General features: G+C 43.8%; 2 protein-coding genes across 2 annotated transcripts; both read right to left on the reverse strand.

Moving 5' to 3' along the window:
* Window positions 1–25272: 25272 nt before the first annotated feature.
* TIMM8A (translocase of inner mitochondrial membrane 8A) lies at window positions 25273–28023 on the reverse strand. Its single transcript, XM_008156552.3, has 2 exons — window positions 27749–28023; window positions 25273–26289 (listed from the first exon to the last, which is right to left on the reverse strand). Exons 1-2 carry the CDS (start codon window positions 27878–27880, stop codon window positions 26128–26130), a joined length of 294 nt encoding a protein of 97 aa, XP_008154774.1. The 5' UTR covers window positions 27881–28023; the 3' UTR covers window positions 25273–26127.
* A 989-nt stretch (window positions 28024–29012) lies between these two features.
* Window positions 29013–60119, reverse strand: BTK (Bruton tyrosine kinase). The gene is made up of 19 exons (XM_008156553.3): window positions 60025–60119; window positions 50823–50993; window positions 50104–50202; window positions 47881–47949; window positions 46249–46330; window positions 40219–40347; window positions 39841–39908; window positions 38710–38897; window positions 38208–38270; window positions 37569–37623; window positions 37205–37284; window positions 36896–37023; window positions 35946–36020; window positions 34980–35151; window positions 34249–34465; window positions 33179–33243; window positions 31910–32028; window positions 31253–31410; window positions 29013–29550 (listed from the first exon to the last, which is right to left on the reverse strand). Exons 2-19 carry the CDS (start codon window positions 50961–50963, stop codon window positions 29479–29481), a joined length of 1980 nt encoding a protein of 659 aa, XP_008154775.1. The 5' UTR covers window positions 50964–50993; window positions 60025–60119; the 3' UTR covers window positions 29013–29478.
* Window positions 60120–60948: the final 829 nt, after the last annotated feature.

Below are 60948 nucleotides of genomic sequence, written 5' to 3' on the forward strand. Positions count from 1 at the left end.
TTTACAGGGAACTCATACAACATAACAAAAGGAAGATAAGCAACCCAATCAAAAAATGGGCAACAGACTTAAATAGATATTTTTCGAAAAAGGACATAAGGAAGGCCAAGAGACATATGAAAACATGCTCAAAGTCACTAATCATCTGAGAGATGCAAATCAAAGTGACAATGAGGTACCATCTCACACCTGTCAGAATGTCTATCATCAACAAATCAACAAATAACAAGTGCAGGCGAGGATGCGGAGAAAAAGGAACCCTCATGCACTGCTGGTGGGAATGCAGACTGGTGCAACCATTGTGGAGAACAGTATGTAGTTTCCTCAAAAAACTAAAAATGGAACTCCCATTTGACCCAATGATTCCACTTCTAGGAATATATCCCAAGAAACTAGAGACACCAATCAGAAAGGATATATCCATCCCTATGTTCATAGCAGCACAATTTACAATAGCTAAGATTTGGAAACAGCTTAAGTGCCCATCAGCAGATGAGTGAATTAGAGAACTGTGGTACATCTACACAATGGAATACTATGCTGCTTTAAAAAAGAAGGAATTCTTACCATTTGCAGCAGCATGGATGGAACTGGAGAGCATCATACTAAGCGAAATAAGCCAGTCAGTGAAAGAGAAACACCACATGATCTCACTCATTTATGGAAAATAAAGAACATTGTAACCTGATGAACAAAAAGAAAGCTACAGAGGCAGAGAAGCATCGAACACACTGTCAAATTACAGCAGGAAGGCTATGGAGGGGGGAGGGAAGTAAGATATCAATCGAAGGACTTGTATGCATGCATATAAGCATAACCAATGGACGCAAGACACAGGAGGGTGAGGGCATGTATGGGAGTGGGGTGGGGGGGCAATGGGGAGATATGGACACATGTAATACCTTAACCAATAAAAAATTAAAAAAAAAACCTTGATCTCCTGGTTCATAGGTCGACGCTCAACCACTGAGCCATACCGGCCAGGCATCTCATTCTTATTTTAATTCTTATACTATTAGTTCTGATAGTATTTTACTTCTGCCAAGAATGATCTTTTATTTTCCTTATATCTTTCTTTACTTAGGAGAAAATTTAATTTTTAGAGTGTTCAAAGGATACTATATATTTCAGTGAATATTTGCCCATCTATAAAGCCCACCAACTATAACATTGCTTAAATTGTTGCTTCTGCAATAATTTTTCTTTAATTTAATTTGTCTGCTTTATATGCCCTTTGCTGCTTCTTTGTTCCTAGGAGCTTCTCATTGAATTAAATTAACAACCATTTCTTATTCTTATTGAAACACTAAAAAAAAAATCTATGTGGTGTAAGAAATTTGTAATGAACTGGTCATTTTTACGCCTTTTTCAAGAACTGTCTAGCTTAATTCTTGAGAAAGAATTCTAAGTTTATTTACCTTTTATCTGTTTTTCCATAATTCAGTGTTATGTTCTTACTATTTGAATGGGTAATTCAATATGAATGGGAACATGGACTTCATCCTAATTATTCAGGGCTCTGTAGTAATAGTGATTTATACTCAACAGGGGGAGCAGAGTTCTACCTTGCTACAGATGGCAGAGAAACAGAGATATCCAGGTACTGATTTAAAAACTAGAACATAATTTCTGGTTAAAAATTACTTTTTTATTTTTATTTTAAAATCACATAATAACAAGTTAGACTATGACCAAATATGGTTTATTCCAGGGATGAGGGTGATTAGATGTAAGAAAATTTATCATCATAATCTATTATATTACTAAATTAAAGGAGAAAGCCCTATGATCACATAGGTAAATAGTGAAAAGGAATTTGAAAAATAAGTTAGCAGGAATTCCTAATAAAAACTCTAAGTAAAATAAGAATAGAAAAAAAAACCTATATACAAAAATTAACTCAAAATGGATAAAAGACTGAAAGAATAAATTACATAGAAGAAAACAGATACTAAACTTATGGACCTTGTTGCTGCTACTGCTTAAAGACCTGGGAAAATGCTGTTGTGTGTTGCTTCTGCCAAGTCGTTTGACCGCTATCAACAGCTAGGAACCACTTTATGCTATTTTTTTTTTAACCTGGAGGATTCCTGGACTTTACAGGACATATACATTTTTAATCCCAAGCTCGTGTGAACACAGGCTTGAAGTTACAAATCCTCCCAGGGAAACCTTTTTTCTGCCTTCCCAGATCCCAGGTCATCTCCCTATGCTAGTGAATTTTTGTCCAGATTTTTGTTTATTTCATCCTTATCTATGGTGTAGTCCTTTGAAAGTCTCAACTTTCTATAGGTGTCTCAGTTCCAAAACCTCTGCCTTACTTAGTCACAAGGCTCTGTCTCCTGCCTCTACATGGAAATCAAACCTAAGCACCTGCCCTAGCCGGTTTGGCTCAGTGGATAGAGCATCGGCCTGCGGACTAAAGGGTCCCAGGTTTGATTTTGGTCAAGGGCACATGCCTGGGTTTCCGGCTCGATCCACCCCGCCCCCATAGGGGGCGTGCAGGAGGCAGCCAATCAATGATTCTCTCTCATCATTGATGTTTCTATCTCTCTATCTCCCTTCATCTTTGAAATCAATGAAAAAATATATATACTAAAAAAAAAACACAAAAAAACCTAAGCACCTTAGCCACCTGGACCCCACCATCAGAGCAGCTAAGACTTCTAACTCTGACTAAATTCTCTGGTTTCCTGCTTTTCATTTTGTGTTTGGACTCATTGTGATTTCCTTTACTTACCTGAAAACTCAGCTGTACATTTAAAAGGACATTATATTTTATTCCAAATTTCTAAGTGTCTTGTACTGTGGGAGGACTTTTAAGTTATTTTGGCCACTAAATTACTGGAAATAAACATAATATATTATTTTTAATGGAAAATAATCTTAGGATGGCAGGCAGCATTGGCTTAGACGTTAATTCTTTATTTAAAAAACCATCTCTCTTTCTTTCATAGAAGAATATAAATGGAATATAAATGGATTTTTTCTGCCCTATTTCATCATCTTTAACTATTTTTGCTTGTCTAAAAAAGGAAACAAATTGTCAACTTAACAGTTACCTGAGGTCTGCTGCCTCTTTTACTTTTTTTTTTAAATCCTAATCTTGGCACATTTGGCAGAATATTAGCTTTGGTGCCAGGTTTCTTTTTTTTAAATATATTTTATTGATTTTTTTACAGAGAGGAAGGGAGAGGGATAGAGAGCTAGAAATATCAATGAGAGAGAAACATCGACCAGATGCCTCCTGCACACCCCCTACCGGGGATGTGCCCGCAACCAATGTACATGCCCTTGACCGGAATCGAACCTGGGACCCTTGAGTCCGCAGGCCGACGCGCTATCCACTGAGCCAAAACGGTTTTGGCAGGTGCCAGGTTTCTTGAAAAGGACTTTTTTAAAAAAGGACTATGGTGAGTGTGAGAAGGATGCAACTTACATGTGGTCATAAAGATTATATATAGAGAGAGAAACCAAGATGGCGGCATAGGTTAAACACCTAACCTGCAGCCGGGCACAACAATTTCAAAAATACAACTAGAGGTCAGAACGGACATCGTCCAGAACCACAGGAGAGCTGGCGGACTGAAATGCCCACAGTGGGGGGAAGGAGAAGGCCACGGGGACAGTGGGGAAGCCGTAAAAGCCTGAGGTATGGAGAAACGGAGACACGAGCACACGCGCCTGCGGGGAGGATGGAACCGGAGAGGAGGGGGCGGCTGATGACCTGGCCGGAGTTCACTGGCAGGAAGGAGATAAAGGCTCCGGAGTGCGCTGAGCACCGGCTCCGATTGCACTGAACCCCATTCCGGGCGAAACCCTGGGAAACTCACTCACTTTCGCAACTCCGCCGCCCCCGCAGGCTGCCCGGCCCGGGACGCTGGGGACGCCGCCGCAGCGGCGGCGCCCGGAGCCCGGCGGCCTCCCAGCACCCGTCCCCGCCGCGCAGGGACGGAGGCCCGGGCGCCCTCTCCGTGCACCTCCCGGTGGCGCCAGACTTCAGTAGAGTTGACTGAATTCAAGGGATTAAGAAGTATAAATTGGGGGGACGCCGCGGCGGCGACGTCCGGAACACGGCGATGGCGGTGCCTGGAGCTCGGCGGCCGCCCAGCGCCCGTCCCAGCCGCGCGGCCCTCGCGTGCCTGGTTTCGCGGGACACGCGCACCGCGCACCAGACGGAGGCCCGGGCGCCCTTTCCGTGCACCTCCCGGCGGCGCTAGACTTCAGTAAAGTTGACTGAAATGAAGGGATTAGGAAGTACAAATTGAGAAGTTTGAAAAAGATGGCGGCGGAGGTTAAAGGCTGTTCTGTTGCCTCGCACCCAGCGAAATCGGAGGGGATTAGGTGTGGAGGTGCGTGGGTCTGGCTGGTGGCGGGGGAAAGGGGCTTTTGTTCCAAACCTAAGGGAGATTAGCTCTCCATCACCCTGAAACCCATCTTCTGGCGAACCCCGGGAGACCCAGATGCCTGCGGGGAGAGGCGGGACTCTTGCAGAGGTGCGCCCAGCAATCAGTGTTTGCTGCACTGGAGTGCGGAACGAGGGGACTTAGATACATGGAAGGCAGAAGGACCAGACTCACAGCCATCGAGGCTCGCCGCACCATGGCCTGTTGGCACCCTGAGACCCCGCCCCGCCCTGGGACCCGCCCCGCACGTCTTGAAGACCTGCCCCGCAAGTCTTGCAGGCACACCTGCGCCCCAAGCAACGGCTTATGCATGTGGGTGGCCTGCCCTCTGGCAGCGGACCAGATGATCTGCTGTTCTAGTCGGACTGCTCCAGGGCCACTCAGACAGGAGGAAGAAACTACAGTTTTTGCTGTAATCCTTGCTGAGTGCCTAAGGCAGTAGCTGATCTACACCCCATTGGAGACCCAGAAACGAGGGCATCTAGTGGTCTGTGGGAGATGACACCAGATTTCAACCACGTGCATAAGGGACACATTCAACGGGAATATTCAGTGAGCGCCAAAGCTTTGCTGCACCAAGACCCGGCCCATAAACGTATCTCCTGCACAGCAACTCTTCCTTTATAGACAAAGAGAGCCCCCCCAGTGACACCAACACCAATCAAGACTTAACTATACAAAGGAGGACCAAGATGGAGGCATAGGGCGGAAGCCTGATTGTTGCCTACCACAACAACTTTGAGACTACGACAAGAGAGCAGAGCAGACACCATCCAAGACCACCATAGGGCTGGCTGAGTAGATGCTCTACAACTAGAATAAAAGAGGGGGATGTGGGCTGATGCTGATGCCGGTGACCCAAAGACCACACTTTAAGAACTACAGCTCAGGCGACACAAAAGAACTATGGCTCAGGCGATACAACAGCGGCCTGGAACGTGCTCGGCGCAGTTCCCCCGGCGGTCTCCGGCTGAGGGGACGGCTCCACTGGCAGCCAAGCACGGACAGACGAGCCCCTATGAGACATGGGGTGGGAGACTCCGCGCTTGCTGACCTCTGAGTCCGTCAAGAATCTCAACGCCCCGGAAGCGGCCAGGTGCGCATGCTCGGCGACCGGCCACCGATGCAGACCCAAGGGCCGACACAGCGACGCCAGACTGGCCCACCGCCATGCACCGGGTGCACCGGAGCTTCGCCGAGCCGCCACCCGACGAGTTCTGCAGCAGCCATACTGGAGCTCCGGAAGGATGGCCAGGGGAATTGCTGAGGGGGGATTGACCGGCAGGAATTGGGATCGGGAAGACGGGGCCCCGCTGAGACCCGGGTGCGGGCGGGGTTGCGCGCCTCTGGGCTCGGGTGTGGTCACACGCCTCTGGGTATAAGTGAGGCCTCACGTCCCTGGGTCTAGGTGAGGCCACATGCCCCTGGGTCCAGGTGAGGCCGGACTCCGGGTCCGGGTGAGGCCAAGTGCCCCTGGACCCGGATGACGCTGGATCCCATGCCCGGGCGAGGCCAAGCGCCCCTGGGTCTGGGAGAGCCCACACACCCCTGGGTCCAGGCGAGACCATGTGTCCCTGGATCCGGGTGAGGCCGCGTGCACCTAGGCCCGGGTGAGCCCAAGTGGCCCTGGGTCTGGGAGAGGCCAAGCGTCCCTGGGTCCGGGTGAGACCATGTGTCCCTGGATCCGGGTGAGACCTCGGGCACCTAGGCCCGGGTGAGGCCACGTGCCCCTGGGTCTGGGAGAGGCCAAGCGTCCCTGGGTCCGGGCGAGACCATGCGTCCCTGGATCCGGATGAGGCCTCGTGCACCTAGGCCCGGGTGAGCCCAAGTGGCCCTGGGTCTGGGAGAGGCCAAGCGTCCCTGGGTCCGGGTGAGACCATGTGTCCCTGGATCCGGGTGAGGCCTCGTGCACCTAGGCCCGGGTGAGCCCAAGTGGCCCTGGGTCTGGGAGAGGCCAAGCGTCCCTGGGTCCGGGTGAGACCATGTGTCCCTGGATCAGGGTGAGGCCTCGTGCACCTAGGCCCGGGTGAGCCCAAGTGGCCCTGGGTCTGGGAGAGGCCAAGCATCCCTGGGTCCGGGTGAGACCATGTGTCCCTGGATCCGGGTGAGGCCTCGTGCACCTAGGCCCGGGTGAGCCCAAGTGGCCCTGGGTCTGGGAGAGGCCAAACGTCCCTGGGTCCGGGTGAGACCATGTGTCCCTGGATCCGGGTGAGGCCTCGTGCACCTAGGCCCGGGTGAGCCCAAGTGGCCCTGGGTCGGGGAGAGGCCAAGCGTCCCTGGGTCCGGGTGAGACCATGTGTCCCTGGATCCGGGTGAGGCCTCGTGCACCTAGGCCCGGGTGAGCCCAAGTGGCCCTGGGTCTGGGAGAGGCCAAGCGTCCCTGGGTCCGGGTGAGACCATGTGTCCCTGGATCCGGGTGAGGCCTCGTGCACCTAGGCCCGGGTGAGCCCAAGTGGCCCTGGGTCTGGGAGAGGCCAAGCATCCCTGGGTCCGGGTGAGACCATGTGTCCCAGGATCCGGGTGAGGCCTCGTGCACCTAGGCCCGGGTGAGCCCAAGTGGCCCTGGGTCTGGGAGAGGCCAAGCGTCCCTGGGTCCGGGTGAGACCATGCGTCCCTGGATCCGGATGAGGCCTCGTGCACCTAGGCCCGGGTGAGCCCAAGTGGCCCTGGGTCTGGGAGAGGCCAAGCGTCCCTGGGTCCGGGTGAGACCATGTGTCCCTGGATCCAGATGAGGCCTCGTGCACCTAGGCCCGGGTGAGCCCAAGTGGCCCTGGGTCTGGGAGAGGCCAAGCATCCCTGGGTCCGGGTGAGACCATGTGTCCCAGGATCTGGGTGAAGCCTCGTGCACCTAGGCCCGGGTGAGCCCAAGTGGCCCTGGGTCGGGGAGAGGCCAAGCGTCCCTGGGTCCGGGTGAGACCATGTGTCCCTGGATCCGGGTGAGGCCTCGTGCACCTAGGCCCGGGTGAGCCCAAGTGGCCCTGGGTCTGGGAGAGGCCAAGCATCCCTGGGTCCGGGTGAGACCATGTGTCCCAGGATCCGGGTGAGGCCTCATGCACCTAGGCCCGGGTGAGCCCAAGTGGCCCTGGGTCTGGGAGAGGCCAAGCGTCCCTGGGTCCGGGTGAGACCATGTGTCCCTGGATCCGGGTGAGGCCTCGTGCACCTAGGCCCGGGTGAGCCCAAGTGGCCCTGGGTCTGGGAGAGGCCAAGCGTCCCTGGGTCCGGGTGAGACCATGTGTCCCTGGATCCGGGTGAGGCCTCGTGCACCTAGGCCCGGGTGAGCCCAAGTGGCCCTGGGTCTGGGAGAGGCCAAGCATCCCTGGGTCCGGGTGAGACCATGCGTCCCTGGATCCGGGTGAGGCCTCGTGCACCTAGGCCCGGGTGAGCCCAAGTGGCCCTGGGTCTGGGAGAGGCCAAGCGTCCCTGGGTCCGGGTGAGACCATATGTCCCTGGATCCGGGTGAGGCCTCGTGCACCTAGGCCCGGGTGAGCCCAAGTGGCCCTGGGTCTGGGAGAGGCCAAGCGTCCCTGGGTCCGGGTGAGACCATGTGTCCCAGGATCCGGGTGATGCCTCGTGCACCTAGGCCCGGGTGAGCCCAAGTGGCCCTGGGTCTGGGAGAGGCCAAGCGTCCCTGGGTCCGGGTGAGACCATGCGTCCCTGGATCCGGTTGAGGCCTCGTGCACCTAGGCCCGGGTGAGCCCAAGTGGCCCTGGGTCTGGGAGTGGCCAAACGTTCCTGGGTCTGGGTGAGACCATGTGTCCCTGGATCCAGGTGAGGCCTTGTGCAACTAAGCCCGGGTGAGGCCACGTGCCCCTGGGTCTGGGAGAGGCCAAGCGTCCCTGGGTACGGGTGAAGCCAGATCCTGGGTCCGGGTGAGGCCGTGCGCCCCTGGATCCATCCGGGTGAGGCTGGGTCCCAGGCCCGGGTGAGACCACGCGCCCCTTGGGTATGGGTGAGGCCACGTGCCCCTTAGTCCAGGTGACGCCGTGCCCCTGGGTTCGGCCGAGACCAAACCAGAGCGAGTCGGACCTCCATTACCACCATTTGTCCACCATCCAGAGCTGAGGGGTCAGTGCTGACATGTACACATAAGGAACTACTGGACATCGAAATTGGGTCTCAAAAGAACTGTTGGTCCAGGGGGAAGCTCGCTACAGATTGATTCATTTGCCTGTCAGCATAAATATTATTGCTCGTCTCACATTCAGTTCTTATTAGTATATATCTAGTGACATTTGATCTCATTCATCTAGAGGAAATGATGAACAACATAGACTGAGGAACAAGAACAGAACCAGAATCAAGGAGGCATCGATCGGACTATCGGGCCTCAGAGGGAGGATAGGGGAGGGTAGGGGGAGGGTCGGGGGAGGGGGAGAGTTCAACCAAAGGACCTGTATGCATGCATATAAGCCTATCCAACGGTTAAGTTCAACAGGGGATTGGGGCATGCGTGGGGAGAGGGGTGGGATGGGAATGGGGGGATGAGGACAAATATGTGACACCTTAATCAATAAAGAAATTAAAAAAAAAAAAAAAAAAAAAAAGATTATATATATATATATATATATATATATATATATATATATATATATATATAATGGATGGGTCATTTTTAATATGAGAAAATTGATGAGATTAATGATTCTCAACTTTTTTGGTGAGCTTTTCTACAAAAATAAAAGATGCTTGGCATGCTTCTTGGAAAGAAGAGAGTAATTTACTTCCTTTCACACATTTCAGGAACAAATGTGTAATATAATTTGGATACAGAACAGGTTGTAAATGGGTGAATCTTCAATGGCTGGTCATTCTCATATTTTCCCTTTTACTCCTCTTATTTAGTCATCAAAACCTAGCCCTGACCGGTTTGGCTCAGTGAATAGAGTGTCGGCCTGCGGACTGAAGGGTCCCGGGTTCGATTCTCGTCAAGGGCATGTACCTTGATTCTTGGTTGCAGGCACATCCCCCATAGGGGGTGTGCAGGAGGCAGCTAATTGATGTTTCTCTCTCATTGATGTTTCTAACTCTCTATCCCTCTCCCTTCCTTTCTGTAAAAAATCAATATATTTTTTTAAAAACCTAGCCCATCAACCTTGGAATTACATTTCTACCTTAAAAGTCTATCAGGTCTTTACTTCCAGTCTTCTCCTTTTTCAGTCCTGGGCACTGATGTGATTGTAATCTTCCTAAAACACAGGCTTAAAATACTTTAGAAGTACCCCACCACCTTTAAAATAAAATCCAAAGTCCTTAGCATGGCATAACTAAAAAAACCCATGTCTATTTTGTGATTCTCATTTCCAGAGATTCTTCAGCATCTACTTGCATTTAAATTCCACCAGATTACTAGCACTTCCCCCAAATTATATTCTAATTTTGCATAGGAAAATAGTTAATGAAAATATTATTGATGAGTTTGCTTCCATTCAAGTCCAGGAAAGTAAAATTCAATAAATTCGGATTTTGATATAGATAAAATATTTATATTTAATGATGTGAGTTTTAATCTATTTTTCAATTTTTTTCAACTGCTTTAATGTTCTGGAAAAAAGTTAACTATTCAAGAACGCATTAAAACATATATATGGGGCCCACATTTTTCCTTTTGTCAAGGGCACATGCTCCAGTATGGCTTGGTGTGGCATTTACAATTTTGGTATTTTGTTCATCATGGACAAATTATGAATTAATTTTGAATTAATTTTTATTTTAAAATATTACATTAAAATTTTATATTTCTGAATTTTTTAGTTTTGGGTATATCCTTAAATTTTGCACACAAGGTGAGTGCCTTACTCAACCCACCCTATCCCAGCCCTGCTTGAGGTCCTTAGATATAAATAATCTATTTGATTCTGCAAGTATTATAGTTAAAATATGGGGCTTTTATTTCTGGAAGTGGTTTCCATCACACCTTTCTACTTTTAGTACAGAGTTTAGAGTTCTGACGTGGTGAGAATTTTCTTTTATTTTTAAAAGAATATTTAATTTTTGAATAGGTAATATATTCATGATTCAAAAATCAAAGGGCATAAAGAAAGATATGTAGTAAAAAAAAAATCTCCCTCCCTCCCCTTCCCCTGGATCATCCAGTTCCTCTCCCCAGAGGCAACTAATGCTAACAATATCCTTCAAGAAATAGAACTGCAAACACAGAACAGCTGCGAGCACCAGAACACCGGTCCCCTATCAGCGCAAACATTCGGATTCAAAGGAACTCTTCACTGCACCACGGAAAGTGCCTTGTCTGTTGTGCTTGGTTGTGTTGTATTTTGTACCTTTAAATCAACGCCGGAGAGAGAGATCTATATAACCAGACATCCGGAGAAGAGAGACCATGAGGAGACAAAGAAATAGCCCCCACAGAAAAGAAAAGCAGGCATCACCAGAAAAGGAAGTAAACGATTTAGAGGCAAACAACCTATCAGAGAAAGAATTCAGAGAAATGGTCATAAGGTGGCTGAAAAGGATGGAAGACAAATTCGACAATATGAGTAAGAACCAAGAGGAAAGAAATAATGTATGGCCCTAGCTGGTTTGGCTCCGTGGATAGAGTGTTGGCCTGCAGACTGAAAGGTCCTGGGTTCGATTCCGGTCAAGGGCACCTGCCGGGGTTGTGGGCTTGATCCAAAATAGGGGGCATGTAGGAGGCGGCCAATCAATGATTCTCTCTCATCTTTGATGTTTCTCTCTCCCTCTCCCTTCCTCTCTAAAATAAATAAAAATAAAGAGATAATATATGGTTATTTGAGCAAATGTGTACATGTATATTAATCCCCCCGTATATGTCTTGAATCTTGCTGTTTTATCTTACTAATTTGTATTGGAACTCATCCCATATCAGTATATAAAGAGGCTTCTCATTCTTTTCTGTTGTTTCTTGGTATCTCATTGTAGTAACATTATCTAACCAATATTTTATTGAGAAGCAGTTGTTTCCAGTTCCTTTCTACTACAAACAATGCTGCAGTGAATAACCTTGTTTATATGTCATTTTGTCCATGTGAGTATATCTGTAGGATGAATTCCTAGAAGTCAATTTCTGGAATAGAAGTTTTGTACATCTATATTTTGGTAGATATTGCTAAACTGCGTCTGTAATGGTGGTACCAATTTATACTCCCATCAGTAATGTAATAGTGTCACTTTCCTTACACCCACACACAACAGTATCATATTTTTGCTTTGTCAGTCTAATACATGAGATGATATCTCAGTGTAGGTTTCCTTTTTCTTTTTATTTATTGATTTGAGAGAGACAGAAACATTGACTTGTTGTTCCACTTATTTATGCATTCATTGGTTGATATCTGTGAATCAAACCCAAAACCTTGGTGTTCTTGATGTATCGGAACGAATCTCCAACCAACTGTCCTACTCAGCCAGGGCCGTTTTTTTCCTTTAATCCTCACTGAGGATATGTTGTTATTTGTTTCTTTTTAGAGAGAGAGAGGGAGGCATGGAGAAGAGAAAGCGAAAAAGAGAGAGATGAGAGAGACAGAGAAAGACAGAGATAACAGAGAAGCATTGAGCGTTGCCTCCAGTGAGTGCCCAACAAGGGATGAATGGAGATCAGATCTGCAACCCACTGGTGTTCAGGACTGTGCTCCAACCAACTGAGCCACAGGGCTGAGGCTCAGTGTAGGGTTTTTTCTTCTTCTGTTAAACATAAACATCTTTTCACATGTTCAAGATCCATTTGTATTTTCATTTCTTTGAACTGCCTTCTCTATCAGTTGCCTATTTTTCTATTGAATGATTGGTCTTTTATTGTTGATTTGTAGGGGCCCTTTATATAATGAGGAAATTAGTCGTTTATAGAAGTTTCAAATATGTGTTCCCATTTGTTGTTTTTCTTTTAACTTTGCTTATGGAAGTTTTTGCTGTTAGGATTTTTTATGTAGACAAAATTAAGAACCTGTTATTTTGTGGTTTCTGAGTTTTATGGGAAGTCGGAAGCATAATGAAAGCCCACTCTAGAATAAAGACCGGGGGATCTTGGTAATCACCATAGCAGGGAGAAAGGGAATGTGAATCAGAGTTGACTGTAGAATTTTGTAAAAGTGACTTTTGCAATTTCTTCATATTTACTGTGTTATCACATGTCTATTTTCACATAGTGATTCAAACCAAAACCCTAAACATCCTAAAGGCCTATGTGCTTGTCTCAAATAGGAAGAACGGGGTAAGGAATAATAGTTAATCTAATGGGAAGAACCCCACAGTGCTGGCAGTTTTAAGAAGAAAAGAAAGCATCCCCAGGACCTTCCTAAGGGAAAGAAAAAGAAGAAAGTGTTTGAAAAACAGGGATCAGCTCTTTGGGCCTGGTGGTATATCCAGCCACTCAATTATGAGGAAGGATGGTTGTTTAGAAAGAGAGTTAGGCAGTGTTGGTAGTTTCCTTTGTAGTGACAAGGTACATCTAGCAATATTGTAATGTTAAGACTTTTTAATTTGAACAACACTGGTTTAGTACAGTGTTCAGTCATGTTATGTAGAAAATGGTTTAAGCCTTAAGTTAAGTATAGGTCTGAAGTACAGTTTAACAAATACTGCTGAGTCCCTGGATTCCCCACTGTTTCCTTTGTTCCTTTCCACTCTTCTCCTTTCCTTAATAAAGTAGGGTGTTAAAATTCAAGTGACATTTTATCTTTTGTTTACCTCTTGGCTTGTTTCTAAAATTTCCCATTAAAACTTATAGAACATTGTATTTATGAGTAATCTTTTAAGTATTTCTGACTTAGGGGTATGCTTATGGTTCTTAAATTAGGCTACAACAAACAATTCCAGGGGTTACCTAGACACTGGAGCTATAGAACTGGGGAGAGCCATTTATGTCATTCCCTCTCTGCAGCCCATTCAACATGATTAGTTCTGATATATTCCTTACAGTCACCTTTGCTGCTCTTTGAATCCCACACTATCCTGTCATTGGCACATTTTTTTATACCCTACCTCCTTTCCTATCATGTTTTACTCCCTTTCCACTTTATTCCAGATTTCTCTCACAGCTCCCCCATATTCCTAATGTCTCCTCCTGTCCATCCCACTTCCACTATCTGAACTAAATCCTCCATACTCTCCTGCCTGAATTAGGAAAATATTCTTACTATTATTTCTCTGCTTTTATCCAGCTGCTAAAGTGATCTTTCTATGTAGTCCCATTTGTTTATTTTCTCTTTAGCTTCCATTGCCCTAGGGGCAGTATCGGTGAAGAAGTTCTTTTGGCATATGTCTGAGATTTTGCTGCCTGTGGATTCCTCTAGTATTTTTATGGTTTCCCGTCTTATGTTTAAGTCCTGTATCCATTTTGAATTTATTTTTGTGTATGGCGTAAGTTGGTGATCTACCTTCATTTTTTTGCATGTATCTGTCCAATTTTCCCAACACCATTTATTCAAGAGACTGTCATTATTCCATTGTATGTTCATGCCTCCTTTGTCAAATATTAATTGAGCATAGTGGTTTGGGTCAATATCTGGATTCTCTATTCTGTTCCATTGATCTATATGTCTGAAACTATCAACAAAACAACAAGAAAGCCCACTGTATGGGAGAACATATTTGCAAATGGTATCACTGATAAAGGTTTAATCTCCAACATCTACAGGCATATTATACAACTTAATAAAAGGAAGATAAATGATCCAATAAAAAAATGGGCAACGGACCTAAATAGAATCTTTTCAAAAGAAGACAGAAGGAAGGCCAAGAGACACATGAAAACATGCTCAACATCACTAATCATCCGAGAGATGCAAATCAAAACAACAATGCGGTACCATCGCACACCTGTCAGAATGGCTATCATCAACAAATCAACAAACGACAAGTGTTGGCGAGGATGCGGAGAAAAAGGAACTCTCGTGCACTGCTGGTGGGAATGCAGACGGGTGCAGCCACGGTGGAGAACAGTATGGAGTTTCCTCAAAAAACTGAAAATGGAACTCCCATTTGACCCAGTAATCCCACTCCTGGGAATATATCCGAAGAAACTAGAAACACCAATCAGAAAGGATATATGCACCCCTATGTTCATAGCAGCACAATTTACAATAGCTAAGATCTGGAAACAGCCTAGGTGCCCATCAGCAGATGACTGGATCAGAAAACTATGGTACATCTACACAATGGAATATTATGCTGCCATAAAAAAGAAGGAATTCTTACCATTTGCAGCAACCTGGATGGAATTGGAGAACATTATGCTAAGTGAAATAAGCCAGTCAATGAAAGAAAAATACCACATGATCTCACTCATTTATGGATAATAAAGAACATTATAAACTTGAACAAAAAGATAGATACAGAGGCAGTAAAGCATCAAACAGTCTGTCAAATTACAGCAGGAAGGTTAGGGAGAGGTGGGGAAGATAAGTGATCAACCAAAGGACTTGTATGCATGCATATAAACATAACCAATAGATGCAAAACTCTGGGGGGTGAGGGCATATATGGGAGTGGGGTGGGCGGGACAATGGTAAGATATGTACACATATAATAACTTAATAAAAAAATTGGAAAAATAACACAATAAATGTGCAAACAGAAAAAAAAAATAAAGTGATCTTTCTAGATGCATGTGTGAGGGCAAGGGGGATTTGCATTTAAGCAATTCTATATATTTTTTAATGAATATTTATTGTTCAGATTACAATTGTTTCTCCTTTTCCCCCCCATATCTCCCCACCACCCAGTTCCCACCCCCCCTCTGCCCTTACCTACCCCCCCGCTGTCCTTATCCATAGGTGTATGATTTTTGTCCAGTCTCTTCCCATACTCCCCACACAGATACCCCTTTCCCCCTGAGAATTATCAATCCACTCCCATTCTATGCCTCTGATTCTATTAAGTTCACCAGTTTATTCTGTTCCTCAGATTTTTAATTCACTTGACTTTTATATTCACTTGATAGATATGTATTTGTTGTTCATAATTTTTATCTTTTTTCTTCTTTTTCCTCTTTTTAAAGAATACCTTTCAGCATTTCATATAATACTGGTTTGGTGGTGATGAACTCCTTTAGCTTTTTCTTATCTGTGAAGCTCTTTATCTGCCCTTCAATTCTGAATGATAACTTTGCTGGGTAGAGTAGTCTTGGTTGTAGGTTCCTGCTATTCATCACATTGAATATTTCTTGCCACTCCCATCTGGCCTGCATGGTTTCTGTTGAGAAATTAGCTGATAATAGTATGGGAGCTCCCTTGTAGGTAACTAACTGTTTTTCTCTTGCTGCTTGTAAGATTCTCTCTTTGTCTTTTGCTCTTGGCATTTTAATTATGATGTGTCTTGGTGTGGTCCTCTTTGGATTCCTTTTGTTTGGGGTTCTGTGCGCTTCCTGGACTTGTAAGTCTATTTCTTTCATCAGGTGGGGGAAGTTTTCTGTCATTATTTCTTCAAATAGGTTTTCAGCATTTTGCTCTCTCTCTTCTTCTGGTACCCTCATAATTCTGATGTTGGTTCGCTTGAAGTTGTCCCAGAGGCTTCTTACACTATCTTCAACTTTCTGAATTCTCTTCTCTTCTTGCTTCTCTGGAGGAGTGTCCTTGGCCTCTTTGTATTCCAAATGTTTGACTTGATTCTTGTGATCCTCTAGTCTGGTGTTGGGACTCTGTATAATATTTTTTATCTCAGTCAGTGTATGTTTAATTTCTAGTTGGTCCTTTTTCATATCCTCGAGGGTCTCATTGAATTTATCGGCCTTTTCCATGAAATTCTTGAAAAACCTTATAACCGTGGTTTTGAACTCTATGTCCAGTCACTTGTTCTCCTCCATTTCTTTGGTTTGTGATCTGTTTCCTTGACTCCTCATTTTCTCTGCTTCCCTGAATTGGTAGGGTAGCTTTGTGTACTAGGTGTCCTATTGGTTCAATGGGTCAGCCTCCCAGTTACTTGAGGTGGACATTCTTGGTGTACCCTTGTGTACTGTGTGTCCCCCAGCAGGAGCTACAGCAAGAACTAGTTTTCTCCTCCTTTGCTTGGGTGGTTTTGGAGCAGTCTGACTAGAGCTGCAGTTAATTTGGTTGAGCTGCCACCGAACAGGCCATTTATATGCAAAAGCCGCTGTGTGGAGCCTGGGCGGGGTCTCTGGGCTGGGCGGGGTCTCAGGGCGTCACTAGGCTGGGGCGTGGCCAACGGTGATGGCTGGCGTCAGCCGTCTCTGCCTTTCCACGTTTCCAAGTCCCTGCACCCCGCGCTCCAGCGCAGTAAAACAATGATTGCTGGGCACACCTCTGCAAAAAAGTCACTCTCACTTTCAAACCAGATGGCCGAGAGTCCAGCTTCTCCCCATAGGCATCTGGGTCCCCCGCGTGTCCCCAGAAACTCGATTTCAGAGCGATCGGGAGCTTGTCTCCCTTTGGGTTGAAGAAAAGCCGCGCACCCAGTCGCCCGCCTAGAGCCCGATTCACAAGCCTCCCTACCTCAGCTTTTCAGCGTTTGTGCTCCTTTCTCTCCTTAGTTGTAAATCTACCACTCAGCCAGCTTTCCCGTGGTTCTGGGTGGTAGACATTTTGTCTTTTAGTTGTATTTTTGAAATTGTTGTGTGAGGCAGCAGATTAGTTGTTTAACTATGCCGCCATCTTGGTTCCTCCCCCTCAATTTCAGCAATTCTATATTGATTGAAAGTTTAAAACATGTGTAGTATTTTTTTCATTAAAAAAGGGCAAATATCATCGTCACTCAACTGTTTAAAATCCTCCTATAGCTTCCATTGATTTTCAAATAAAACTAAAAGTTATTTTTTTTAATGTTTTTATTGATTTTAAAGAAGAAGGGAGAGGGAGAGAGAGAAAAACACCGATTGCCTGCCACCTGCTGAGGTAACAGCCCACAACCTGGGCATGTACCCTGACCAAGAATCGAACCAGCGACCTCTCAGCCCATCCAACTGAGTCAGATTGCAAAACTCAAAATTCTTATTATTATACTAGTGGCCCGGTGCATGAAATTTGTGCACTTTAAAAGGGAATTAGGGGAGAAACCAAGATGGCGGCATAGGTAAACACCTAAACTGCAGCCTTGCACAACAATTTCAAAACTACAACTAAAAGACAAAACGGACATCATCCAGAACCACAGGAAAGCTGGCTGAGTGGAAATTCTACAACTAGAAGGAAAGAGAAAAGCACATTGAGACTCACAGGAGCTGCAGTAGGCAGAGGTACTGAGACGTGCGCGGACAGGACTGGCAACTGAGTGCGCGGCTGACTTTCTCAAGCAGGAGGGAGACAAAAGCTCCCAACTGCGCTAAACTCCAGTTCCGGGTGAGACTCTGGGGACCCAGACTCATACGGGGTGAAACTGGACTGTCAGGAAAGAGAAAAGCACACTGAGACTCAGAGGAACTGTGGAAGTCAGATGTACCGAGGCGTGCGTGCACAGAGAAGGCGGGAAACTAAGTATGTGGCTGGCTTTCTCAAGTGGGAGGGAGACAAAAGCTCCCGACTACACTGAACTCCAGTTCCAGACGAGACTCCGGAGACCCAGACTCATGCGGGGAGAAACTGGACTTTCTGGCAGTGGGCAGAACTCGAGGGTGGCTTTCTCTCAGAGGTGCTTGCATCGATTACCAAGGGACACTGAGACCCAGGGGCCTCTTAGGGCAGGGCTGATGGGAAGCCATTGCTGTCTGTTCCGCCCTGAGACTCCGCTCCATCCAAGCTGAGCACAGAGGCTTTTTCAAGTCTTGTCTCATAAGGGTGTCTCCAGCACAGATGTTCTCCCAGCGTAGACACAGCTGATCCTCACAGCCAATTGGCCTGGAGGTCAATTCCTCCCAGTGATACCAACAACAATCAAGGCTTAACTACAACGAGACTGTACACACAGCCCACAAAGGGGTGAACCAAGAGTGTCCACCTCAGGTAACTGGGGAGGCTGAGCCACTGGGCCCTATAGGACACCTAGCACACAAAGCCACTCTATCAACTCAGGGAAGCAGCCAAAATGTGGAGACAAAGAAACAGGTCACAAATGAAAGAAATGGAGGAAAGCAAACGACTGGATATAGAGTTCACAACCACAGTTATAAGGTTTTTCAAGAATTTTCTAGAAAAGGCCGATAAATTTAGCGACACCCTCAAGGATATGAAAAAGGACCAACTATAAATTAAGCATACACTGACTGAAATAAAAAATATTATACAGAGATCTAACAGCAGGCTAGAGGATTGCAAGAATCAAGTCAAAGATTTGAAATACAAAGAAGCATAAAACACTCAACCGGAAAAGCAAAAAGAAAAAAGAATCCAAAAATATGAAGATAAGGCCGCGCGCCCCCAGGTCCGGGTGTAGCTGGATCCCGGGTCCAGCTGAGGCCGTGCGCCCCTGGATCAGGGTGAGGCTGGGTCCTGGGTCTGGGTGAGGCCATATGCCCCCAGGTCTGGGCGAGGCCGTGCGCCCCTGGGTCCGGGTGAAGCTGGGTCCTGGGTCCGGGTGAGGCCGTGTGCCCCTGGGTCCAGGAGAGGCCATGCGCCCCGGGTTCCGGGTGAGGCTGGGTCCCGGGTCCAGGTGAGGCCGTGCGCCCCCGGGTCTGGGCAAGGCCGTGCGCCCCTGGGTCCGGGTGAAGCTGGATCCCAGGTCCGGGTGAGGCCGTGCGCCCCTGGATCCGGGAGAGGCTGGGTCCCGGGTCCGGGTGAGGCCGCACCCCTGGGTCCGGGAGAGGCTGCGCGCCCCTGGGTCTGGGTGAGGCCACACACTCCTGGGTCCGGGTGTAGCTGCATCCCGGGTCCAGGTGAGGCCGTGCGCCCCTGGATCCAGGTGAGGCTGCGTCCCGGGTCCGGGTGAGGCCGCGTGCCCCCGGGTGTGGGCGAGGCCGTGCGCCCCTGGGTCCGAGAGAGGCCATGCGCCCCGGGGTCCGGGCGAGGCCGCGCGCCCCTGGGTCTGGGTGAAGCTGGATCCCGGGTCCGGGCGAGGCCGTGCGCCTCTGGATCCGGGTGAGGCTGGGTCCTGGGTCCAGGTGAGGCTGCGCCCCTGGGTCTGGGAGAGGCCACGCGCCCCTGGGTCAGGGTGTAGCTGAATCCCAGGTCCGGGTGAGGCCATGCGCCCCTGGATCCGGGTGAGGCTGGGTCCCGGGTGAAGCTGGATCCCGGGTCCGGGTGAGGCCATGCACCCCTGGATCCGGGAGGGGCTGGGTCCCGGGTCCAGGTGATGCCGTGCCCCTGGGTCCGGGAGAGGCCACGTGCCCCTGGGTCCGGGTGTAGCTGAATCCCAGGTCCGGGCAAGGCCGTGCGCCCTGGATCCGGGTGAGGCTGGGTCCCGGGTCCGGGTGAGGCTGCACGCTCCTGGGTCCGGGTGGGGCTGGGTCCTGTGTCCAGGTTGGGCCGTGCCCCTGGTCTGGGAGAGGCCACGCGCCCCTGGGTCCGGGTGAGGCCACGCGCTCCTTGGTCTGGGTGGGGCTGGATCCCAGTACGGGGTGAGGCCGCGCACACCTGGGTCCCGGTGAGGCTGTGCGCCCCTGGATCCAGGTGAGGCTGGGTCCTGGGTCCGGGTGAGGCCACACGCCCCTGGGTCCGGGTGAGGCCACGCGCCCCTGAGTCCAGGTGAAGCCGTGCCCCTGGGTCCGGGCGAGACCAAATCAGAGGGAGTCGGACCTGCATTACCACCATTTGTCCACCATCCAGAGCTGAAAAGTCAGTGCCGACATGTGCACATAAGGAACTGGTGGACATTGAAATTGGGTCTCAAAAGAACTGTTGGTCCAGAAAGAAACTCACTACAGACTGATTCATTTGCCTGTCAGCATAACTATTATTGCTCGTCTCACATTCGGTTCTTAAAGTATATTTCTAGTAACACATGATCTCACTCATCTAGGGGAAATGATGAACAACATAGACTGATGAACAAGAACAGACCCAGAAACAAGGAGGCATCGATCGGACTGTTGGGCCTCAGAGGAAGGGGAGGGGAGGGTGAGGGTAGGGGGGAGACATCAACCAAAGGACTTGTGTGCATGCATACGAGCCTAACCAATGGTTAAAGACAACAGGGGGGTGGGGACATTCCTGGGGAGGGGTGGGGGATAGGAATGGGGGGATGAGGACAAATATGTGACACCTTAATCAATAAAGAAATTAAAAAATATATTTAAAAAAACAAAACAAACAAACAAACAAACAAACAAAAATATGAAGATAGTGTAAGGAGCCTCTGGGACAACTTCAAGCATACCAACATCAGAATTATGGGGGTGCCAGAAGAAGAGAGACAGCAAGATACTGAAAACCTATTTGAAGAAATAATGACCGAAAACTTCTCCCACCTGGTGAAATAGATTTACAAGTCCAGGAAGTGCAGAGAACCCCAAACAAAAGGAATCCAAAGAGGACCACATCAAGACACATCATAATTATAATGCCAAGAGCAAAAGACAAAGAGTATATTAACCCTTTGCACTTGCTTGCTTTTTTCTATTCCTTTATTCTACTGCTAACCGTGTCGAGTCACACTCGACATCTGAGTGCAAAGGGTTAAAAGCAGCAAGAGAAAAACAGTTAGTTACCTACAAGGGAGCACCCATATGACTGTCAGCTGATTTCTCAACAGAAACGATGCAGGCCAGACGGGAGTGGCAAGAAATATTCAAAGTGATGAATAGCAAGAACCTACAACCAAGATTACTCTACCCAGCAAAGCTATCATTCAGAATTGAAGGGCAGATAAAGAGCTTCACAGATAAGAAAAAGCTAAAGGAGTTCATCACCACCAAACCAGTATTATATGAAATGCTGAAAGGTATTCTTTAAAAAGAGGAAGAAGAAGAAAAAAGGTAAAGATAAAAATTTTGAACAACAAATACATATCTATCAACAAGTGAATCTAAAAATCAAGTGAATAAAAAAATCTGATGAACAGAATGAACTGGTGAAAATAATAGAATCAGGGGCATAGAAAGGGAGTGGACTGACAATTCTTGGGGGGAAAGGGGTGTGGGGGTGCAGGAAGAGACTGGACAAAAAATCGTACACCTATGGATGAGGACAGTGGGGTGGGGTAAGGGCAGAGGGTTGGGTGGGAACCAGGTGGAGGGGATCTATGGGGGGAAAAAAGAGGAACAATTGTAATAATCTGAACGATAAAGATTTAAAAAAAGGGAATTAGAGGAAATATTTTAATATTGCTATTTGCCCTTTCGCTATAATAGAAGTGTCAGGGATGAAAGAAAATTAGTAAAATGTGTATGAAAATCTTCCTCCTGTCAGAGTCTGGGGTGCGCCGCGGGACCCAGAGTCAAGTCCCCACCAACCCGCGTGTCCCTCAAAATCGCACGAAACCCAGACCCGGCCAGCCCCACCCCCAGTGGGCAAGATCCAGACCAGGCTGGCCCCACCCTCGTCAAGCCCCGCCAGGGAGGGGGTGCAGCTTCAGGTCCCCCATCAAGCCCCACTAGGCGGGGGGCACAGCCTCAGTTTCCCTGGCACACGCTGGGCAGCACAGCCTGAGGTCCCCCACCCCAGCCCAGCACCACACAGCCTCAGGTCCCTGCTGATCACTCGTGACAGGAACTCCGCCTCCACTGTGGATGCAGCCATCTTGTGTTACAGGAACCCTGCCTCCGCTGTGGGCGCAGCCATCTTGTGACGGCATGAGGGTTAATTTGCATATTTCCTCTTTATTATATAGGATGCTCCATTAACTGTGCCACTTCATCAATTAATCAGCTTCATTAAGTGGCTTCTTGCTTTTCTCTTTTCTCCCAGATGAGTCTGCCAGGGTTATCAAAGATGCTCAGTTCTAAATAATAATAATAGTACCAATTAAACCATCTATATAGTCTGTCAAGCATTTTACATTTCATTTTTCAAATGTGTAAGGTAGGCATTACATTTCGGTTTTATAGAGAAACTGAGGATCAAAGAGGTTAAGTGACTTCCCTAAGGCCACATAGGTGTTGGCAGAGTCAGAATTTGAACCCAGTTCTGCTTAGCTTTAAAACTTACACTCTTACCACTATACCATCCCATCTCTGGAATGAAATGTTCTGGTCTTCTAGCTCTACCTTTTAAAGAAACATTACTTCCTATCCTATATAATAAAAGCCCAGCGACGGAACAGAACAACCAGAACGAACAGTCGACCAGTCGCTATGATGTGCAATGACCACCAGGGGGCAGATGATCAATGCAGGAGCTGCCCCCTGGTGGTCAGTGTGCTACCACAGTGGGAGCACCATTTGGCTGACCAGGATGAGCAGCTGCTCCCGCTGCGAACCCTGGGCCGATGGGCAGGAACCTGAGCTGCGATGGTTGCCTCCTCGCTCCAGGCTCCTCCTCCTCGCTCCCTGCTGCCTCCTCTGGAAGCCCACAGGCCGTGCAGCACTGCCACAGGGATCGCAGAGCTGATCCCAGAGGCTAGGAGGCGGGTTCGTGGCCACCGCAGGACTGAGGCCTACTCTGCTGCCTCTCAGTGCTATTGTCCTTGGGCCCGGCCCCAACTGGGTCCCTTAGAGAGGCGATTGCTCCAACTCCACAAAAAATGCCAGACCAGGGAGCAGCCACTCAAGAGTCGGGTCCACAGCTGCTTGGCTAACCAGGATGAGTGGCACTCCCACAGCGGGAGGATCCCTGCAGGCCATGCCCCCCACCAGTGCATGAATCCCATGCACCAGGCCTCTAGTCTTTAAATAAACATCAGGAGGCAATTTGGTATAGTAGCTCTGACCATGAGCTCTAGAATCAAACTGCCAGGGTTCAAATTCCAACCCTACAACTTAACTGTGTAACCTTGAATAAGTTTCTTTCTCTGAGTCTTGGCTTCTCAATCTATAAAATGGGCATGATAATAATAGTTCCTCTCTCATAGAGTTGTAATTTTTAAAAAGATGGACCACATAAAATAATTAGTATGGCAAATAGTATACTAGTACATACTCTCAATAAAGCAGACCAATTATTATCATATTGCTGATACATCTCCAAATTCTTTTTTAAACATCATTTTTATTGTTGACAGTATTTCTCCCCCTTGCCCCCACCACCCAGTTCCCACCCTGCCCCTTCACAACTCAATGCATATTCCATATAATAAAACCCTAGTAGGCTAATTGACTGAACAGCCGAAGGACCAGTTGCTATGATGCACACTGACCACCAGGGGGCAGACGCTCAATGCAGGAGCTGCCCCTGGTGGTCAGTGCGCTCCCACAGGGGGAGCACTGCTCAGCCAGAAGCCAGGCTCAGTGTAGCGATGGTGGCAGGAGCCTCTCCCACCTCTGCGGCAGCGCAAAGGATGTCCAACTGCCATTAGTCGGACATCCCTCGAGGGCTCTCGGACTTGTGAGAGGATGCGGGCCGGGCTGAGGGACCCCTCCAGAGTGCACAAATTTCATGCACCAGGTCTCTACTGTCTCTACTATAATATAATAAAAAGAGTAAGGAAGAATGAATAAGAAGGAAATAGCCAAAGGACCTTTTCTTTATGACCTGAGATTTTACATGAACACACTAAATTTTGTAGGAGTGTATTGACACAAGGTGTATGTCAGATAACTACCCTAAAAACCTGATTTTTTTTCCTGAACCTCAAAATGGCATTATTCTTACTACTTTGCTGCTGCTATTTCTTTCCCATGTACGTGTTCTCCACACAGCAGCCAGACCCTCCTAAATCTTAAGTTAAATCACATCACTTGTCGGCTTAAAATCCTCAACTGGCTCCCCATCTTGCTGGGTAAAATCCAAGTCCTTGCAAGGGCCTACAATACCCTACATGATCACTGCACATCCCTGCCCCACCCTCAGCCCCAATCCATTTCAAGCATATTTCTCAGATTTTCTTACCATTCTCATTTCACTCCAGCCATAATGACCACTGTTCTATCTTAGCTTCACAGCATGCTGCTCCCACCCTGGGGCTGTTGGACTTGCATCACTTCTACCTAAAATGTTTTTCTCCTAGAAGCCTACATGGCTTGGATACCTAATTCATGCAAGTCTCTGCTGAAATGCCATTGTCCCAATGAGGCTTTCTCTAACCATCTTATCTCAAATAACAACACTCCATGGACATTCCCCAACACCCCTACTCTTTTTCTCCATAGCACTCAATATATTGATACATTTATGTGTTTATTGCCTATCTCTCCTCACTAGAACATAAGTTCCACATGGACAGGGGCTTTGCTTTTGTGCACTGCTAAATAACTAGGCACAAAGTAAGCACTTCAGTTTGTTGAATTGTGTTTTTTCTTATTGTGTTTATATTCTATTGGTTTTTTACAGAGGAAGGGAAAGGGCTAGAGAGTTAGAAACATCGATGAGAGAGAAACATCTATCAGCTGCCTCCTGCACACCTCCTACTGGGGATGTACCCGCAACCAAGGTACATGCCCTTGACCAGAATCAAACCTGGGACCTTTTAGTCCACAGGCCGACGCTCTATCCACTGAGCCAAACCAGTTAGGGCTGTTGAATTGTTTTAATCAGAAATGTTTCCAATTCCTTGTTATGCCTATAAGCAGGAAAGCTAAAAGGACTTGAAGCTTCTAGAAATATATTATTTCCCCAACTTTCATGGATTTGCACTAGAGGCACCAAACAAGTAGTTCCAACTAGACTCCAATCTACTAGGATTTGAAGTAAGAGGAGGGGAATCCAATCAATATAACCTCTTCTACTACACTCAGGGAACTGACTGACAGCATTTAATTATTTCCCTCCCCATCTCACCTCAAGGTTCTTCTTCTTCTTCTTCTTCTTCTTCTTTTTTTTCACAAAAAGGTCAGGGATCCCTGGAATACTGTGCTATAACTTACACAGAGCAGGTACCCAGACTGACATTTCAGTCTTGGAACCAGTGCATACTGAATCTCTCCAGTGTGCAGGTGAGAACCAGAATAGAGAGCCTTCTCAATCACACAGTTGAATCTTGTAGAAGCTTTTATTTCAATGATCAAAAAACTGCAGTAAATAGAATCTATACTGATTGATTGACATTAGACATGCACCTCTACATGAAACTGCTGTTAGTTTTTGACAGGCCTAAATCTTTACAACTTATTTAGGCCCATCTTTGAATTTCTTTGACCCTGATATACAGGATAAGTTAAATTCTTCCTCATGGCACTTTAGTAACGAGAATTATGTTCACTGGCTAGATTCCTTTATAAGTAAAGGCCTCTAGATTCTCAGGCTGCCTGTACTACCTCGAGACCATACTTTATATAGATACTTAAGTAAATCACAGTATAAGGAAGGGAGATAATTTAGAAAGCTGAATTGTATTATGTGAATATTCTATAGATTTTTTTCCCAGCACTGATGGTCAAAACACTAGTTAAATACCAAATAACTCTTCCCCCATTGCCACCCTTTCTCAGACACCAAGATGTGGATCAATGTCCATAGGCATCTGAAATGAATCCTCAAAAGACAAATTTTACCCATGTGGTCCCACTATCAAATTACAAAAAGCAGTTCCACTATCCAAATTATAGGAAATAGTTAATGGGACGTTCAGAAAAACATAGTCCCACATACAGTAATATGCATCTAAGGTTTTCCATTCATCTGCCAATTGTTTTCACAAGATTAACATTTAAAAAGCATAACCAAATACACATATGACCCTCAAGCCCCAAACACACAAAAATATTGGTCTTTGTTCATTCTCAGATGACCAGACACTTCCAGAGTGCCACAAGGTGGGAGCCAATCCCCCTGTAGCCTTTTCTTCAACCATTCCTGAACTACCTTCCTTTTCCAAAAAGGTAATGCTGAAATCAGTCAGAAAGGCTTTCTGAGAAGACTGGCTTGGATTTCTGGGTCTGTTCCAGTCGATTCAAGATGAATTGGCTTGTATCAATGAAGCGTTCAACGCAGTTCACAAAACAGGCCTCAGCCCGACTGTCCAACTTTGGCCCAGGCTTGTCCATGCACTTCTCCTGGTCAGGAGGACAAGATAAGAATCACAAAGGGAACTTGGAAAAAAAGGAAAGGGGATTAACTACTTGTTGTTTAAAGGAAACATGTCACCTAAAACAGTATCTGATGTGTTAATAATAGTTCACATTTGGCAGCAGCTTACTTTGTGGTAAGAAATTTTCTACAGCCTTACATCAAATTCTTATAACCCTACAGAATATGTACTGTTATTAATCCTCATTTTATAAAGAGGGGAACTGTGGCACAGAGATACTTTGCCTAATGTCATAGTACCATAAAATTGTGGAGCTGAGATATTACAAAACAAGAAAAATAGCAAAATATAAATTAATTAATCCTTCACTGAATTTGGTTACAACTCCACAACGCCAACTGTATTAAATGCCTTTAAATTTACTGCAGAATAAAAGGATAAATCATTGCAGCAAAACACCGTAAAAAAAATCTACCAAAGGGAAAAAAAAGATCTATGACCTGAGATTCTGTAACCTTGTCTACTTAAGCCAGAGGTTCTTGAATCCAATATGAATGGGAAATTGCATTAATTTTCCTAACGCTTACAGATTCTTAGAGGAGTACTTAATCATACCCAACACTGGACCAAATATAATGAATCACATTTTTTAAAAAGAATCAAAGCACTGCTCCAAGGCAGACAGGAGTTAAGTAAGCACTTGTTAAGGGTCAGAGTCCAGCAATACCACAAGTTTATGGAAAAGAACTACGGAAACCGTTGACTGTATATAGTTCAAGTTAAGCAGTTCAAATGAATTCTGGTCATTATTCTATGCTCTGTACACAAGCCTCAAAACCTCTGCTTTCAAAAAAAATTACCCTTGGCCTCTGAAGTCTATGGATTTTGTATGTCAGAGCTGGTCAGTTATGCTGTTGTTGGCAGCCAAAGAACACTTTGATCCCAAGGCGCAAATGCCTTCACCCTCACAAGGCATATTCAATTCCTCAACCTTCAGACCCAAAACGACTTGGTATTACACAACAATGCAAGAAAGGGGGAAAGTAAGTGTGGAGAGATTACACCACTTTTATAGTTAGTGGGCTAGAGTCATTCATGTCTCACAGAGGACGGTTAGAGAAACTGGGTAATCAAGGCACACCCTGAAGAGTCCAGGAACAGGACTCGAGGTTCCAAAAATAAGACCCCAGTATGGAGGGGCTGTCATCAGTCTTGCTGGCCTAAAGTGCTGGTTGGGACGGCGGCATAAGTCTTCCATGATCCCCGGTTCTTTGCACCAACAAAGCCTAGGTCCGGAGTGACAGTCCCCTAAGAAGTGGAGTCACTTTTTCTCCCATCCAGCTCGGCCCGTGTAATCTAAAGAAACCAAGGGGTGCTGTCGAGTGCTCCCCCTCCCCGAATTCCGGACATCGTGGCGAGTCCCACGGGGCAAAGACAAGGGGAAAGTAGGTAAGGTGGCCAGGTCCCAGCCCCAGGCTCCTCACCCAACAAAGTTCCGTCATCTGGTGCACCAGCTGCTGGAAGCGCTGCTTCTGAGTCTCCACCTCGATGAAATGCTGCAACTGCGGGTCCACTGAGCCCAAACCCGCCGCGGAAGAATTCGAAGAGGAATCCATCCCAGACCGGCCACGCGCGCCGAGACGAACTCCGCACCAACTCGCCGACCTTCACGTGTCTCCGCGACGGAACCGGAACCACAACCCGCTGCCCTGGGGACAACCTTCCCCCCGTGAGCGCACTGCGCTTGCGCGAGCTGTCCTCGCGGGCCCCGCCCCCTACAGGGCGTTCCTCCCAGCAACCCCAGCGCCCCACTCTAGTTGGCTCCCCCCACCCCCTTCCGCGCGCTGCCAGCGTGCTCCACTCAGGTCCGCTAGGCCCGCTCCTAAGGGCGAACTCATCCCCGTTCTCTGTCCTCCGCCCTCTCTAGGCACTCCTCCCAGCTGCCCGCGCGCGCCCACGCCCCTCCCATTCTCTCCCCTCCCGCTCCCGGTCGCCTTTGCGCCCCACTTCTGCCCCGCCTGCTGACTGAGGTCCCAGGTCTTGTATCCCAGCGCCAGGGCGCTGTGCGGACATTAATCCGAAAAGAAAAAAAAGAAAGTAAAAAAGGAAGTTACTGCAGACCACCTGGCCTGTTTCAGGCCCTACAACCCCGCCTGCTTCCAAGTTGGCCCCGGCTTTCCCAACTGCCTCGTTAGTGCCCGGCAGGGATTGCTGGGCCCAACTCTTACTAATAGCAATCCTGGGTCCCCGGCTCTAATTCTTTGATGGTTTCCCCCTCCTGATTTAGGGAAAAAGGTTCCAGGAGAATTCGTCTCCAATTGTAAGCTTTATCCCGATAACATTACATGCCTACTGTGTTCAAGGCACTGTAAGTTTTTGCTTGTTAGTTTGATTCAGAGGCAGAATTTTCCAACAGCCAGAGAGGTTAAATGCCTAGGATCCTGTCGAATTCTCAAGGTAAGACTATGACAAACCAATGCTGCACAATAGTTTTCTGCGACACTGAGATAGGGTGTTTGAGGGAGGCTGCATGACTAATAGATCAAGAAACCTTCCTCTAACCAGTTTGGCTCAGTGGATAGAGCGTAGGCCTGTGGAGTCAAGGGTTCCAGGTTCGATTCTGGTCAAGGGCATGTACCTCGGTTGCGGGCTCATACCCAGTAGGGGGTGTGCAGGAGGCAGCTGATAGATGTTTCTCTCTCATCAATGTTTCTAACTCCTTCTCCCTTCCTCTCTGTAAAAAAAAATCAATAAAATATATATTTTTAAAAAAGAAACCTTCATGCTTTCCAGTAATTTTATTATATGAAAACACCCACCCCTCCCATTTTTATGACACCGTTTTATTCTTGCCAAATTCAGCCTCCCTCCCAGAAAGCTCTAATGCATACCCAAAAGAGCTGTTGGAACCCTCGTGAGGCTATTTACACCCTTCCCTCCCCAAAACTGTTTCCATACCAAATTCAGTCTGTCTTAATACTCTTGGGAAATTTCTTCTCTGGGGGACAGTACCAGGCACCATAATTCCTTGGCCTTTGCTCAGAAGGTACTATCCCAGGGAATCAAAGAAGAGAGGCAGCCCTAAATGTAGAGAGGGGCCTTTGTGTATTCGATCAGAGCACAAAGGCTCCAGGGTCTGTAGCTTTGGTTTGCCTCAAGAAAGTGAAATTGGAGTTTGTGGAGGAGAGTAGAACTAGGACGCTTATTGGTGAGCTCAGGATTCTTCATCCATGACATCTAGAATGTTGCTCAGAAGAACTTTGAAAGTGGGACGTTCATCTGCTTTCTAAAACCAAATAAAAAGTAAATTATTATAGTGGGTTAAAGTCCAGAATTCAAGGGAAATGCAATGAGTGTGCAGCAAATGTTTATTAAGTATATACTATCTGCCTAGAAATATACCCTGTTGAGACAAAAAAAAAAAGGAAAAAATAATAGCACTCTATAAAATACTTGTGCATTTTCCATCTTTAGTAACTTGGGTTATTAATGTGATGAGGTCAATTTGCAAATCAAACTAACATATTGATTAAAACAGGGCAAATTCATTACATAATTATACACCAGTGCATTCTTATTTTGTATCCTCAACTGAAAAAAAATTGTTACCAAACAAATTTAAGTGGTTGACAGAACTAAAATCCTATAAGCTTTGGTAATTTTTAGTTTGGTTTCAAACACTATTTCTGTCATCTCATAAGTCAAAAGTAACAAGGAATTTTAACATTTCAAAACCATGGACTGCATCACTGGGCAGGGATCCTGAGCACCTGGGACCTACTGTCTTGTCTCTAGACTATTGTCATGGTACACAAGCCCCTGAGGTATTTAGTGATTCCGGGCATAGTCATACCACAAAGGTCTCAACTCATCAAAACCAAAATGCCATCAATTACTTGTTCCTCTCAATCAGTGGTTCTCAAACATAGCTGAGTATCAGAATTTCCTGGGAAGTTTAAAAAGATATATCTGGGTTCCACTCCAGATATACCTCATCAGAATTTCTGGAGATAAGGCCCAGTCATCTGTACTTTTAAGAGTTCCCCGGGGATTCTAATGTGCATCCAGTTTGGAGACTACCACTTTAAACAGGCTGTAGGGAAAGTGCCTCTCTGAAACAGTTAACTAGCACAGTGAGGGTATCCTAGTTGGGAGGGAGCATAGCCAGTCACCCTTAATCCTACATGGCACAGGAGACAGAAGGGAAATGGCTTCAAGAGGTTCTCCATACTTTCTTTGTGACCCAAGTCATCTGTTGAAGGAAAAGTTGCCATGCTCTGACCCAGACCCCCAATTTTTACCCCACTGAGAGGGCTCTAGATTCACATATGTGCTTGTTGGACACTGTCTGTCTTTCTCTGTTTCTAGTAGGGCAGAACTAAGAGGTTTAGGTTGCCAAATTAAGGTTGCCAAGGATCTACTGAAAAGTAGAGAAGGCACCTCTGGAAGAACCAAAGATGTGAGCAGCAAAGCATTTTAGTAATAATAGGACAGGCCCTTTTTTTCATAATACCACATGCCCATAATGTACCATATTTTTAAAAAAGAGCACTACCTGTTTTAGTTCCCTTTCGGGTCATAGGGTCTTTATTTCTAAAATATCACTTAGGACCACAGCCAGAAACGATTGGCAGTAAAGTAGAAGAAAGGACCAATGACTCCCAAGGGAATAAGCACAAATTTTAATGACTTTTTAAAATGCCCATACAGTTGTCTGAGTGCCTTTGGCTTCCTGTGTATACTAGGTGACATGGCCTCACCCCCTCTCCCTAAAGCTGAGTTGGTATTGGAATCTGCAAATAATACTCTAGTGAGGGTTGGAGTGGCCTGGGAAAGCCTCTGGCTATCAAAGGATTAGTGTGCCGGCTAGGATCCTAGAATGTATGTAGCTCCATGCAGCCAGGGAGAGTGGGGACTGAGTGCCTGGCTGGCTAAATGAGAAAGTAGGTTCAGGGAAATAATTTAAGAGGTCCCAATAAAACACTTACCTCATGCCAACAACTGTACATGATGGTATATACCCTTTCTGAAGCTAGATGAGGCCTGTAGAGACGTAGGCCTTGGGCAATATGTTCAGCAGTTTCACTGTTAGTAAATCTCTCATATGGCATCTTCCCCAGAGAGTAAATTTCCCACATCAAAACCCCTAGAAAATGAAAAAAAAAAGTGTAGTAAGTCATTTTTCAATCTTTTCAGGTAGCCGGGATCCTACTCTCCCTAGATTAACCTCAAAGATTAGATTCAGTTGATCTGCCCCTCTGTGCTTCTTGTGTTTTGTCCAAACTTCCACTATAGTACTGACTACATTGGAGGCTAATTGGAGTTGCAGTGGACCATTAAGTCCTTCAGGAGAGAGACAGCATTTTTTTTGTCTTTGTGGTTATAGGGTCTGGCACAGTCCCTAGTACATAATCAGTATCCAGAAGCTGTCAAATACTGAATGAATTGTTTGTTTCCCTCAATATTTTGTAAGTTCCAAGTAGGCAGGGATTGTGTCTAGTTTACTGGTTTTATCCCCAGAAATGTTGTGATGCCAGACATAGTAAGCCCCCTAGGATTAGATGAATGAAAGCAAGAACAAATAATCTCTGTGCAGTTTGAAAAGTCTCAGTTTACACATTGCATTTATAATCTTAATCACTCACCAAAAGCCCAAATGTCAGATTTGCTGCTGAACTTGCTGTACATAAGTACTTCTGGTGGAGACCACCGGACTGGAAATTTGGAGCCTACTGAGCTTGTGTATTCATCATCCAGAACATACCTGCAAAGAATTCAGGACTTGTTAGTGTTAGGATTTGGAGAACTTGGTATTTACTTATGTTTTCTTGGCATAATAACAAGAGTTGCACACATACATGCCCACAGGCCTTCCAGTTTCTTCTAAAAATGTTATTTTTAACATATTCCTGTTCTCATATCTGATTTAGCTTTCCTGATTGACAATACATATAGTTACAGCAAGGATGAAATAAAATAAGATCTAATAGGTACTCCCTTTCTCTTCTCTATCTCTTTCCTTTCTATTTTCTTCTCCTTCCCTTCCATCTATTCTGCAGTTGCCAGTGGGACTTAGACTGATTAGGAAAGGAGAGCCCTGGCAGGTTTTCTTCAGTGGCTAGAGAGCCCATGGACACAAGGGTCCCGGGTTCAATTGCAGTCAAGGGCACGTATTCGGGAGGCAACCAATCGATGTGTCTCTCTCACATTGTTGTTTCTCTCTGTCTCGCCCCCTCTCTTCCCATTCTCTCTAAAAAAAATCAATGGAAAAATATTCTTGGGTGAGGAGAAAGAAAGAAAGAAAGAAAGAAAGAAAGAAGGAAGGAAGGAAGGAAGGAAGGAAGGAAGGAAGGAAGGAAGGAAGGAAGGAAAGAAGGAAAGAAAGAAAGAAAGAAAGAAAGAAAGAAAGAAAGAAAGAAAGAAAGAAAGAAAGAAAGGAAGGAAGGAAGGAAGGAGAGATGGAGTAGAGTCAACAGGATTAACAGGTCAAGATAAGGTATTGGAAAACTTTAATTAAAAAAAAGAGGGAGGGAGCCTGGCTGGCATGGCTCAGTGGTTTGATTCCCTGTCAGGGCATATGCTCGGGTTTCGGGCTTAATCCCAGGGGGCATGTGGGGCACGCACTGATCAATGATTCTCTCTCATCATTGATGTTTCTATCTCTCCCTTCCTCTCTGAAATCAATAAAGATTTTTAAAAGGGAAGGAAATAGGAGGAGAAAGGGATATAACAATAAAACAAAGAATGAAAGAAGTGACAAATCATTCAGAGAAAGAAAAAGTGTAGAAAGATGTTGGAAAAGACTAGAATGAGAAAAAAAAAGAAAGGGAAAAGATAGAAAACTATGATGTCTACTCATATTTGTACTGTGCTATTTTTACTTTTAGGGAGAAAGATGAAAGAGGCACCCTCACCTGGACAGGCCGAAGTCAGATACTTTAACAACTCCTTGATCATTTACCAAACAGTTTCGAGCCGCCTGTAGTGCAACAGATAACAGTGAGAATCCATTCCTGGCTAAAGGTTAAAGGCATAAAGCTTCTGCCCACCAGGGGAGTGAAGCAAAGGCAGCCTCATCTCCTTCAACTAGAGAACCTTCCCACCTAACAGGAGTTAGTTGATGCCACTGAGAAACATGTATGCATTTTCACCACATGTAAAGTGACCTGTTTCATAAGTGAAACACTGAGCACATGCAGAATGATTTCATTGACATTGGCAATTCCACAACATCCCTTCCTGCACTGAAATGCTGTGAGAATTAAGGGAGAACAGAAGGCAAGTGCTTTGTTTTCTGCTTTTCTGCCAGTGGGACTAGGGCCCTTTGAGTCTTGACCTGGCTGAAATTGATGGGAGCACAAACTCATGCCTCTAGAGGCCTTGCAGGCAAACTGATAGAGTGAAATGGGTGGATGAAGATTGCAGGAAAGTGGAGAGAGAGCATGCGGCTTGTCTAAAGGAGGCAGCTGCTCCTCAGCTCCAGCATGGCCTGTGAGATTGTGGACCTGGTGTTACAAGATGGTCTAGACTTTCGAGAGAAGCTGGAAATTCAGTTTTTTAAAAAATATGAAATGTTTATTTTTAAGTGTTTGCTATATATAACATTTTTTAAATAACATGCACCCGCAGGCCCCCAGTTTGTGACTCTGATGTAAGCAAATGATGGCTCTGTGTCAGGAGCAGCCCCTTTGGGAAGCAGGGTTGCTCTTCTGCCCCTGAAGGACCCCACCATTTCCTTGGCATGGTACAGGGCTGGGAGTAAGTGACTGCTCTATTTCCCACCATGGCAAGACTCATGGTATTGAGGCTGGAGATCCTTGATAGTCTGACCACTGGGGCAGAAGCTCACCTAACTTTCAGTGTTTTCTAGATAAAACTGAAATGATAGCTTCAGCAACCCTCCTCATCCATGTACGATATGTCTTTCTCTGCTACTTCCACCCCCTGAGCCCTTGATCCCAGGCTAATCCTTCTGAGGTCCCACCAGGTCTCTGTGAAGGAATTGCTTTGACTCCAGGTATTCCATGGCTTCGCAGACATCCTTGCACATCTCCAGCAGCTGCTGATTCTGGAAGTGGTGGCGCATCTCCCTCAGGTAGTTCAGGAGGCAGCCATTGGCCATGTACTCAGTGATGATAAAGATGGGGCGCTGCTTGGTGCAGACACCGTACAACTGCACCAGCTTCTCATGGGAAAGATTCCTACAGGAGAGGCAATGAACCAGTCTTCCCCTTCTGGCTCTGCATACCAGTCAGAAAAGGGCTGGAGTAGAAAGGGGTTGGCCTGGGATTAGAGTGTCAGATAAGGGACCACAATAGCAAGTTGACTCCTCCTTCCCACCCTTAATCCCAACAGTACACAATATGTGAGAGTGAACAGGGACTTGGGGCTCATCAATAGAACAAGAAAAAAATCAAGGAATAAATGAACACTAAGGCTAAATCAGAATCAGTCTTCCTCTTGAAAGTTTTCTATTCCACAACCATTCGAAATGATACTTAGATGGTAAGCACCCATGATCAACACTAATTTCAACCAATATCTAAGGCAGATAAATGATTACCTTAGAAGTTAGGACTCCTACCAATCAAAGGTTGACCTCAGTCCCTGGTCCAAATCTTTCTCACTAAAGTCACCTTAAACCACGATGGATTGTCCTGGTAATTCCTAGACTCCAGCAACTGGATTGAGAATTGAGTTTGGGCTGTAACTCACATCATGACTTTGGCTTCTTCAATGAACTCATCCTCAGACATGGAGCCTTCTTTGATCATCTTGATGGCCACATCATACTGGCCTCTCCATTTCCCATACTTCACTACCCCAAATTGTCCAGTCCCCAGCTCCTTCAAGAAGGTCAGGTCCTTTGGATCAATTTCCCATGATCCTATAACAACAAAGCCTTAGTGTGAGTCTTTGGGAGTCATGTACATATAATTCCTACAATAGTTAAGAATTCCTACTGGAAATAGAAATAGGCAATCAGTAAAAGGGAAATTCGCAGGGGTACTAATCCACTTTTGCTCAGGTAAATCTCAGGGACAAGAGATTACTGGTTGGAGGAATCTTGGAATTTTAGGTGCAAGTAAGCTATAAGGGAAGAAGATAGACTAGACATCTTAAAACCCTTTATGTTTGTGATTATGTGTGTTTTTTTTACCATAATTTTAAAAATAATCACTTTATGAATTTATATTTTGCAGTCCCAGTAGGAGCCACCAGAGTGGGGGGAATCATTAAATAACTTGTTTAGCTCTGTCTTAACCTTCCTTGAGGCAGCTGGTGCAGAACAGTGTGTTGCAAGAACACTCATGAGGCAAGGTCTTTTTTCTTTGTTGTTGTTGTTAATCCTCACCAGAGGATATTTTTTCCATTGCTTTTCAGAGAGGGTTGAATGGGGGTTGGAGGGGGAGAGGGAGAGACAGAGAGAGAAACATCTATGTGAGAGAGACACATTGACTGGTTGCCTCCTGTATGCGCCCCTACCAGGGCCAGGGATCAAACCTGCAACCCAGGTACATGCCCTTGACCAGGAATCAAACTCAAGACCCTTTGGTGCTTGGGCCAACACTCTAACCACTGAGACACATCGGTTAGGGCAAGACAAAGTCTAATTGGGTCAGCCAAAGGTAGTCCTTGCAACTGGCTAGTCCACCCTACCCTAGAAAAATAAACAGTTACCGTAGCCCAGGCCTGCAGTAGAAGGTGCATTCTTGTTTTGTTGAGACACTGGATATTTGAGCCTAGATATGAGTCCTGAAACATACAGAGGGCGTCATGTTCTTGGTGCAGTGTAGGGGTGAGATACCTGACACACCCTCACTTAAAACCTCACACTTACGATGTTCATCTTTCTAGTACATTTTGAATCCCAGAAAATCTTCATGAACCCAACATTTTCTGGAAGTTACTCCTCTCATAAAAAAGTTTTAGGTACAAAAAATAGAAAATACTAATTAAAATGTACTACCCAATTAAATATATCCCCACCTCCCAGCCCAAGCTTAACTCACATTCTGTCTTCTCCATGAGGCTTTTTCCCTTACCAATTTTCCAGTTTTTAGAATGTCTACACTAGAGTAGATCCTCAAATAACGTTTTCATTACAATGTTGATGAGCTGCCATAGGAACTTAACACTTGTTTATATCAATTAGACTATGTGAAAATTGGTTTTGTTATACATCATTTTGCTTAAAGTCCCAGAACCTATTGGTGATATTAAGTGAGAACTTATTGTACTTACAAGCCATTTTCTGATGTTTTCTAACTTCATATTCTTTGAGGGCAAGGACCTTTGTTAATAATTTTTTGCATTTTTCCTCTAGTACCAAGGAAATTGCTGAGTAAACAGTAGTAACTCAATGAATACTTGCTGATTGATCAATCCAGTTTCTTCTATGTCTTTCCTTAGCACTGAGCATAAATCACCAAATAAGAAGCCAGTCCCTAGGGTATAAGGTCTGTCTTTGACTACCTCTTTAGTTGACCTCCACCAAGCATCATAGGGGTTGACTTTCACAGCTAATTGCACTGACTGCCCTGTGAGGCTTATTCATTCCCTCATCACCTTGTTCTGAATTCCTTCTTCTGGGGCTTGGCACACCCTTCTTTGGTGCCCCTGGTACTCACCTGCAGAGTTATGCTGATGGTAGTTAATGAGCTCAGGGATGGTGCTGAAAAGGTGCTTCTCAGCCAGGTAATATTGGCTCTGAGGTGTGGAACACACAACATAATGGCGTATCACCCCTTGAGGGTCCCTGAAGAAGTAGATTCTAAGTCAGCAACTTGGGAACAAGGGTCATGCAGGACCCAAGAAGTGAAGTGAGATGAGTTTTTGAGTTTAAGGGACAGAGGAAATACGAGGGACACACCATTAACGAGCTGTTGGGTGGGCACCCCTGTCTTTTGTCCCCAGGGCCTTGGAAAAGTAGCACTCACCCTGTAGATTTAGCAAATACAGACACAGTATATTTTCCAGCTTTGCTGGAGTCTCTGACAATAAAACCTCCTTCCTTCCCCTGAAACAACAAAAAAATAAGCTTATTCTAAAGAGGAAGTGGTGCTCACACCTGCATCCCATTTGCCCAAACCTGGGAGAAAATAGAACAACCCCTGCTTTCAATGCCAAGTTCCGTGATTCACCTGTAGCCTCGTTGCTTTTGATACTGAAAAGTGTAATTGGGACCCAATAAAAATGATGGTCTTGACACTGCCTTGCCTGGTGGGAAGCAGCAAGCCCTCAATTCAGGATCCTCACGTTTTGTGCAAGAAGAATGCCATTTACTTGTGGCCACACACTTACCTCTTGCTTTAGCAGTTCTTCAGCTTGACTTCGAGTCATGTGTTTGGAATACCACCTGTAAAGGGACAGTGCTTGAGTGACTCCTAGACCATGGTGTAATTGATTCTGAGATCAGAGTGTCCATCCTAGTGATTCAGTCAATCCATTCAACCCCTATTTACTGAGTGCCTATCATATGCAAAGCACAACTGCATAACTTTCCCAAAACCCAGCTGGTACTGAAAATTCATGGAAATGGAGAGTAGAGGGCAAAGGCAGGTGACAGAGGGTTGCAGGAAAGGGATCAGGGACAGGACACTCAAGGACAATCCATTTCTATGATTAGGGAGAAAGGATAATGGCAGAAGTTTGACATTTACACCCTTTCAAATGTGTCCTATCAGACTGTCAACTCTTTCTTAGAGTGTGGTTCTTCTGGATTTTGAGGGTGTGGTGATCTCCCCACCTCTCATAAGCAGATAGTATTTGTGGTGAGGGTAAGACATAGGCACTAACTTGGGGTGGTGGCATCATTTGACCTAGTTAGCAGTGATTTTAATAAGTATCTTGAAATCAAAACTTTGTTGAAACTACAAAAACGTATATACTATATTCTATTCCTCCTGGAAGATTGCGTGCTGGAATCATAAGCATACTCACTCATACATTTCTATGGAGTCTTCTGCTTCAGTGACATAGTTACTAGGGATGTAGCCTTCCTGCCTGTAGAGGAGACATTGTGGTAGATAATCCAGCATTCCCGTTCCCCAGGGAAGAAACAGATGCATAGGCCCATACCCCTGAGACCAATCTCAAATGGAGGTATATAAACCATGTCCCTCCCTCAGAGAGGATCATGTAACAGATGCATGGCTTGGCTAGTGAAATGTGTGGCTTCTGCACATGTGGCATCGATTATTTTTGCACTACAATATGTGGGCCAGAACCTACAGGCTCAGAGAGGTGACCACATGTAGAGCTGCACTCTGGGAAGCACTTGGAGGGGCAGCCTATTCACCTTGGTGTGGGAAGAACAATTTCTGATTGGGATACTGAGTAAGGAAATTATGTTGCACGTGTGTGAAGTGGGTGGTCACAAGGCTCAGGAAGGGCTGGCGTGAACTCACCCATTTTTATTTTTATTTTCTTTTTTTGGACTCACCCATTTTTATCTCGTGCTCGCCACCAGGGTAAGTTGCTTTCTTCCAGGATAAAATATTCATCACCCTTCCGTAGCTGTAGGTCGTTTGCATTCATTGGCATGTAGTCATAAAGGGCCACAACCTTTTTCAGTTCACTTGTGGAAACTGGTGCTGCTGTTGGCTCAGGGGGCAGTGGCTTTTTCAAGATCTGTGTAGGTAGGAGAAAAAAGTAGGGTGATTTGGCTAGACATCAAGTACTCTCTTCTCTCCCAACTCTCTGGTTTACTAGAGACACTATTCTAATCCAAATCAGGCATAGTAAGATGGTTTATTCAGCACCCATTTTTAAGCACTTACGCAGAGGTTCTCAGCTTGGAGAGAACACCAGAATCATGTAGGGAACATTTATTTAACAATCCTGACACCTAGACAGTTTCCCAGACCAATTACATCAAAATCTTTGGGGATAAGACCCTGATGTCAGTATTTTTAAAGCTTCCAGACAAAAACTATGTGCACACAATCAGGAAACCTATTTGGCACAGGGGGTACATAGATCTACTAAGTGGATTTGAGTCTCAGTTTCCTTGTTTGTAAAATGAGCATAATAATTTCTGCCCTGCTTTATTGTGCTTCACAGATGTTGCAGTTTTTGTTTTATTTTGTTTTTGTTTGTTTGTTTTAGAAATTAAAGACCCTCCCCCAGCAAAAAATTATGGTTCGGTTTATTTCAGTGATCTGGAACCAAACCCACAATATCTCTAAACTATGCTTGTATTTGAGGAAGAGCTTTCTAGACCTCAAAAAGTAACCAAATAAGCAAGTTTGAAGTAATATATTAGTGATAGGATGAAAGTATTGGGTGTTTACTATTAAATTCTTTTAAATTTGAAAATATTTTTATTTTAAAAAATCAGCATCTGTTTTGTTTTAAATAGGTGATTGGATTAAATGGTTGCCAAGAGCTTCCAAATAGCCCTCTCTCTTTCCACTGAAGGGGAAGTCCTAATTAGAGAGATAAATTCCCTGTCTTAAAAAGAATATCAATTAACAGTACCAAGTCCCAGAAAAATTCTAAGACTCTGGTGTGTTTTCTGTGGTAATTGTAAGTTTCGATTTGAGCAATAGCAGCACCCAATTTTCCTTTATACCTGGTCTTCCTCAGGTGTGGGAGGAAGAGGCTTTTTTGTCTTCCGGTGAGAACTCCCAGGTTTTAAGCCTGCAAAATAAGATACCAGTGATGATACAGAATGCATATTAGGAAATGGCTTGGAGACTGGTTTGATCAGAGACTTTGTCCTCTCTCCTCTGCAGTGCCTTTAGGCAAGTTAGAAAAAGTCTGGGTGGATACAGTCCTGTGGCAGGTTGCACAGCTTGGAGAACAGAGCACTAGCTGGATTTCAGCACCCACCCTCTCCCAGGCCCCTATGTGCAATGGCCAAAATGTACAAACCTGGGTTTGATAGACCCTTGAGAGAGTGCATGATAGAGACAAAGGGGGGAGAAATGATATTGAACAGATCTCTTACTTCCATTCCTGTTTTCCAAAATTTGGCAGCCCATAGCATTTTTGGCTGTCTGAGAGCAGCAGAGATACTGCCCGTCAATCCAGAAGCAAGGGTGGTATTTCTGTACCAGATCACTGTTATACCGGATTACTGTAACAGGAGAGAAGAGAGAGAAAGATCACATCTGACATGCAGGAGAATCAACTATTTGCATGTTTTCCTCTTCAACTAAGCTTAGTGGTGAGTTTCAAACAACTGCCCCTTCATCAGCCACCCTGGAGAGAAGCAGACAGCAAGGCCAGTTGGCTCCCATGCCCAGCCCCTGAGAGGTCCTGTACAGTTCTCTTCAGTGGTCAGTCATGATAACTGTCTCCTGACCAACACGATAAGACTATCTGATGTCTCCAGAGCCCAAGAACAAAAATATGTTATCTGTGTTCTCCCGTGTGGCCATTATAATCTTCTTGTAAGGCAGCTGTTGATTATGATGTTTTTTTCCAGATAAGGGACACAATTTGTCCAAGCCAAACTCTCACTTCAGCTTTCAATATACCAACGTCCCAGCTCCCTGAATTGATATATCTCTAAATATTTTTTAGAGATATTTGCCTTAGTGAGAATTTCTGCACCAGGCTTTCTGTGTTCATATTCTAATCAGCAGAGTGAGCTTAGGAGAAAATTAAGGTGATTCTGCCTCTAGATTCTTTCTAGAATAAACCTGGTTTTAATCTTCTAGGGCCACCAATGTGGGTTGAGCTCATTGCAGGAGATAAACGCTGGAGCTCTATTTCCGTTCCAGGGTTGTGAGGCTCAGAAGATCTCCCCGAAGCTAAAGTACTTTGCAAAGAATAGAGTACTTTGCAGATAGGAGGAATTGGTATTATGGTTTTTAATACTGTGGCATCTCAAGAACCTTCACATGGAGTCAGTTAGGTAAGTCTTCCTGGGATCATGTTAGATAACAGATGGCTATGACACACACTGCAGCAGCAAACCAGCCTGATCTAGGTCCCAATCGGCCCCTGCCCCCTGGCCAACGCAGCCCCCGATCAGCCTCCAACACCCCAATTGGAGGTGAGGTCAGCTGGCCAACCACCACAGCCCTGCCCCCTAGCCAGCCCCACCCACAATCAGCCCCAACACCCCATCGGGGTGGGCCGGCTGGGCCCCACCCATGCACAAATTTGTGCACCGGGCCTCTAGTTTCTAACTAATAGTAAAGCCAACCAAACATCTGTCTGACTTTTATTATTACCAGGCACTGGCAATTCTGAACAACATTCCATATACTCCTCTCAGCAAGAACTGATTGCTTCCATCACTGCCACCCTCTACCCTCTTCCCATGACACTACTCTTGAAGACCTTAGGTGCAAGCCTGGGCAAAAGTAGATATGCCAAGAATTCTTAAGAACTAATTACTATGATAAATTAAGCTATACTAATATGCTAATGAAGGGACATAAAGCTTCCTGCCCTCCCCACCTCCAGCACACACATTAAGAACACACCCTACATAACCAAATAATGTCTGCCTCTTAAGAGGTTCCTTTAAAATGGTGGCCCTTTTTTGTTAGCTAATTCAGAGCTGGTATTTTCAGATACTTAGGAGAGAATTGTAAAAGCAGAGGGTCTGTTCATATCATGAAGCCTCCCAATGTAATGGTATTAGGAGAGGGCCTTTGGAAGGGAATTAGGTCATGATAGTGGAGACCTCATGATGGAATTAGTGCCCTTATAAGAAAAGACTCAAGAGAGAGATTCTCTTTTTATCTCTGCCATGTGAGGACACAGTGAGAAAGTGGCCAGTCTGCAAGCCAGGCAGAGAATTCTCACCAGGAACCAAATCAGAGACACCTTGATCTTGGACTCTTCAGCTTCCAGAACTATGAGAAGTAAATGTGTGTTGTTTAAGCCACCCAGGCTAAGGTATTTTGTTATGACAGCCCAAGCTAAGACAGTGTTCAAGTGGGAAGGCTAGGAGAAACTGCTTACTTCACCAATTCATAGGGCCAGCCCTGTCTGGGAAGCACTAGTGGTTGGTGCACAGTCTCCTAGTACTTGATGGTCTAGTGTCTCATATCCATAGTTATCAAGACAATGTCTAAAATTCTGTTTCAGGAATGAATGAAGTATTCTTCCTCATACTGGTTGTTGGAGTTTTGCCAATGCCACTCTTTCATTCATTTTGCTGAGGTCTTATGTTTGAAATTGAAATTAGGATAGCCTCTATTGAGCTTGGGTGAACAGATTCTAGAGTTAATATAGCCAAATATCTGTGGTGCTATAACATAGAAGTGTCTGCTGTCATGTTCAAGGAAGTGGAAGAAGAAAGCCCAAGGCTAAGTCCTCAGGCATACAATCTTCACATGGAAAGTGCCACTGAAGTAAAAAACAAACATAGCAGCTGGATAAGAGGTACCTGAGTCTCTACTTTTTAAATTGAGGTATAACTTACATATCCTAAAGTAAAGTACAAAGATCTAAGTTATACAGGTAACCACATTTGTCTACAACCACTTAACCACACTTAGATCCAGCACCTGAGAAGGATCCCGCATGCCTCTTCACAGTAGAGGAAACCAGGATTCTGATGAAGTCCCCTTCTCATGTTAGTGATTTTTAAAAATATTTTTACTGATTTTTTGAGAGAAAGGAAAAGGAGAGGGAGAAAGGGAGCGAAACATACATGAGGGACAAACATCTATTGGTGGCCTCCTGAACGGCCCCTATAGGGCATCAAGCCTGCAACCCTGGCATATTCCCTGACCGGGAATCAACCTAGCAACCTTTTGGTGCATGGGACAATGCCCAACCAACTGAGCCATACTGGCCAGGATGTGTTAGTGATTTTCAATTGGTGCATTTTACTCTAAAGTGAGATAACATTAACTAGGTAGGATTTTATGGCTCCTAGACTATCTCACTATTGATATTACTAGCACCTCAGTCTGTCCTGGGGTTGTTAGAACTTGCATCTGAATCTTCCAGCAACTATGATCTTTGTTGCAAGACACCTGCTTTTTGACTCATGTTGTCAGCCCAAGCAGGTTCAACAGGACATACACCCAGGTCTGGAACAACTGGATAAAAAATGCCTTCGGTGAAACATAAGGGAAGAGAAGGTAGAATTGCACATACTCACACTAATGACACAACTGAAGTGGTTGTGTTTGTTTGTTTGTTTGTTTTGGCTTGTAAATCATTGTGTGAACATGATAGAGTATACTTACACAAACCTAGATGATATAGCCTACTACACACCTAGCCTTATGGTATAGCTTATTGATCCTAGGCTACAAGCCTGTATAGCATGGTACTGTACAAAACTACACAAGATTAAATCAAGCACAAGATAAAATGATGCAATCAAGAGCCTTGGTAAACACAATATGTATGAAGTTGCTGCTGGTGTAAAATGGCATACTGTTTCACAGCAAACTTTTTTTATAAGTAGAAAAAGTATGCTCTAAAATAGCAATAAAGATATAGTATAATAAATACATAAGCAATAACATTGTCATTTATTATCATATCAAGTCTTATGTACTGTGCATAATCATATTGCTGTATTTTTATTTTACTGGTAGCTCAGTAGGCTTATTACACTAGCATCACCACAAATACATGAGTAACGAATTGCACTATGATGTTACTACGTGATCGGAATTCTTCAGCTCCTTTATAATTTTACTAGAGGCCTGGTGCACGAATTCATGCACAGGTGGAATCTGGCCGGCCAACCCTGATCAGGGCTCAGGCCAGGCTGGCTTGGAGGAGGGGCTGCAGGCAGTTGGCCAGCCAGCCCCACCCCCGATCAGGGTGGGGGGCTGATTAGGGGTGGGGCCAGCCTGGGGGAGGGGCTGCAGTCAGTTGGCCATTGGCCCCACCCCCTGGTCAAATGCCTGGTTGAACTCTGCATCAAAATCCCAGTCAACAGGACAATTTGCATATTAGCCTTTTATTATATAGGACTAGAGGCCCGGTGCACGAAAATTCGTGCACTTGGGAGGGTCCCTCAGCCCGGCCTGCACCTTCTTGCAGTCCAGGACCCCTTGGGATATGTCCACCTGCCGGGTTAGGCCCACTCCCTGAGGAATCAGGCCTAAGCTGGCAGTCAAACATCCCTCTGGCAGCCCAGGAGCCCTCGGGAGATGTCCAACTGATGGCTTAGGCTCGCAGCTGTGATCCCAGCTTGTAACTGAGCAGACCTCCCCCTGTGGGAGCACACTGACCACCAGGGGGAAGCTCCTACATTGAGCATCTGCCCCCCTGCTGGTCAGTGCATGTCATAGCAACCAGTCATTCCCGGTCATTCCACCATTAGGGTCAATTTGCATATTACCCTTTTATTATATAGGATAGGATCACTGTCATACCAGTAAATGCAGTCTGTTGTTGACCAAAATGTCATTATGCAGCACATGACTGTATCTTACGCCAACTACAGGTGCAATTTCTGGACTAGAGAACCAAGTAGCATGAAACTATATTTTGAGCTTAGTTTCTGGGATGTGGTAAGAATCCAGTCTTCCCCACTCACTAGCTGTGTGCCCTTGAGCAAGTTACTTAACCTCTTTGAGCCTCAGTCCCTTCTCTGTAAATAGACAAATGATACACACTTCATAAGCTTATTGTGAGAATTTAATAAAATTGTACATTTGAAGTACTTGGCCCAGAGCCTGGTAGATTGTAAATGCTCATTAAACATTAGTTATTGTTGTTGTTGTTGTTTGCCCAAGGTTTCTATAAGAATTAAATGAAAAAATAAATATATGGTATTTAGCTCAGTGTCTGGTATATAGCAAGACTTCAACAAATGACCCCTCTCTTCCTTACTCCTCTCCTCTTTCAGCTTGAAAAATTTGGTAATTTTTATTTTGACCAATTGACTTGTGTTCAAGGGAGTGGAAAAAGGTGGTGTGGCCAGCTACCGAGTATCAGAATCTAAATGTTATTGAGACAAAAGGCTGTCATGCAATAACCCAACCATGCTGTTATCAGTCTGCCATTCTTCCTGTTTCTCTAGGCAGCCTTTCCTGATGTCAACTCAACCAGTTAATCTCTCAGTCACTTGACGTGTGGCTATATATACACACAAATATGTGTTCATGCATCCTGTGCTACAAGCATTTACTGTCAAGTTTATCTGAGCACACCATATGGAGTATATGAAATGCTAAAACTATGTTCAAGTTTAGATCTTCATAAAGCTAGGAACATAAAATAATTCTTTGGAAAGTACTTATCCACAATGAAGATATGTATAGTGCTTTCTTGTACAGTGCTTTTACTGTTTTCCACATGCTTTCACATATATAGCATCATTTAATCCTTAAGACAAACTTGGAGGTAGGTATTGCATGCATATTACTCCAAATTCAGAAGAAACCAAGCCACAAAGAAGCTTATTAGCCTACTTGCCAGAGGTTACTTTGCTTATTAGTGGTGGAAGAGGGCTTGGAACCAGGTTCTCTACATTGACTTCAAGCACTCTTATAAACATCTATTTTTTTTTTTTTTTTTAGAACTAGGTATTGCATACTTAGGATTCAAAATATCGCAATAACCATTGAATGCCATACCACACCACCCTTATAAACAGTGTAAAGAATGAGACATTTTTATAAATAGAGAAATGGAGACATCTACAATTACAACATTGCACTACAGACATAATGGTGAACTGGGTTGAAATTTTTAGTCTAGTGTGTGATATTTTTTTCATATGATGGAAGATTAAACTCAACTGCATCACTAATATTGGAAAAATTCATTTTTTCTCTTCCTCTTCCTATCTCCTTTCTTCCTTCCCTCCTTCTCTCTCTTCCTCCTTCCCTTCCACCTCTCTTTATTTTTTCTTTCACTTCCCTCCTTCCATCTATCTTTTCCTCTCTCCTTTTCACCTTCACCCCTCTCTTTTATTTCTCTCTTCTTCCTCTCTTCAGTCTTTCTCTCTTTCTCCCTCTCCATCTTCCCCCATTCCTCTTACTTCCTCCCTCCTTTCTTTTCTCTGGAAATTAATTCTCTTTCTTTTCCAAATAATTCTCACCATTTTTGAGCTGATGAATCCAACGCTTCCTCAATTCTTCTGTTGGGGAGAAGACATAGAGAGGGCCTTCATCATATACAACCTGGGACAATGGACACACAGACTTTAGAAGTTAGGATTCAGAATAAAAGGAGAAAGATCTTGATGTAATTAATCTTAAGTCACAACTTTGTCTATTCATGGTGGAAAACAAAACACGCAGGATCTTTAGTCAACATCTGGGCCAGGGTCATGTGAACTATCTGCAGAATTCCTAAGCAATTAATATCCAAGTATGTAGGACTTAGAAGGTCTTAGCTTACTGAATACTAGGTTCTACTAACTTGTGTTTCAATTTGTGTGTAAATTTAGTTCATAATGTTTCCCTCAGCCCACAGTGGAGACAGGACTTTTATTTATTCAACAAAGGCTATTTTATAATCCTATTAAACTATGAGTTTGTATAGAGAATTGAAGTAATGATTTATATAACTGAAGTCTTGGTTAGTACATATGAATTATTCACTTGGATAATATGGAGCCAAATTTTAACTCATGGCTAATTTTCCCCTCACAGCCCAGTGGCCTCCACTTGCCAATATTAGCCAAAGTAAACCAAATAGGGACACACATCCACTCCAAAAAGAGTAAAGTATATATTAAACACTATTATCAAATCAAACAGTCAATATTTTTAACACCTCACAAGTACAAGGCACTGTGCTAGGTGTTGTAGAAGTGTGTAAAACATATTAGATGTTTTACAGATTTAATAAACCTCACATAGTGGATTCTAAAGTCAAATGTAAATTAATTCTGAATTACATGCTGCTTAGCTTTTTCTACTAGCCCAGACAAACAACGTCATCTTGTTGAAACACAATGGTAGCAAAACTATGTCTAAAACACCCCTCCTTCAAAAGTTTTGTAAACTTTGATACAGTCAAGGACATGAGCAAGATCCTTTTACATTTTTCTTTTTGCTTGTTAGTCTTGCTGTGCTTATCAATCCATGACAGAAAGCCCCCTCCCCTGAGACTTTCCACTTCCTTTTCTGGCTTTCACTGTTGCAGGGGCTTCTATATTCACAACAAGTGGCCTACAGAGTTCTCAGGACATAAGCAAGATGAATTGAATTTCTTGTTCTCCTTTACGGCTTACAATACATCTACCAAACATATGTCTATGTGGCTTTCTAGTCATCCCAGACTAGAATAGAATTTAGTTTTATGTATAAGTCTAATAAGCCTTCCTCATACCAAACTTCCTAATACTTCTCCCCTCCCCTTTTCTGACTTTCAACCCACATGACCACCATTGGACAGATATTCAGAACCAGAAGGAAGTGAAATGCTCACTCGACAAACAGCGCATCTTTCTCAATGCAGTTATCATATACAAGACACACCACAATAAAATTAATGACATTATGGGGACTTTTTGAGGTGTAGAGACTAAAAGAAACTATGTGAGATTGGGAAAATAGAACAGCAAACACTCTTAGATCATACCAGTCTCATTTCTCAGTCCGGTCTCCTTGTCCACCTCAACTTTTGTTTCCTGGGACTTAGTATCCTGCTCTTTGACCCACATCCCATCCTTAATGATTACATTACAGGTTCCTCTGAGAGCTGGTGAGAGAAAATACCTCACCTGGAAAGGGTAAGGGAACCTTTCAATGATTGAGATCTGTTCCATTTCACCAGACTCTTCACCCCTTCTCTGCAATGAAAGAAGAAAAATCATGGTTATTGGCTGATGCGTTGTTCTTTCCTGGATTTCCTTTGGTTCTGTGAGTTCTTTGTAGTAGGTCAAGAAGGCTCTCCTGCACAGACTATGCAGATTCTTAGTGACTGCTTCCTATAAGCCAGTAAGGACACATATCCATCGGAACCATCACATATCTATTTTTTAAAAAAGCCTCAGACATCTCAAATCATTGCAGAAATTGAGTTTACTCAATAAATGGTACTGGGACATTTAACCACTATTATTGGTGGTAGGGGAAGGAGTTAGGTAGATATTTCACACCATATACCAAAGTAAATTCTGGATGGATTCAAGAGCTTAATGTAAAAAATGAAACTGAGCCCTAGCTGGTTTGGCTCAGTGGATAGAGTGTCAGCCTGCGGACTGAAGGGTCCCGGGTTCAATTCCAGTCAAGGGCACATGCCCAGGTTGCGGGCTTGATCTCCAGTAGGGGGCATGCAGGAGGCAGCCGATCAATGGTTCTCTCTCATCATTGATGTTTCTATCTCTCTCTTTTTCTTCATTCCTCTCTGAAATCAATAAAAATATATATTTTTTTAAAAAAATGAAACCAAATGACTGAGAAAAAAACAACTGATGGTATAATCTTGTGGGAGATAAGAGCTTTCTAATGGTAAAATTTAAAATCATTAAGAAGAAGGTGAATTAATTTGATGACATAGACTTTAAAATCCATAGACTTTAACAACAACAAAAATAATAATAATTGCAAAATAAGGCAGCAATTAAATACCATTTTTCTTGGCTGCCAACTTAACAAACATTTACAATATCTGGTATTTTTTGTTTTGTTAATCCTCACCTGAGGATATTTTTCCATTGATTTTTAGAGAGAGTGGAAGGGAGGGGAAGAGACAGAGAGAGAGAAACATCAATGTGAGAGAGAGACATCGATTGGTTGCCTCCTGCAGGCGTCCAGATCAGGGTTGGGGATTGAGCCTGCAACTGGTCCTTGACCAGAATCGAACCTGGGAAGTTTCATCCAAGGGCTGATGTTCTATCCACTGAGCCAAACCCGTCCAGGGCTATAATATCTGGCATTGAAAAAAATGTAGAAAAGTAGATATTCTCATGCATAATTTGTAGGAGTGTGTTAAATTCAAATTCCATGTCTAGTAAACAAAATAGAATAAAAAGATAAAAATAACCAAAGTGCACAGATTTCATAAAGAGAAGAAAAAATTTTACTTCTAGGAAGTTATTGAAGAAAAAGACTAACAAAAGTACATAAATATGTATGCAAGGATGTTCCTCCAACATGGTGTATAATGTCAAGTAGTTGGAGACAACTTAAATGTGCAGTAATAGGGAACTGGTTAAACAAATTACAGAATAGTATATCCATGATAAGGAATACTATGCAGCCATGAAACTCATATTATTAATGAGTACCTATTGTCATGGGGTAAAGTTTTCATATATTGAAAATGTAGGTTGCAAAGCAAGATGTGTACTATGATTCTATGTTTTAAATATATAACACATATTAGTGTGGGTATATGTGTTGCTAGTGGAAAAAAAACATACACCAACATGTTAATAGTGTTTTAGCTAGATGATGTGATTATATGTGATTTTATCTTTTCTTGTGTTTTTTTAATATTTTTGCAAGTTTCTATAATAAATATTCATTTCTCTTGTAATCTGAAAAAGTTATATTTAAAAATTAACTCAGTAAGCGGTATGCCCAGGAGAGGCTATGGGAAATGAGAGGAGAATAAGTGAGCTATTTTAAAAAAATCATATTGTTCAGAGCCCTGGGATACTGGCTTTAAAACCAACTCAACCTTGTAAATCTGACCCTAGTAACTGAGGGAGTAAAACCAACCATCTCTGATTAGTTTGAAAGTTGATATGATGCCATCTTGACATCTGTGTTACAAATTTTCCTAAGTAAATGAGTTGTTCTGAATCTGAGGGAAAATGCTGAGACTTGGTAGAATCAGTACATGACAGAGTGAAGAATTTTATAAAGCTTTTTTGTGTGTTCCACATTGTACAGCATCACCAACCAGTTTATTTACAAAGAATTGAAGTGTTCCAAGATTCTTATCTGCTCCCCCATCACCTACCCCCACCGCTGTTCTCTCAATGGTCTCTTCTTACCGGAATCTGTCTTTCAGGGGGAGGATTTTTTTCAGGAACCACTGTTTCAACACAGGTGATCTTCTCAACATCTATTGAACCCTTCTTACTGCCTCTTCTCTGAGAAAGAGAGTGAGGAAGAAAATGGAGAAAGAATATAGATGATGTGTTGTGGAATTGCACACATGAAACTTGTATAATTGTATTAACCAGTGTCACCCCAATAAATTCAATAAAAAGGAAGAAAAGAGTGATTAAGCAACTGGATGATTAGATTTTGTTATCTACTCATTCAACATAGTGAGGTGACACCAATGATCTATTATCAGGACCTGTCATTTTGAAAAAACAAAACAAAACAACAACAACTTCCACATCTCACCCTTTTTTGACTACCAGATGGAGAGTAAGCACTATAAAAGAGTGGATGACTGTGTATCTTTATAACAAAAAATAAGGAAGCAATTTTCAAGTCTTGGATTTCATTCTCAACAATCATTTAATGAATGCTCACCAATGGCAAAATCCCATGGTATGATTTCTCACGGTTTCTTAGCACCCTTGAATTTTGGCTCCTACGTGACTGTAGCTAATTCTAGTCTAGGAAACATTTTGCTGAGTTTAAAATGTACTTAAGTCCCTTCCACCTTTCTCCTCCAACCAAAAAGCCTCTAACTCCTCCCCAATGAAGATCTAAGGCCAAGTCATTGATACTCAGGTATCACAGCAGAGAAACTTACCCCACGTTCAAAATCATACTCATAGTAGGAAAGTTTGTGCACAGTCAAAAGAAACAGGCGCTTCTTGAAGTTTAAAGGTGATGTTTTCTTTTTCTGCTGGGATCGCTTCAGAAAGATGCTCTCCAGTATTACTGCAGCCATAGCTTCGTCTTTCTGGAGCTCACTTGTGTGCTGTTGATAATGAAAGCTCTTGACAACCCATCACATTAATTCTAATCACCCCTGGTACCCCCTCAGCCTAGCCACCTAGTTTCAAATGAAACAGAAATGTGTAAAGCTAACAAAGGACCTTCTTACCTTAACATCCTTCTTCCATAGTCCCCATCTCTGTCAGTTTTCAGGTATAATGGATGTACACTGAATAGAGTGGATTGGTTCTACATTGTAACCTCACATAAACGAAGGTCTTGTATAAGGCAATGAAATGCTCTGGATGTCAAATGACATGTACCTGTGTGCTTGGTAATGTCTAGAGGCAAATTTATACTAACCGTCCTTTTATGATGACAAGTGCAGAATCTGTGAATAGCAAAAGTCTCTGCACAGCTGTTGACTCTGATATCCCCAACAGAGATAATGCAGGTGCCAGAACTCCACTGAGGCAGATATTGGACTTTCAGTTCCCAGTTTCCTAGATGGTGAGTGTAATTTTTCAAACATTGTCCCACTGGGGTCTGTACAAGGGGTCTAATAAGGATATGGAGTGTGCACCTGCAATTATGGATGAATACTAACTGCCGCCCAACTGATTTTGCCCATCACCCACTGATAGAGCTACAAATGATTGAAGCTTTGTTCTAAAATTTAAAAAATAGCCGAGGCTGGTTTGGCTCAGTGGATAGAGCGTCGGCCTGCAGACTGGAAGGTCCCGGGTTCGATTCCGGTCAAGGGCATGTGCATTGGTTGCGGGCACATCCCCGGTGGGGGGTGTGCAGGAGGCAGCTGGTCGATGTATCTCTCTCATCGATGTTTCTAGCTCTCTATCCCTCTCCCTTTCTCTCTGTGAAAAATCAATAAAATATGTTTTAAAAAATAAAAAATAAAATTTAAAAAATAATAATTTGGGGGGAAGGAGTTGTTTTTTATTTTTGGCTTTTCCCCACCTTTTTACTTAGATTAGTTCTTAAACAGCATCATGCAAAAATGATACTGTCATCTTACTGTTATGGATGCCATCTCTGATCATTTATAAAAAGCAACTCATTTAGGCACTCTCCAAACTTATAGTACCCCAGAAAGGTTTAATTTAGGTAACTGAAATATAGAAAGGCAAAGGAAGTTACACAGAGTCACCATTTTTTATTAACACAAACAACACTTCATATCAGTTATTCACTTAAAGTTTATGCACGATCTTATATTACCAATTCCAAACCTTTATTAGAACTATAAGGTGAAAATATAAATACTGTCACAAAAACAGAACCCTAAATAAATCCTGAAAAAAATCATCAATCTCTCTCAAGTTTTGTTTCTGGTGGGTTTTTTCCTGGGGTGGGTATTTAGCTTTTAAACTAAACTCCTTATGCTTTTGGTGGCACTAGGAAGCAAAATAAAGTCAGCAGGTTTTTCACTGCTTGTGAAGCACAGATTATTGCTCACACCAGGAAAGCAAGGGAGTGGTTTTTATTGAAGCCTGAGTCTATCCACACTGTTATATTACTCTTTTCTGTGATGTAGAAGTGTCTATTATTATACTGGAGGGGAAAAAATAGGTTAAAGGAACAGCAGAGATGTTCAGAATGATCTGCTATGTGGATGCCATTGTCTTCTGGGTGTGGATTAGTTCATGGTTTGTAAATAATCTTTCAAGAAAAAATTGGGCAAAGGAGCAAACCTTTCCCCACACCCTGCCACACAGCTCTCTTCCTTAACTCCTTGGTTTAAATGGGAATGACAAACTCTTAAGAGTTTACAACCAATGAGAGTCCTTTCTTATTCAGCTAAAATCCCAAAGAGATTTTTTTTTCACATTAAAGTTATTCATTTAAACAGAAATAGTGGTAACCAACTAATAATACTCTTTTCTCAGGAACTGCCAACTCATGGAGATCCAAGTAATAATATCACATTTGTTCCCATGGTGAATTCTAATTAAGTATCTCTTCACAATCAAAGACTCAAATTACATTAGACAAAATAAAATCCTAAAGGAACTGAGTAGCAAAACCAGAAAATTGGATCTGAAGCTTCCCAACAAACCATGTCCTGCTATGCTTTTTTTTTTCTTTCTTTAGCTGGGTAAAACACATCCAGCATTTTGTCTTTGGTTTTGTTGCTAACTCGTGGTAGATATACTCCCTACTCAGACTCAACATCTGCTTCAGTCTTGGTCTCTGTTCCTATTTCCTATAAGACAGGTCCTTCTGGAAGCTGCCTCTGCTCTTTTTCATTTTTAGAAAAAATCCAGTTTGTACAAGAGGGAGCCTTCCTCTCTTTCAAGTGTCTGTGTTGGGGTAGGGTTTAGTGTTGGTCTAAGTATGAGGAAGTAAGCTTCTCACTAGCCAAAACCCCTGTGAGCAAGCGGTGAAATGGCCTCTACCCTAGTCTAGATCATTAAGCTGGAGGATTACTGGGATTTCCATGGCCTGGACATCCCTTCTTTGACTGCTCTTCTCCAATTTCCTTGTGATCCAGTCTGGCAATGCAGCCTGAAAATGTGGCAGTTTTTCCTTAGTCACCACTGATCCATCCAGCAATAATGTGAAAGGAGATGTGTCCATCTTTGTGTCTTCCTGAAGGTTACTATGTAATGAACATTGTGTGTTAAAGAGCACTTGCAGTTTCTTTGGGTATGTATTATAGCAGGTACTAATTTTTTTCCTAACAATTTCAGAAGCCTACAGAGTTGATTTGACGACAAACATGCACCATGAGAACTGACCATATACTTCACTCAGAGGGTGGAAATGGAAGTGACATGAATGTCACACACACACACACACACACACACACACACACACACACACACACACACAGCTGTTCATATAAAGAAAGAGGAGAAGGAAAAGTAATAGAAAGATACAGAACTCTCTGTTTAAAGTACAGAATTACAACATTATAATGTTCTCTTTATTAAACTAAAAAGCAAAGATTTTGAGTTTAATAAGAAATAGTTCAGCCATCTTACAGACTGGACTATGCCAATAAATTAATATATATAGCACTTGCAGAATCAGTAATCTAAACCACCCTTGGCTCCTATCTTTACTCAAGTTAATATAAAACACTACTAGGGACAACACCAGAACAAAATTCAGAAAACTTCATAGCCTGCCTATGTGAAGAATCCAGAAGATGCTAATTAGAAATAACCAGTCATGCCCTAACCGGTTTGGCTCAGTGGATAGGGCATCAGCCTGCAGGCTGAAGGGTCCCGGGTTCGATTCCCGTCAAGGGCATGTACCTTGGTTGCAGGCACATCCCCAGTAGGGGGTGTGCAGGAGGAAGCTGATCGATGTTTCTCTCTCATCAATGTTTCTAACTCTCTATCCCTCTCCCTTCCTCTCTGTAAAAAACCAGATGTATTCAACTTTCTCAATATATATATCTCCCGTCATTCATAGTTCAAACAACTACTTAGCCCGAGTATCCAAGAAGCAGTGTGTTCTCTTTATTTCTCCTTTAAAGCATTACTTAGTTTCTCAGCAAGATTCTGGCTATTCTTTTTTCTCCCCAGGGAAATGGAAGAGAACTCTTGTTTCAATGCAGTCTACCTGTCAGGCATTTTACATGCATTATTTTATTTATTTCTCACACAAAAAAAGAAAAAGAATACAGATGAAGGAAATGAGGCTCAGGGAGATTATGAGATTACCCAACCTCATCCATCTGGACTCCACAACCCTTACTGCTTCTTTAGTACTTCATTGCCTCGCAAGGGTTTTTTTTTTTTTTTTTTCTTTCAGGGAGGTGTGATGCCATCTACCTCAGCATCCTGTCATTTCCGATGGCTATTATCAAATAGTAGTTGGGACAGACTCCTATTCATCTTCCAGGAACATTCTGCATAAGAGGAAATGGTGGTAAATACAGGGGATAAGAGGATTGTGGAGCACTTTCCTCTACAATATTCTTCCAGGCTGGAAAAGATTATTTTCCTTGTTAACTGTCCACGGTACCTTTTCCCACATAAAGATTCTTTCCCACATGAAGTCCTGCCAGGTTTTCTTACATTTTCCTTTAAATCTTCCACAAGGAGATCCTAACTGGCAGATTCCTAGAATCACTCACTGTTTCCTTTTCATTGTTGATGGGATAAAAGCTCAGGGGTTAGGTGGAATGCTCACTTTTTTGTCCCCTGGGTTGTTATTGCTTATTATGGATGTAAAACTTTGATTGAATGAACTTTCTTTTATAATATGAACTATTGCAAATAGACAAAAGTACAAAGAATAACATTATGCTCATGTACTCACCACTTAGCTCTACAGAGTCCTAACTTTGTGCCATAATTGCTTCCAGAGGTGGACAAAGCGGTGCAGGGGTTTGGTATGGGCACAGAAAGAGATTTTGCTTGGGGCAATGGGCACATGTAGGCAGTGTGCAGATAATGTTTTATGGAGTTTTACACTTGAAATCTGTATGGTTTTATTAACCAATGTCACCCCAATGAATTCATTTTAAAAAAAAAAAAGAAAAGAAAAAGAAAGAAATGTGCCCTAGCTAGTTTGACTCAGTGTATAGAGCGTCGGCCTGAGGACTGAAGGGTCCCAGGTTCAATTCTGATCAAGGGCACATGCCCAGGTTGCAGGCTCGATCCCCAGTAAGGGGCATGCAGGAGGCGGCCAATGATTCTCTCTCATCATTGATGTTTCTATCTCTCTCTTCCTCTCCTTTCCTCTCTGAAATCAATTTAAAAAAATTAAAAAAAAAAGAAATGTGTTACCATCCATAGAGTAAAAACCTTGTGTCCTCCACAATCTATCCCTTCTTCCTTAGAGGTTAGCAGTATTTTGACTTTGGTGTTTGTCATTCGTGAGCATGTTTTTATATTATTACTATAATGTAAGTATTCATAAAAGATATTTAGTATTGGTTTGCATGTTCTACATTTTTATGTAAGTGGTACATATTCTTTAACAACTTTCTCAATGTAATGTTTTAAGATTTGTCTTGGTAGTTCTAGTTCATACATTTTTACTTTTATTTTTATTGAATTTATTGGGGTGACATTGGTTAATAAAACCATATATGTTTCAAGTCTACAACTCAGTAATGTATAATCTGTACACTGCATCATGTGCTCACCACCCAAAGTCAAGTCTGTTTCCATCCCCATTTATCCCCACTTTGCCTTCTTCTACCTTTCCCTGCCCCTCTTTCCCTTTGGTTATCACCATACTGTTGTCTGTGTCTATGTGTCATATATATTTTTCTCTTAATCCTTTCACCTTTTTCATCCATTTTAATTCACTTTTATATGTGGAAAATATTCTATATGATATGATGACTATGTCATACTTCATTTTTCCATTCTCCTATTAGTGGATATGGCAGTTATTAGTTTTCAATTACACTAGTAAGCAAAGCTGCCACAAACATTCTTATACATGTGAGATAGTTTCCCACACTCAAAATGAATTCTCACTTATTCAGACAAGGTGGTAAACCCAAGTCCGGCTTATTTGTGTAATTCCTTTTTCCCTCTTCATTCCTATCTTACTGATGCTTTACTATGAAATCTAAAAGAATTATCTGTCAACTTCTCTAATTAGAGTATAACCAATGGGCTAAATTTTGCCTATGAAAAATCTCTTCTCAGTCCCAAAAAGCATCTCTCACGCTCTAGTCGAGATTTTGATTAAGAATGTCCTGGCCTGAGAATCAGAAGAGAAGTCTTCTTTAAAATATCATAACCATAACAACACAGAAACTTCATTACTTTTGTTAAGTTCTCAAAAAGCTCTATTCAGACTCTAGTGAAACATAATTATTTTATGAAAAGCTTCAGGGTCAGACTACAGGTAACCAAATTTATGGTGAGGACTTCCAAGCAGAATCAGCTTTTAGGCTGCATGCTAACCAGGAAAATTCTCATCTGCTATAGTAATTTCCAAGAGGTTTCAGGGGTCTGGTTCTTCTTCAGCATTTCACATTAACATTTTGCATTTTCTTCTATGGTTTTGGAAACTTCTGGGTCTCTGGATCCATCATGTCTTCTGCCCTGCCCCAGAGACAGTAGATTCTGGCCAAGTGATGAGGAAAGGAGAGCTAATTCGCAAACTTACACTCAGCATCACAGTGAGGGTGACTGCTGGAGTGTCCATCTTTCACTCGGGACTTGTGTGCTCCTTTGGCTTTTTTGTCAGTTTTTGTTTTCTCTGGTGTAGACATTTTCATTTTTATTTGATATCAAAGTAATATATGTTCATTATAGAAAATGTTTCAATTACAGGAATATTAAGAAGAAAACATCAACAATAAGCTCATTATCCAGAGGCATTGTTATGTGGGCATATTACTTTTCTTTTTTTCTGTGCATTTTTATTATAGTTGAGATCATATTGCACATTACCTATTCATCCATCCATCCAATACAAAAGTATTTAAAGTTCTTGTATAACATTACTCCTGATTATTTCCCCATGATACTAGGATCTCTAAATAAGAATAATTTATCAAGTCAAAAGTATGTGCATTTTGCATTTTGAAATATATTGACAAAATTATTCCCAGAACATTTCCATTCCCATTAGCAGTTTTTGAGAGCCTGCTTACCCCCTACTTTTACCTCTTTTCTACTCCATTTCTAATCATTTTTATTCTGTTTTTATTGCAAGCTAATCTGCTTTCTCGTTGAGACAAGGATCTTGAACTCCATTATATTCCAATCTACAACTTGTCTAAAATTTAACTTATCTTGATTCCCTAGAATTTTCTTCTTCTAGGGATAAGCTAATAGACTATAGTTCATTTCCTTTTCAGGGAGGCAAGTCAGTAAGATGAGCAACTCCTTGAGGTCCAGATGACCAACATTAACCCTATGGACATCTAGTGATGGCTCTCAGAGAGTAAGAAAGAAAGTCTAAAATTAAGGTTTGTGTTTCCAATGCTCTCTGAAAGCCCTAAGTTAGTGCACATGAACCTCCATAGAAACTGAAAGTCACACGTGGCCCATTTGTTTCAGGGTCCTTAGAGGCGTTCTCTCTCTCCCTCCTCTGATGGCTTCATTTGAATAACCAAGCAGCTTTGGAATGAATTAGTTCAAGGTTGGTCTCTAGCTTCTTGTTGAGCACTGCCTCACTGAAAATTCTAGCTCTCCCTTATTCCCAGGAGTTAGAAGTCAGATCTTGGAATCTTTGGGTGAAAAGCAGCAGATATCTATGGACTCTGTGGAAAACACCCAAACTGGTTTTCAAAAGCCGTATCTTCTCCTTATACCTAAGTCACTTCCTGGTATATAGATCTAGTCCACTGAAAGGAAACTCTGTAGGAAATTTGCTCTAATGGAAATAGTAAATCATAGAAATCATAGTAATGTTCATTTAAAATTGCTCCAAGACCCTAGAAATGAATGGAAAGTTGTACTAGTTCTCACCAAAAGGAGTTTACAAAGGATTCTAAACAAACACATCACTAGACACAAGCAACAGGAATTTGGGCTTTAACACAAGCAACTAGTTTAAATAGCCTGAATAATAAAAGGGGTCAAATTAGAGTAGATAGGGTTAGCCCTAAGGGATACTGTTTCGGTAGAATGCTTTAGGTTCCATGAGTATTTGCATTTTGTGGCTTATGTGGATGGTGACATTGTTTTATCAAATAACTGAGACTCCAAAAATGGCTCTAGCACCCTTGGTTCAGAGGCTTAGCATGCAAAATGCGGGAAGGAGCAGAACCAGCACACAACTAACAGCACAGAGGACAGCCCTTGAGCTGGTAGACCCCTGCCTTTGAGCTTTGTTGCTGCCCTGCCTCTGGGAATGCACAGCATGTGATTTGGAGCTTGGAGAGCTGGGTGACCTGGAAACTGGACCAGGATTCCTTTTGGAGATCCAGCAGCACATCCAGAGATATCTTAGTCAGAATCAGAAATCCCCTTTGTTCCAAATACCACACTATTTGCTCTAGGCATGTCCTCTGGGGACACTGGCAAGTTTCAGGCAGAATAAAAATAATAGCAAACACTGAGATATTAGCACTTGCTATTGTCAGACCTTGTTTTAACTGTTTTACTTGTTTTAACATGCTTATTGATCTCAATAATCCTATGGGGAAAGTATTAGGAAAGTAAGGGGAAAAAGAAAAAAAAAGAAAGTAAGGGGGAAAGGAATAAGGAAAAGAGCAGGGGGGAGGGAAGGGGCAAGAAAAGCAATTCAACAATTACTTATTAAGCACTGACTCTGTTCCAGGGGATGTGGTAATGAACAAAATAAAGGAGGGAATAAAGAAGAAGGGCTACCGTTAAGAGAAAAGAAGAGGAGGGGGAAAGGGGGATAAAGAGAAGGAGGGGAGCAGAAAGGAGAGAAGAAATGATGAAGACAAGACAAAAGAAAGCCGTGCACATGGCAGGCAATGGTAATGGGAAAAACCTCAGGGGTTGGCCACACAGCCTGGGCTGAGGCTGAGGCTGCTTTCTTTGGGCCCAATCTCTTACCCACTATTACCACGAGGTTGGTGCACACAACCCTTCCAACAAGTCAGCTCTGATCCTGGTAACATTGGCCCAACACAGCCTGAGGCAGGTAGCCTACCAACCCTTGGTTTAGCTGGTGCTTTTCCCCAGCTTACAAAAGTCAATGGCCTATTGTGGCATGTGAGCTTTTCTGTTTTGTCAATCTATATCTTAAGTGTTTTTCTTATATGGGTCTCAGTGACACAAGTACATGTTTTGGATCTTCAAGCAATATTTGAACAAAGGACTTATTTTTATCCTACTGCCACTGACAATATTACTTTTCAGCCAAGTTTTGCATAGGTGCCTCTTTACAACATTTGATACCTGTTCAGATGATCACCTCATGTCACTTTTTTCACTTACTGTTCCCCCACAACCCTCCTCAGAAAAGACCCTTTACAGCCCATTCTGATCATCGGAAGGGATTACCAGGACCTATGCTGATGACATTCTCACCCTCTCAGTCAGCCTCCTCCGCCAACCTACTATATCGGCACCAGCCATGCTTTCTCTATGGCCTTCAGGGGTCCCTAAAAAGGCATTTTCTGCTGCTACCCAGCCCCTGCCATGCCCCAGACCCACCTCAGTCCTGACTTAATGCCGGTAGCTTCCCAGATGCATTGAGATGCCAGGACTTTGAAGGTGGGACTCGATCTCAGAAGACACTGGTCCTGGAGACATATTCTTACAGTCCAGAGAGGAAGGACAGTCTGAGCAAACCCCACCCTTTCACAGCCACTCAGTTCCCTTTTTTTGTTTCCTGACTTAAACCAATGCCTTTTTTTTTTCTTCTTCTCAGTAGCATGGTATCTGGCTCCCTGCTGCTGTCCCTATTCTACACCCCCCTCCCCAGCTGTTTCCGCCCTTCATTTGCTTGGGACCTCTGACACTTCTATCTTCAGTCCCCTCTGAAAGAACCCTTCTCAACATTACTGAAGCCACTGAGACTCTAGTGGGGCTCACTTGAGCAGACAGGTCATCAAGCTTACGTCCTCAAGGTAAAGGGACAACATAACTAAAGGACTGTGGGGCTGGTCAGCAGAGGGAGTGGAGACTTACAGGAAAGAGGAGAAATGCGGACCCACAAAGACAAAACAAAGGGACTAAAGGGGAAGAGTGCCTTTAGAGTTTCATGTCCTCCAAGGCAGAGGAGACTTGGGTCACACAGTTAAATATGACAATGAAGGATGGAAAGTGCTCACAAAGGGACCCCAAAGTACAGAGCCTGACAGAATGAGAGACAAGACTTCCTCCTGCTGAGTCATTTTCTAAGAAAGCATTTTTTTCTACAGATAAAAATGTCCAAATGTAAGCCCACACAAAGACTTGTGACCTTCCCCATTTAATGTGGATGTTGATTTTTCTCCCTTAATGAATCGGCCTCAGGGATTAACTCCTAGTTTATACCTGTGTCATTAATACTATTAAGTGATAAATCAGATTAGGTATTTTAGGTGTGTTACTTACCAGTAAACCTGAATGTACCTTCAGCCACTTCCTATCTTA

This window comes from Eptesicus fuscus, chromosome 1 (genome assembly GCF_027574615.1).
Source record: "Eptesicus fuscus isolate TK198812 chromosome 1, DD_ASM_mEF_20220401, whole genome shotgun sequence".
Classification (NCBI taxonomy): Eukaryota; Metazoa; Chordata; class Mammalia; order Chiroptera; family Vespertilionidae; genus Eptesicus; species Eptesicus fuscus.

Bases quoted from the DNA above. Each gene is read 5' to 3' on its own strand.
- BTK (XM_008156553.3), bottom strand. From the start codon at position 50,963: ATGGCTGCAGTAATACTGGAGAGCATCTTTCTGAAGCGATCCCAGCAG. The intron at 37,624-38,207 runs GTGAGTATGCTT...GTCCCTTTACAG, and splicing joins GACTCCATAGAAATGTATGA to GTGGTATTCCAAACACATGA. The intron at 33,244-34,248 runs GTGGGACCTCAG...GTTGCACTACAG, and splicing joins AATTCCTTCACAGAGACCTG to GCGGCTCGAAACTGTTTGGT.
- TIMM8A (XM_008156552.3), bottom strand. From the start codon at position 27,880: ATGGATTCCTCTTCGAATTCTTCCGCGGCGGGTTTGGGCTCAGTGGAC. The intron at 26,290-27,748 runs GTGAGGAGCCTG...CCTCCTGACCAG, and splicing joins AGATGACGGAACTTTGTTGG to GAGAAGTGCATGGACAAGCC.